Source organism: Rhamphochromis sp. 'chilingali' (assembly GCF_963969265.1).
Source record: "Rhamphochromis sp. 'chilingali' genome assembly, chromosome: 21".
NCBI classification, from domain to species: domain Eukaryota; kingdom Metazoa; phylum Chordata; class Actinopteri; order Cichliformes; family Cichlidae; genus Rhamphochromis; species Rhamphochromis sp. 'chilingali'.
The window spans coordinates 14,663,088-14,735,176 of record NC_137949.1 but is presented as its reverse complement, the minus strand read 5'-3'; the positions used below and the strand labels follow the sequence as shown (position 1 = coordinate 14,735,176).

Here is a 72,089-nt window from a genome sequence, read left to right as displayed (position 1 = left end):
AGGTGCATCCCTGCATAGCTCCAAGACATGTGCTTAGCTCTTCTCTTCTAGCAGCCATAGGCCATAACTCTGGTCTCGGCTGTACTCCTTACCCTTCAAACACCTCAGTGGTGAAATGACATTCCCACCTCACACAGATGCAACAACCTATGTGGAAAAACCCATTTCTTCTAGGATCACTTCATATCTTTTCTCTGAGCCACCCTGAAAGTCTCTTGACCCTGATCATTTCTCTGTCATAAGGGTGGGGAAAAATATCCCCTCCACCCGCCTGTCATTTTCAGACTAAAAATATTTTGTTCTGAAGGTGGTGCATTTTTTTAACTGCTGTCTCTTCAATCACAGACCTCCACTAGGGAACTGAGTAAAGGATATCCATTTAATAGAAATAGTATGAAAGCATTTTATTTAATATCAGTCCATTGGAAGCACTTAGTAACATGTTGCTAAGTGATGTGATTACTGTGTCATTAACAAGTCATGCAATGTATATAGTTTTATTGGTAGATGCTCAGTCTGGAGACTGAAGCTGTATAAAGAGAAACGGAACATCATGTTCAAAGAGGGTGTTAGATTTATGGATGTTAGTAAAAAGTCTTCTGCTTCACAAGCATACAGACTTTCTGTTTACCTCCAGCACACAGAGAGATCAACACTATATATTATGTAAATAAATTATTTTGAAAATAAGTCAGATAATTTTAGTGTGGTGATGCTCCCCATGTTTAGTGGCTCAGTTATTTGAAACTAAGCCACTGAATGTGGTGGTAATGACACAAAAACTGGATAACATTTATGATCACAAATATCAGTTGGTAAAGCTAAATGCTGAAAAGGTACAACAGTCTAGAGACTGTCCATGCTTTTGGACAGGTGGGACACTCATACTTTGGCGTTGACACAATGGGAAAAAGATTTTTAAAATTCCTGCACTGTATAGTATTACACACCATTCTGCATAACTGCTGGACATCAGGAAAAATTTACTGTGGTACTGTGATAGATGCACTTTTATTTTTATTGACTGTGGGTTGTGGGTTGACCAGACAGAGCTTCATATTACTACAAGAAATGGGAACAATTGGAAGGCTACCATGAAAGAAATGCATAAAATAATATAATAATATAGCTCCTGAAAAATATTAACAATTTTTTCAGCTCTTTGTTTCCCTGTTCCGACTGAAAAAAGTTGGGAAGAAATTGAAAAGAGGCAGCCAAATGTGAACATGATCGAGAAAGGCCAACATCTCCTTTGAGCCAAAGTTCATTTAAAAGGGACTAAGGCAAAGTGGAAAATTGTTCTGTGATCAGTTGAAATTTGAAATCGTTTTTGATCCACATCCTCTGGACCAAAGAGGAGAGGGATCATCTGTGTTGTTATCACTGCTTAGTTCAAAACCCCAAATCTCTGATGGTTTGGTGATGCTTTGGTGCAGCTTTAATTTTGACAGCAAATTTTTATTTATTATGGTTAGAGTTAATCAATGAAATATCATTAAATTATAGTAGACTGAATCTAAAGTTGATTTAGTTGACTAAAACATAAAGTGAACAAGTCTGTCACATTGTTACTGGTGAAAGTTGCTTCACACAGTTTAAAAAGCGTCAAATGTGAAATCTGTCCATAGTTGTACTCGACTCTTCCTCCCAATTTTCACGAGAAACAGGGAGAATTGGAGTTAGCTCTAAGCCCAGAGTGAGATCACTGATTGGATCACTTCCAAACTGTGCCGCCTTTCTCCACAACTTAGTTTTGATTGGATATCGTTTCTCCAGAATTTTTCATACGATTTGTATTTGTTAAAAGAAGTATCAATACATTTCATTAGACTTGTTGTCCTCATGCATTACTTTTAATTTAGATATTATGCCATTTCCATCAGAATAAAAGGGTTGTTGAATTATTGGTCAGTGAAATTTACACGTTATTAGTGCCTATGGATGTGCCAGCTTGAACATCTGGAAAGGCACCATTAGCATTGAAAGGTCACCATCAACATAGATGATGTGTGTTCAGCAAGACAATGCTAAACTGCACAATGCGGGTATCAGAGCAACATGCATTGTAGTAGAAGAGTCCAGATGCTAAACTAGTCTGCCTGCAGTCCAGAACATTCATCAACTGGAGCAATTGGGTTCATAATAATACTAAAAATATGACAAAGAAGATTCAGGACTGTTGAGCAGGTAGAATCAAAACTTGCCTTGGTAGACAAAAATGGGACAACATTCCTCTCCCAAAAGTCCAGCAACTGGTCTTTAGGTAGAGGAGTGTTGTTTTTTTGTTTTTTTTGGCTTTTTATGTTTGTTTTTTTTAATGTGTTGCTGTCATCAAATTCAAAATGAGCAAGTATTCATCTTAAAATGGTTTTCTTACTTTAAACCTTTTTCATTTTTCTATGTTCTTCATGGTTTTAACAGGAATTCATGGTTTTCTAAATTGAATGAGAGTGGAGAGTCCACTTGCATTTAATTACAAGAAGGAGTTCCTAAACAAGTGTCAGTATGGAATTAATTGAGATTAAAAATCTGTTTGGTTTTGTTTTTTTGTTTGTTTTTTTTGTAATAATTTAGCTTGTATCAGCCAAGAACTCCATAACAGCAAATGAACTGTACAACAGCAAATGCAAATGCTATTTATGGTCTCCTCACAACAATGATAAGAAAAATAAACTGGGCCAATATAGCATGTTTGTTAATACCGAGATACACATGTTAATTTGATCTCTGGTCTCCCACTCAGAGACACAGGTCTCTGAGTGTCCAGCATTCAGAAGGCTACCTGAGGACACTCATGTGACAGAAAATCTGCTCACACAGACATGTAGAGCCAAATGTAACTGTAAATAAGGCCTCTGCAATGTTCTGAAGACAGTTAACCTTGTCAGGTAGTGATGTCCAGCAGGTGAAAATGCAAGCTCCATGAAAACGCACAGCTGTGGATTCCAGCTGCGTTCGAAGTTCTGCAAACTTTGACCCCACAGAGTCGAGGTTTTTAGTTCAATCAGCTGCATTTCGATGTCGCATTAACTGGCATTAACTCAGCCAGTTAGTGTGAGTCAAATCCAGCTGCTCATTAAAGCTTTCTGGTTTGATCAGAAAAGAAAACATTGGTCCATACGCCTGAAAATCCCAAAAACGCATTGTGAATTCTGTCTCGAGTCTACGGATGTATCCGTGTATTTCCGTGGTGCTGATGCTGCGCTGAGCGGACAGCTCCTGAAGCATTTGAAGTGTCAGAATGTGGAAATTTCAACATTGCTTGAAAAAACTGCCAGCTAGCAACGTCCCTCTTACCGGTAGGCTAAGTGATTTTTAGCCAATTACAAGTTGAATCTGGTAGTTGGGGTTGTTAGCTAAGATACCTTCAGGTTTAGTAAACCTAGTGTTAAGAAGCGGCACCACTAATGTGTGTATGCGAGCTAATTTGCGATGTGCACCACTGGCCCGGCCATTTATTTTTAATGCACCTTCTCAGATTAACTCACTGCATGTCGTGCCCAGGGTTGGACTGGGACAAAAAATCGGCCACGGGAATTTTGACTAGAGACCGGCCCACCAGGTATTAAAGCCATAAAGCCTTTGAATGAAAACAAACGCTGTTGTGACAGTGCTGTACACTGTCTATGTATGATTTCTATACATTTTACGTCAGATAAAAACTGGTGTATTTTACATTTTATATTTTGGGGCAATCGTGGCTCAAGAGTTGGCAGTTCGTCTTGAAATCGGAAGGTTGCTGGTTCGAGCCCCGGCTTGGACAATCTCGGTCGTTGTGTCCTTGGGCAAGACACTTCACCCTTTGCCTACTGGTGGTGGTCAGAGGGCCCGGTGGCGCCAGTGTCCGGCAGCCTCACCTCGGTCAGTGTGCCCCAGGGCAGCTGTGGCTACAATGTAGCTTGCCATCACCAGTGTGTGAATGGGTAAATGATTGAATGTAGTGTAAAGCGCTTTGGGGTCCATAGGGACTAAGTAAAGTGCTATACAAATAAAGGCCATTTATACATTTGATTCTGAACACGGCTAAGCAAGAGAGTGTGTTATCAAATTCTTATTCTGAGCTGCTCAGGGTAAATGGATATTTGAGAAGCAACCAAATGTGAAGAAGAAAGAGCAATAATGTCGGTAGTGAATGAGCAGTAAGAGATGAAGGAATGACAAGTATGACAGAGTGAGAATGGAGAGATCAAAATGGGAGGAGAGAGAGATGAGACTGTGCTGGCTCATGAAGTAAAGCGATGATGAAAGAGAGTGAGACAAATTGGCAGACAGAGAAAAAAGAAGGAAAAATACCTTCCCTGACGAATAGGGGGCAGTATCACTCTGTAGACAGAGAGGGCGGCAGAGGGAGAAAGGGAAAGCTAAAGTGAGGTATTGAAGAGGCAAAGGCAAATAAGCAAAGGTGATGAAAGGGAGGGGTAAGTGATGGGAGGAAGCTAGCTAGAGGTGTGGATGGGGAGGATGGGAGACAGAAAGGAGAAGAAGGATAGTTGAGCACAAGATGGAAGAGACAGAAAAAGAAGGGAAGGGAGGGGGGAGAGACAGTGAAGTGGTACAGCAGGAGCAGAAGAGGAGTGCATTACAGGACCAGCATGGGAACAAAAAACACTGCTTATCTATAACTATTTTGATACAGGCTACTACTGTTTGGATGAGTGTTTGCATGTGTGTTATCATTGATTTTTGTGTGTGTGCGTGTGATGTCCTTGGTATGTATGACTTTTTTCTCAGTCTTTATCCTTGTATCTGTGCATATGCTTTTGTGAATCAGCGTGTGTCCCTGCCTTTGCATTTGTGTGTGCATGCACATATTGGCAGGGGTTTAAGGAAACGTTTTCACTGCATCTGTCCTTGATATGCCCAGCTGAATACAGAGAGCTTTTTACACTACAGAACCAAGGCTCTCTTGGAGGCTTTGCAGCATTAAAAGTCTCCCTGGGCAGCGGCCATACTTGTGTGCAAAAAAAAAATATTGGTTTACAAGGTGAAATTGGATTAGCACTTCATTCCAGTCAGTGCAGCATTTTTTATGTTTTATCTGGCTGCACATTTTAATGTCAGTAGGACTCATGCCATTTGATGAGGTCTTTTCTTGCCACTTTACTTTTTCTCTGAGACTCTGACTTTCAGTGGCAATCCTATGATTTTAGACATCAATATTCTTTAACATTCCCTGGACCTAGCAGGGCCTTTCTTGAGTAAACTGCACTCAAATAACACTGCTGCAACGAACAGGACAAAGGAAATTATATAATAGGCCACAACCAATTGTGTCCTTAGTGAATGCATCTGCCAGCAGTATCCCAAGAAAGAAGAGGAGCAAGAATCATCATGGAAGGCCCTTGCACGACATGTACCACCAGGAGAATCACTGCACAAAGCTAGACTGAAAGGCACTAATCATGGCATCACAGAAACAAGCTCTAACAACAAGATCGATAGGGGCTGGGGTCTACCACAACAGGCAAGACCCCAGGTGCAGGCTGTGCAAAGATGCCCCTGAGAGAATCCAGCACATAACAGCAGGGCACAAGATGCTAGCAGGCAGGATATACATGGAAAACCATAACCAAGTGGTTGCATAGTATATGTGAACACCCGTGCTGAGTATGGCCTGGAAATCCTACCATCAAAAAGCTAAGATCCTGTGGGATCAGAACTTTGTTTGGCAGCTTTCTTGTAATTTCTTTAGGCAGTCTTCAGGAATAGTTCTCTAGGCTTTTTGAACAACATTCAAAGCTCTTCTTTGGATGTTGTCGACCTTTTGTTTCAGTCTCAGTCAAATCATCCCACAATGTTTTAATAATGTTGAGGCTCAGGACATGACTAAACTGAGGCTGTTTTCTGTCCAGGTATTGTATGCTTTTACAATATTGGCATTCCTCCATTCCTGAAGTCTGCATCCCAAAGACTTTGTTTCCCTGGATTGCATACTTCACCCACCCTGTCCTGTGCAGGTCAGGACAGGCAGACCGTGTTGCTGCTTGTTTGTGGTCTAAGAATATCAGAATTATATTCACTCAGTTTTGCTCTTCAGTAGCTAGAAAGGATACTCGATTGGATTCACATCAGTGATAAAAAAGGATAAAAAAATTATCCCTTTTTGTTGCATTGAAAAACATGTATAATATATCTCTGCACACATCATTGTTCCAGTGCAATAGTGCCTTTTCTATTTCTCCTGAAACTGCACCACATTTGTGTGCTCTGAGAAGGAATTTACTGGACAGAACACACATATATACACACAAACACACATAAAAATATGAACCCCAGCGTACTAGCATGTAGAACACAAACATGAGACCGATGACATCCCTTTTCTTTGACCTGTCAAAGGAAAAAATATTAGGCCAAGCGTGTGTGTGTGCGTGTCCGTGTGCGTGCATATGCTTATACCTAATTTTGCTATGACCATCTGCAGAGACACCTGCTCTTGTGTTCTTATTGTCATTTTTCTCTTCACATCTTTTGTCATCAGATGCCATCCTTTATTTACTGCTTCTCCACTGTGTGTGTGTGTGTGTGTGTGTGTGTGTGTGTGTGTGTGTGTGTGTGTGTGTGTGTGTCAGATAGAGAGCAACAAGCCCCCAGAACATTGTTAGGCTGATCTAATACAGAGCAACACAGATGTCAGAACAGCTGATCCTTTTCCACAATACTGTTGGCAGTGTGTGTATGTTTGTGCATGTAAGAAATAATACAAGCCAGCTTTAGGCAAGTGTGGCTTTGTGCCACTTTGCATGTACTGTTTTGGCACTGCTGTTAATAAAGAAGCTGTCTTAAATTGCAATGCTGTAAAAAAAAACCAACAAAAAACTAACCAAAAAATTCAGAGAAAGACAATTTTATGTTTTTCTTTTTCACAATTTGTTTTAGGATTTCTTTCATACATGCTACAACAATAACAATATTAATTTTGTTTTCAAAATAATTTCTTAAGGAAATTCTCACCATGTGGTTTTGTGTGTTCTAACTTGTAAGCATTCACACCATTATTAATTCTGTTGCACTGGCTGCAAGGTCCATTTTAAGATTGTAGTTTTTACTTTTAGAGCTCTGTATGGACAAGCCCTGATGTTCATCAGTGAACTTTTTACATCTATATATTGCAAGCTGGTTCCTGAGGTCATGTGATTGGAGCCTGCAGGCTGTTCATCATGTAAGGCTGAGAACTAAAGGTTGCAGAGCTTTTTTTTTTTTTAACAGTGGCCCCCAGACTGTGGACGTCTGTCCAACTGAGCTTGAGAATTGTGTTTTTTTTTACCATTTTGCTTGTATGGGGAACTTTCATGTTTGCATGGCTAGTATGTAAAAATGTATGCTTTGGATTTATATGTTGGAGTTGCCCCTGCAAGAAAAGAGGGAAGTGCCATATGCAATTGGACCTGATCTGTATGTATAACTGCAACAATCTGGCAGTTTAAAACAGTGTGAAGTCTTGTTATGGTATGCCAACTGCTGTTTGTTTAAGTAACGTTAATATCATGTGGTCTGAACCCAGCATAAGGCTGAGCGTAAAGTTAGTATCACTGACAGCAATGTGCATATGGAGTTGTCAGAAAGAGGCCACTGGTCCTGTGTTTAATTCATCTGTGAGAATTTGACTAAACAATGTCATACCCAATATGTCTGCATTTGTATCTTGAGGAATAAGACACTACAGTTATGTATGGCTGTAAACATGATTATACGTATCTAGACGTGTGTGCGTGTGTGTGTGTGTGCCTCTCAGTGTCCTTGATAAAGTTGGACAGAGATTAGAGTGATCCGGCCACAGATGATAGCCTGTGATGACATTATATCTCGTGTGTGTGTGAGGTGTCCTGGAGGACAATTACACTGTAAAAAGATGGAGAGAAGAAAATAGGCTCCCTCCCTCTCTCTGCTCTAAGGAGCCATCTGTGTAGATGAGATGGAAATGCCTCTAGAGCAGTAAATTTAAGAATAGCCAGTGACTCCATATGCAAATGTATGGTAAATGACTCCACCATCCTTTCTACCTTTGCAAAATAGTACTCACGAAGTAGAATATCATAATTTCTATCATTTTGCATAGATGTTGCAGTTTGGATGTCTTGCAATAAATGATCTCATACAGATTTTGTTCAGTATCAAAAGTAACTCAGTTGGTTTTTCTCTGTTGAGCAGTAGTAGATCTGCTTAAAGAATGAAAATGCTAAACGCTGATCGGTCACTTGATGTCTGTCATCATCAATAACCATTCACTCTCACAGCCAATTTGGAATCTCCAGTTGACTGAACTCCATGCATGCTTTTGGTCTCTGGGAAGAACCCAGAGAACTGAGAGAACCCACACAGACACAACAAGAACATGCAAAGCCAATGAAGAAAGGCCCCAGACTGGAATGTCTGAAATTCAGCATAATGTTTAGATTTGCACTTTATGTTGTTAAGAGTAAATAGAAACTTGAGATCAGATTCCTTCCAGTTATATCTTATTATTTAATTGCTCTTTTTTAATCTTAATTAATTTTGCATTAATCCAACCTCATCCTATCATTTGGACTATTTGGGCCACTAACTGTGACATAGCTTTTATTTAGATTCAGTTGAGACTTCTTACATATTAGACAAGAGAAACCTATATTTGATGAGATCATAATCAGTAAATCAGATATAATCAAAAACAAAAAATCGATTTCATTCTAATGGCAGTCAGACAACTGAGACCACTGGTGATAAATTGAGAGATATAGCAAAAGAGAGAGGAAAGAAAAAGAGTGAGAGTGAAGCCAGGGCAGGGAAGATTGAATCAGGACAAGGTGAAAGGGTGTCGAATGGTAAAAGTGATGGCAGATGAGTACTATTAGATAAAGTGGTAGATGGAGAGATAACAGGCAAGTAAGGGAGAGCTCAACAGAGGGGGGGAGGGAGAGCAAACGAACGATTGAATTTAAAAAATTCAAATGGTTAAATGTCAAATGGTGGTACTGAAGGTAGATAAATGCCTATAGATGGATGAATAAATAAACAGACATAAGTAATGTGGCAGAAAATAAGAGACATATAAGGAGAAGGAAAAGATGAGGGTCATCAGATGGAGGAATAAAAGAAATGAGACTAAAGCAGTGGAGGGAGAGAGCAGATAGGGGTCAGTTCAGACAAATGGATAAGAAATGACCAAAAAGGGAGTGAAGGCAAGTAAAAATGAAGAGAAACCAGGGTTAGTAAGGTAAAATGGAAAGCAGAGAGAAGGACAATATAGAGAAGGTGAGATGGTGTGAAGGGGGGGAATGGGTGGAGATGACGAAGGACACCAGAAAAAAGAGGCTTAGCGCCAGGAAAGGGTGATGAGGTGAAGAAAAACTGGCTGTGATCGCAATCAAATGATGAAAAAATGAATATTTCATCTGCCATCTGCATAAAAGGCCGATGTCTATAAGTTACAGTGATAAGTTGAGGCACTGTAGTGTAGTGTCTTGCTCAGAAATCTGCTTGGTCGCAATAACAGGAATGCACGTGGATGTTCACACAGAGCACAACCAAACCTTTGGATACTAGTGGATGCAGAAACTGTATTATCCATGTAAAGAGGACTAGAAGCAGAGGAGCAAAGAGGGCATTCAACAGAGCTATCGTTTCTACCGATTAACGTCCAGCCTCAGCAGAACATGACCTAGGTTAAAGAACTTTGCTATGCTAACAAAACTTGAAAAAAGGGGGGATGTGGGGGAAAGAAAAACCACAGAAAAATAAATCGAGAAGGTCAGGAAGAAAAAGGGGATGTAAATAATGAAGAGAAACGGAAGACATAGCTAAGAACTCTTTTTCTTTTTTATCTCAGCTCTGCCAGGACTTTAAAATCCCTCTATCCCATTCTCCTTTTCACTCTCCCCTCGTCCTTCCATCTTAGTCTTCCTCCCTCCAGACCTCTTTTGTATTAGAGCTAAACCATCCATTGATCCCCCTCTAAACAAACACACATATGTATTCAGCAGAGCAATACACCACTGGGAGCAGAAGATACAGCTTAATGGTTCATGTGTGTGTGTTTGAGAGAGAATGTGGTGACAGAAAACAGAGAGCATAAAAACCACAGTTGTGTGTGTGTGTGTGTGTGTGTGTGTGTGTGTGTGTGTGTGTGTGTGTGTGTGTGTGTGTGTGTGTATGAATCACTCTTATTTAGTGGTAACCCCCCAGTAGTTGACAGTGTGTGCATCAGCCTCAATGTTACCAGCTACTCTCCAAACCTCTTAAGTCAGAGGGGACATCTTAGCATTTGGAGAAGTCCAGAATCAAAGTAAATGTACACACACACACACACACACACACACACACACACACACACACACACACACACACACACACACACACACACACACACAGGTCGGTAGGTGGTGCTGCTAAATAAGCCCTCTCCTCAGGATGCGCCAATCTTATTTTCTCTGGCTGCTGCACACACTTACACAAAATAAATGCAAGGAGAGCTTCTCTTCGCAGCCGCTGTCTTATTTTCATTTACACCATCTTCTTCACACAAACACACACAACTCAGTTCCTGTCTTTGTGAGGACATATAATGCATTGGCTAGCTGCTCACTGTAAACGAAATAAAATCTTAACGCTAACATTATGCTAAAGTTTGTTTATATATGATATTCCAAAATAAAGTTTCACTTTGCTTTGCATGGTTTAACCAGAAATTCAGGAACATTTCGGGTTTAAAAAAACCTCCATAATACAATAGTTAAGTGGTTAAGAAAGCAAAAACAAAAACATAGAAATACCACTAACAAGTTGGCAGTGACTATGTGTGCTAGAATTATCATTTAAATGAAGCCAATGGCAGCCCAGTATGTCTGTCTGTCTGCACGTCATCAAAGCAAACGGCAGTACAGTATGAATATTTAAAAAACAAAACTAGCTTTTCATTTTTCTTCTCGCCATCATAACAAACTGCAGACTACTAAGCTAACTTTAATAGTTGTTTTTTACTTATACAGAAGTCCACAGAGCTTAACTGCCACACTGCTGATACTGTAGTATATTTTGCATAAATTAAACAAGTACCTTAGTTTTAAATCCTGATGCCTACTTTAATGCTGTCTGAGCGAGGTGTTACATCATGCTATCATTCCGCTGCAGTCCATTTAGTGAAATGTCATTATACCTGGTGAATTATTCCGCTGTGAATTATTCATTCACTCCATTTCTCTGCTTACCTCTGTTTCCCACCAAATGTGCCAGTGTCCCTGTTTCTTGATATGGTGCATGTAAACAGATTGAAATGACAAATGTACTGTCACTTTCCTGATTAACATCTCACGTGGTGATAAATGTCTTCACATGCAACAAAAGTGTGTGCTACTGGCCAGAAATGCGTTTTACATTCAGTCACCAACTCCAAGGAAACTGCCGCTGGTGTGTTCCAGTTGAAATTGTGTTAGATGAAAATTGTCTAAGTTGTTTTCCATGAGAAGACGATTTTTAAACCAGACTAAATTTTATAATTTTTAAACTGGCATTTTATTAAATTCAGAGGTGTGCTTGACAACACTTTTCACTGCCCTAAAAGACTGACTGATTGACTGTTTTATTTTGATCATGTTAATATAAATAACATAAAAACAAAATACAGGGTGGGCCATTTATATGGATACACCGTAATAAAATGGGGATGGTTGGTGATATTAAAGTCCTGTTTGTGGCACATTAGTATATGTGAGTTGGCAAACTCCTCAAGATGGGTGGTGACCATGGTGGCCATTTAGAAGTCGGCCATCTTGGATACAACTTTTGTTTTTTCAATAGGAAGAGGGCCATGTGACACATCAAACTTATTGGTAATGTCACAAGAAAAACAATGGTGTGCTTGGTTTCAATGTAACTTTATTCTTTCGTGAGTTATTTACAAGTTTCTGACCACTTATAAAATGTGTTCAATGTGCTGCCTATTGTGTTTGATTGTCAATGCAACCCTCTTCTCCCACTCCTCACACACTGATAGCAACACCGCAGGAGAAATGCCAGCACAGGCATCCAGTATCCGTAGTTTCAGGTGCTGCACATCTCGTATCTTCTCACAATAGACAATTGCCTTCAGATGACCCCAAAGATAAAAGTCTAAGGGTGTTTGAGTGCTATGCTGTGGGCTCTTGCTGAATGAAGCTACAACAGCCAATGATGTTCCTTCATTAGTAACAGTTTTCTTGCGTCTAATTTTGGCAAATCCAACACTGAACCAGTTTCACGAAACTTAGCAAGCAGTTTGCTAACTGTAGCATGAGAGATGGGTGCTCGTAGGGTGTCTTGCATTGAAATCTGCTGCAATGACCCGGTTACTGCGTTCACCAGATATCAACACAATTTCGATCCGCTCCTCACGTGTTAACCTCTTCGACATGTCAATGGCTGTGAACAAGGAGAAACTTGTAAATAACTAATGAAAGAATAAAGTTACATTGAAACCAAGCACACCATTGGTTTTTCTTGTGACGTTACCAATAAGTTTGATGTGTCACATGGCCCTCTTCCTATTGAAAAAACAAAAGTTGTATCCAAGATGGCCGACTTCTAAATGGCCACCATGGTCACCACCCATCTTGAGGAGTTTGCCCCCTCACATATACTGATGTGCCACAAACAGGACTTTAATATCACCAACCATTCCCATTTTATTACGGTGTATCCATATAAATGGCCCACCCTGTACAATCATCCAGTTTCTTACTGCTTTTCAAATTCAGAGTGTATTCCAGGGGTACATCCTGGACAGGTTGACAGTCTGTTGCAGGGCTCAAATAGAGACAGCCATTCACGTCTACGGGCAATTTAGAATCACCGAATGACCCAACCCCACCCCTGAACCTTCTTGCTGTGAGTCAACAGCACTAGCAACTGCATTGCTGTGCTGCTCAAATCAAAATACAAAATACACTGTTAAAAGATAATAAGGTTAAAGAAAAAATAAATTTGCCAATATCTCTACATACTACATACTTTACATGCTCAAAAGTCAAAATACTGGTATTTCATATTGAAATTCTATCCTGCTAATTAAAAAATTACCTCAGATTTTAATTTTGTAACTAAGGCAAATTCCAACTGATTTAATTCAATTCAATTTTATTTATCTAGTGCCAAATGACAACAACAGTCTTCTCAAGGCATTTAGACTCTACAATAACACAGAAAAAGACTTAAAGAGTGGGAATTAGGAGCTGATTGGCTAAGAGAATGTGAATATTTCATTACTTAAGACAATGACACTAAAGTTGGAATGAAGGGATTTTTGACAGCGCTAGTGATAAGCGACAAAGAGCAGCAATAATGGTAGGTATCATTGAAGAATTGAGGCAGCGAGAGACGAGAAAACAGATTGTAATTAAATTTATACATGAGCCTTATTTTGTACGGCAAGGCATTTCTGTCAGCAAAATGAAAATGACAAAGAAAATCCGTCATTGTTGAACTAATTACTCATAGTAAGTCAATATTGGAAGAAAGGGTAAACATGTAGCTGATAATTTTAGTCGGAAAAGATTGCACAAAACAGTGTTTCATAATTTAAGACAGCATGGTGGGAAAACGGTGTAAAAGACTAAATCAGTCCTTAATGTGCTTATGACACAAGAAGTCAAATGAAATCACTGCCAACAAGATCATGGACTAAAGTTCTTAAATGTACTGGAAAATTATCATTAATTAAGAACAACGTATTATCACCTGTTATGAAATCAGAATGTGGTGTATTTTGGTTGAAATGTTTTAGTCAGACGGACACTCATACAGAGGTCAATGCCATAGTTATTTCTATGTAATAGAAACTGGAATGATACCCATAAAAGTCAAAAAGGTCAAAATGTTTGCAAAGTCTAATAGCCACAGGTCACACTTGTACATGAGATTTGAAATCTCGGTGGGTCTTTCCTGGTTAAATAACATCATGACAATAAACTGATTCCTCATGGGTCTTTCACTATTTAGTAAAAATCCTGAACACAAAAATGTAATGTAAGTGTTTACAATTCTCTACAGGTTTGGAACACAATGTGGCTGCATAAAGAATAATTAATAATAACTGCCAGAGTTTGGCAACTGTGGGAACAGTGTATTATAATCCTGTAATGTTTTGGGAAGATAATGGAAAAACTTTCTAATTAGACGGCTAATCTAATAGTTTTGATTATATTCAATAATTCCGCATGCAGTATTTTACAAACACAATAACCAGGAAAGGAGTAAAAACAAATGTATCAAGCTTCTTCCAACACTCAAAGTCACAATCTCAGTGAAATGCTGCACACTGTCAATGTTATAATACCGTATCATCGACTTATAAACACACTAAGGACAGCCATCACTCTACTTGACTTTGTCCCCATGTGAGGATTTATTGCTGTCTTTACCTAGGGACTGTCAGTGCCTTTATTTATGCACCTTCCCTCATTGCATACCTTATATAACCACATAGTGTGAAAGTCGAGTTTGTTTATCATCAAGAAAAGGTCAAGTTTAAAAGCCCCAGCCCTCCAATTCTTTCCTTTTTTCTGTGCCACCTTCCTTTCTTTTCTTTCTTTTCATCCCCTCTTCTATCAATCTTTGCTGTCAGCAGGAAAAGGGTGTGCCACCTACATCTGCCATAACAGCATTCATGCCTGCAGCAAGAAAAGCGGTAGGGCAGGAATGAGAGGGCAATGTAATGAGAGAGATGGAGGTGATCATGGGAGAAAGAAAGGTGGTTGAAGAGTGAAGCAAGACTTGCATCACACAGGCTCTTGGAAAGCATTGTTTTGGAGACCCTTTTGAAATTACAGTTAATAATCATCAGAACATACACAAAAAAACCATGAAGAGTTTAATGAAAAATGTGTTTATTTTGTTGTGTTGTGTTAAATCAGAACCTGAAAAGGAGATTAATCTGACTAATATAGCCAGATGTATGTGCACCTATCCAGGTGGCTATTCAGAACTTACAGATGGGTATTTAAGGTGGTCAGTATTTATAACAGTGTTTATTTTTTTCTTTCTAATTTTGCCTCTGTACACCACTACAGTAGTAGACAATTTCAAGGTGTGAAATTTGGCGATGTCCATGGCGTCTAGACTTCAGCCAGTCATTAGCTCCAAATTCTTTATACTAAGAATTAAAAATGTTCCTTACATTTAAAATTCTGGCAAAATAGCCCCACAAAAATGGGGACTATGCATAAAAATAGCTGCAATTTCTGAATAGTTAATGCAATGATTTTGTAAACCCTTTTATTAAAGATGAAAGTTAGCACAGTCAGATTGTCATCTGGTGGTGGTGGTGTACATAAACCTCTTTGGATTCTATAAGATTCAGGCATAAATATGCTTGTCTGAGTCTTCTTTCAATAGTTACAGCTATCTTTATGAAGCTTTCTTTACAAAAACTCGAAAGTGACTTTAAATGTTTTGATGTGTGGCCCTTTAATACACACTTTCTCAGGCCTTTAGTCTGGTTGGTATCATTAATATCTTGACACAGTATAATACCCATAAGTACAAAGGTGCCAGTTTGGCTTACGGGCTGAGCCCATGTGTCTTATGGCTGAAATGCACTGGCCCAGGTTCGATTCTAACTTCTCCAGGAAACAGCTAGTTGTACTTTTGAACAGTTCTTGCTATGCATGTAGTGTAATGCTTTATTTTATTAAAGTGTTTGTATATGACAACAAAATCAAGGATATACTGTTACAGACGTCCATTCCTATGAATAGACCTGCATGTTAAAACTAGTGTATGCACCAGTCAGAAGTAGATGTGAAACTGATTCATGGATGTGTCACCAACTTCCACTACCCTCGCCTCCTTTCCATCATTCCCAGCTGTCAACAATGCAATCCTATTGGCTGCAGCTATAATGGCTATAATAAACAATGTATTTTTTCTTAAACACGTACACACGATTAATGAGTTCAGTAATTAGGTGGCTGATAAATGGACACATCACTAGTCTGCTCTGTGTTTGTTTGTTCTTACTGTATGCATGCGTTAATATGGCACTTATAATAGGTAAAGTGATGTGTCCATTCATCATCGCTATCATTATGAAACACTCACTGAGTCCTGCGGGTGTATATGCATTATCTATCAAATACTTTTTTCTTTTTTTTTTTTTTTTGGGGGGGGGGGGGGGGGGGGGTGTTTATCAGGGTTTATGCACTTTGTGATTCTTTAGATTTTAGAGGACTACTTCCAAAAAATGATGACTCATCTACCCAAACTTATAAAAGTGACAGTCAAAATAAACCAGGTGTTTTGGTATTAAGCACAACATGACAGAGTTCTATTAAAGTACATTGTGGTTTGTAATGGCTGAATAGATATTTAATTTCCTTAATAACGAATACAAATGAAAATAATCTTTTAGAGTGCGGTTTTATCCCAGCTTGTTATACACAGAGATGCTTTTTGATGTTGCAGTACTAACCTACATGCTAGGGTAAGATGTCCTCATCAAGTTTGAAAGTTAATTGACAAATTGTATAGGTCTACCAAGAATATTTGTTCTCACCAATAAGACAGTTTTACACAAAATATAAGAAAACTGTTATTCTGCTAGAAATGTTTTTATTATTTCTGTTATTTAACAGAAATCATTTCGAATTTGGTGCTATTAAAATAATGTAATGTTACATTTTCCAGTTATGTTTCCCAAAGACAGACACAGGCTTTACTGGACACACAGTTGAAATAATAATCAGTGGTGCAATGTCATTTGTGGTTTCTGTGCACTAAACCTGACAACCACTACATGATGAATATGCAATATGCAGCAAGGAGGTACAGTCAGAATAGCTGCAATGTGTCCACCAACACACCAATCTGTGTTTATGAGTTTCCCTGCACACACCTCTTTCATGTCGTCCCTGCACTCTGTGTTAGTGCTCTTTTTCTCTCAACTGTATTATCTGTTAACCAGATAATTTAGTGTTTACAGATGGTCTGCACTGCTGTTGGTGTCTGTGTCATTGTCTGTGTGCATGAGAAGCTCAAAGTTATTACAGTTGCTTTAAAGTAAAATGCAAGTCATCCTATTTTCTTAAGCTGCTTTCCCCCAGCAGTTACTTCTAGCAGAGATAATAGATTTCTCACCTTTTTGTGTAAAATTGTCTTATTGCTGAGAAATTTTTTTTATAACTAGTCAAACTTAAACCTGTAATAGACTAGTTAAATTGTTCATCAAATGAACCTGCTAGCGGGGCAAAACACTTCCAGTAGGGTGAGGTCACTCATCCTCCTCCTCTGTATTCTGCTTCTTGCTGTTACAATCAAACTGACAGAAATGGCACGGTGAAAAAAAATGCAAAGGGTCAGAAAATCCCATGTGACAGGTAATCTGTGTGCATGCATGCATGCATGCATAGGAAACTCTGTAGAGAGTTAGACTGGAAAAAGGCAAAAATGTAGAGAATGACTGGATTAAAGACACAGATGAGCATAAATAATTATATACAGAGAGCACGAAGAGTCAAACAGGAAACTTCCTGTTTCTGTTCTCATCTCAAGCAGATATTCTATTTTTCCATATGGCAAAAGACTAAATGTAAAAGAATTATTATACCTAGCAAACAGCTTCCCTATGGATGGATTATGCTAGACCTGCAGTACTTTCTCAAATTCTTCATTCAGTATTTTGGAGGGAGTAAAACAAAATTACTATCAGGCTTACTAGCATTAATTTCTTTCCATTAATGTTCAAATATACAGTAACAATTATGCAACAGTGTAACAAAAGAATCGTTGCTATTCACTTCACCTGTCAGAGATTTTGTGGTTGTGGTTGATCAATGCTGCACTGTTTTCATAAGAAGACTAAATGATGTAAACACATCTTCTGTGATCCCTTCAAATTTTGCAGTTTGTACTGGGTCCAAAGCAGCAGGTGGGAGTTTTTTCTCCCATCCATGAGCTTGTAATGAATAGTATTTTGTTTTTCCCTTGCTTGTTACTACAGTGTTAAAAAATGAAAGTGAAATACATTTCATTTACTGGTTTTCCATTTCAGGCAGAGAGGGGGAAAAAAATTCAAAGGGAATGTAGACACATCATATTGCTTTACATACAATACTATACTTTACACAGATGTTTTTTTCCCCAAAATTAAAGAAGTCCAATTTAACCCACTGTGTTTGCTCCCCAAATAATTTTCAGTCTCACATCCTCTCGCATTTTCACATATAAAAACACTTGTAATCATTGTACACCTTCAGATAACAAATACTCAGATGTTGGCTGATGCAACCATCCATGGGCATTTACCTACAATTAAAAACAAAACAGCCAATTTAAAATTAAAGGACAGAACTTGTTCAACTTTGCTCACAAAGAGTAATAGGCAGCTGTGATAGGATTGGTATTGTCTGATCTCACCCACCATCTATAGGGTGGGCTTGACCTATAGACACAGACATGTTGCTTTAAAATATAAGGTATCCTTTTTGCTACACAGAGATCTGTCTTTCATCTTACAACACACTGTCCTTTTGAAATGTGTGGCATTTTATGGGAACAAAATCTCATTATGTAGCACAGCAGGGTACTATCATCACCTGCTTTCACTGTGGTAAAAAGAGGGTGATAATTTAAAGATTTTAAAGACCGTAATATATAAATACATTCTAATGATTTTGATTATAGTATTGTGTTATGCATCATTCATATTCTATTATGTATTAAGCATCCTCCGATTTTATAATATTTTTTCAGTATATTCAAGCACTATTTGAACTTTTAAAAATGTTTAGAGTAATGGATTATTGATTTTCAAGCTAAGTTAGCTGTAACCCATACATTGCATATGGGGAATCGTTAACTATTAGCATTTTCTAATTTATAGCCTGATTTTCCTAGTAAAATATTAGAAAAAATGTAAGAAATGGGAGGTGGCTCAACACTTTTTCACAACCCTCTAATTACTTGGAAATTGATGTCTTTCTGTCTCTCATACTTTATATTCAAGAGAACTCAAACTGAAAAAGGGTTTTTAACTTTAGAATTAAGCCTTGTTTGTTCTTTGAGGCAAGAAAGAGGCTTACTGCTTTTATTCTTTTTTTTCCCTTTCTTTATTCAAATCAGGCAACAAAGTATATATCTCATTTACATTGACATAGTTTTTTTTTTCTTCCCCTTTTCCCTTCCCCTCCCCTCTTTTTCCCCTTCCCTTCCTTCCTCTCCCCATCCTTTTTAGATAAAATATAATTACCATTATATAAACAATCATATCTATGTCTATACATACACATTTATTATCCTAAATAAGTATATTCAAAGGAGGGAGAGAGGGGAAAAAAACAAAAAACAAAAAACAAACGACCCCCCCCCCCCAAAAAAAAACAAAAAAACCCAAAAAAAACCAAAAAAAAAACCAACACCTGCGTAGACCCATATATATAATCTTGGGGCAGATATGGGAGGAGGCCATACCTCCCAGTTTTACTTATTAAAGTCATCTATAAAGGGTTGCCAAATTAGGTAAAACTGTTTAACATTATCTCTTAATGAAAATTAAATTTTCTCCAACTGTAAATGATACATTGTGTCTCTTAATAAAGCAGAATGAGTTGGGGGGGCTTTATTTTTCCAATTTAGAAGTATAAGGTGTCTTGCAAGCAATGTTATAAAACTCAGAGCACGAATTTGTTTATTATTTAAGTTTTTAACTGTAGCTACACCAAATAGTGCCATTACTGGGTCTGGGGGGAGCTGTTTTTTTTTTTAAAAATATCAGACAAAGTTTTAAATATTTTAGACCAGTAGGTAGCGATATTAGGACATGTCCAAAACATATGTGACAATGAGGCAGAATTCTGGCCACATCGATCACATCTTGAATCAGCCCCTGGAAACATCCTTGAAACCTTCAATTTAGACAGATGGAGCCTATGCAAGACCTTAAATTGTAGTAGTCTGTGCCTGCAGCAGACAGAAGTGGAGTGAACCAGTTCTTGTGCCTTAGACCATTGATCTTTAGTGATGTTAGTAGCCAGTTCTTCACTCCAAGCATTTCTCAAGTGGTCCAATGTACTGTCTATTTGCAAAAGTTGGTTGTAGATCCTAGAAATAGCTCCTTTCTTTAGTGGGTTCATTAAGAATAGATCATCTGAAACTAGCTTTTGTGGTTCATTGGGAAAGGATGGAAATGTTTCTTTAATAAAATGACGTATTTGTAAATACTTAAAAAAAATCTCTGTTTTCTATGGAAAATTTTTGCTGAAGTTGTTGAAACGGAGGAAAAAGATTATCAATAAACAGATCCTTGATTGTGTGTATCCCATTGGAAGTCCATAGCTGGAATGTTGATCCTGAGAGCAATGTGTATGCCTAATTATGAATTAATGGTGTAAAGATTGAACATTGACGCCAATGAAAATGCTTTCTAATTTGAGACCAAATTTTTAGTGACCGGATTTTTACATTTATGCTTACCCAGATCTGAGTTTGAATGAACCAACGATTTAAGAGTATTGGAGAAAAAAGTCATACTTTCCATCCGTTCCCAATCAGGTCTATGTTCCCCGCCCCAGAATGACATACAACGTATATTACAGGCCCAATAATAAAACTGAAAACAAGGCAACCCCATTCCTCCTGTAATCTTGGCTCTTTGGAGAAATATATTTTTTATTCTGGGTGTCTTCTTGTTCCAGATAAACTGAGAGATTAACTGGTCTATTTTCTTAAAAAAAGTTTTTGTGATCAATATTTGGATACATTGAAACAAAAATAAAAATTTGGGTAAAGTGCTCATCCTAATGATATTTACTCAGCCAGCAAGCGAGATGGGCAGTTTAGACAGTCTTTCCAAGTTCTGTTCAGTTTGATGGTATAAATTAATAAAATTATGTTTAAAAAGGCCAGAGAATTCACGGGTTACAGTTATTCCAAGATATTTGAAGGTATTTGAGATTGTAAAAGGAAACGAGATCAATGTAGCACCATCTAATTTTTCTAAAGAACTAATCGGAAACAATATGCTTTTTGTTAAGTTGATTTTGTATCCAGAAATTTTCCCAAATTCAGTTAAAACTGTCATAATTTTTGGCAATGATTTAGTAGGGTCAGTGATATATAGCAACAAATCATCTGCATAGAGAGACACCTTATGTTCTACACTAAATCTCCTTATTCCTTTATAATCTTTTGTAGAGCGTAATTGAATGGCAAGAGGTTCTATGACAAGTGCAAATAGCAATGGGGACAAAGGGCACCCTTGTCTTGTAGAGCGGTGGAGGAGGAAAGGACTAGAAGTTATATTATTTGTATTTCTGGGCGTGCAGATATCTGATGACCTCTCCTGGACTGCAAATACTACAGCGGTGGTTAAAAAGGCCCAGCAGCATCTCCACTTTCTGAGAGTGCTCAGGAGGAACAACCTGGAGGAGAGGCTGCTGGTGACATTTTACAGAGCCACCATAGAGAGCATCCTAACGTACGGCATAACAACATGGTATGCAGGGTGCTCAGCTGCAGACAGGAAAGTACTGCAGAGGGTCATCAACACAGCCCAGAAGATCACTGGCTGCTCTCTGCCCAGCCTGGAGGTCACTGCAAACTCTCGGTACCTCAGCAGAGCTGGCAATATCATCAAGGACCACTCTCACCCCAGCAACCAACTGTTCGAACTATTACCGTCAGGCCGACGGTACAGGTCACATAAAACCAGGACAAACAGATTCAGGGATAGCTTCTTTCCCAGAGCTATCACCGTAGTAAACAAGCACAAAAACAATTGAACCTATTCCATACCGTCACTGTCATTATATTATGCTGCTATTCATACTGTCATTATATTAATGCTGCTATCCTGTATATATTGTACATACTATTGTTTGAGTACTTACGATTGTTGTTTTTTTTTGTACTTTTTATATTTTACATTTATATTTATTATTGAAACTTGCACCAAGGGAGTGGCACTCCAATTTCGTTGTACTCTGTACAATGACAATAAAGGCTATTCTATTCTATTCTATTCTAACCGAGGCCTTAGTTTTTGTGTAAAGCAGCTTAACAAAGGAGATATAATTTGGGCCTATGCCATACTTTGTCAGGGTCAAGAAGAGGAAATCCCACTCAACCCTGTCAAAGGCCTTCTCTGCATCTAATGAGAGTAGTATTTCAGATTGATCAGAAGTATTATGCTTTTATTCTTTTATTCTTAGTATGCTAGATTATGGTGGTTTTATTCATATGGATACGTTTGCACAATGCTTACCTATGCTTAGTGCTGTTGATCATGGAGCTCTAAGATTTATTGCAAAAGTTCTTATGTGCCTTTGTACATTGTAAATGTTAGTTGGAGAATGCAAAATACAATAGTCTGGCATATCTGTGGGATTAAATACAGCTATTCATACCACTGAATTCTACCAAAACAAATGGATTTTTTGAGTCAGTGCTTGGTCTGCATTGTTAAGTATCTGTCATTGGTAATGTTACATTATGGTTCTTGTAACTGGGGATCTTGCCATTGTCTTTGTTATCAACTGCACATGGTGTACGTAGTAAATACTGATGAATATTTATATTAAAATAATGGAAAAATGTTCATAATTAGCAGCCTAAATAGCATTTGCAAGAGTTGTGTGGGATTTTAACAAAGTGATTATATGCATTGGGGCACCACAGCTATGACTGCACACTGAATTTACTTCACTGAATTGAAGAGGGTGCCAAGGTTTAATTGCAGCCTGTGGCAATACATTTGTGTCAGTGTGTGCAACCAGGTGATTTTCTCTCTTCTTTTCTTATCTGTCTCTCTTTCACGCACAAGCACACATAATTACTACAGAGGTCGCCTGTAGTACTGATAGTGTTGTCATAGCAACACAAAGGGAAAGAGTGACTGGACCGATGATGGTTAACTGTACTGGAGGGCACAGTCCATTGGGTACAGATTTTCAGGATGTGGTTTGCCTGAATGAATTTGCAAAAACGACATTTTCAAAATCACTAAATGTAGCAAATAACATTTGAAAACGAAAGTCACACTGTAACGGATTCATTAAAAGCACAAATCTTCAGTCTTTGGAAGTTACACGGCTACATGTAGAGACTTAATGCACTTGCTGAATATGTTTATGTTTAATTAAACTCACAGTCTACCTCTTGTTTCAGACCTGAGATGCTCTTCAGTAAAGACAAGATTCAAGTATTCTGAAAGGAAATAAAATTAAGAGATTACCCTTGGTGAGGAGTGAAGTCATCTTCAAGTGCTTGGTTACCAGCAGGATATGCATGTTCAAGATTATCAAGATATTAATCCTTAAAAAATCCTTTTTGCAAATCCTTTCAAGGAAAAAAAGCAGCACCCTGCTTTTGGGCCACAAGATCTAAATGACATCACAGACAATGTTCTCACTGGTCAAGCAGCAGGGGAAGTATTGCCTGGCAAGACAAATCCACCCCTGATATGCTTCAGTAGTTGTATCACCGCATGCTTCCTCTGTTGTCTATTGGAGGGGTATGTGGTCTTGGGGCTTTGTATATCCTCAAACAACAAGCTGGACAAAACAGCTCAGTAGGGTTGATAAATGGAGTATATGCTCGCAGACAAAGAAGCCTACGATGTGGTCGGTTGAGTTGGTAGACCCCCATATGGAAAAGATATATATAAATCTTATAAAGTTTGTATTTGTCTTGTGTGAAATTTGTATGAAAAGCATACGAGAGTGAAAACAGATATAAGATCCCTTGAAAAATTATATAATGAAACTTGTATGTTTTGGATACTTACTAAAACAATGTATGAAAGTAATGAGAAAGTGGCCACTTTCATGAGTAAATCATGTAAGCCTTATATGGTTTACTCATGAAAGTGGCCACTTTCATGAGTAATCACATATAAGTTTTTACGATTTCTTTTCCATATGGGCCAAGCCGATGAAAAGTTACATTGTCTCAAATGACGGCATACCTGGGCTGGTGGCCATCGATCTGCTCAGCTGGAATGAGGATACCAAGTAGAGTGGCCAGGAAAGTGTTGATATGGACAGCACTGAAGTGACTATGTAGTGATTTAGGATGTCTTGTTGATTTTATAGCTGTGCACATGATGTTCCCCACAGGCAGCTACAAACAATGGCATTGTAGCCAGTGATGTTGCTCCCCTTTGTTGTCTAATTGGAAGGTACAACTTGGAAAGAAGTTTTAAGGAAGATGTTTTAAGGTGTCATAAGGTTTCCTTGAACTTAAAGATTTCACATTGACAGTCTTTAAGTTCTGCTCCAGGTTAATTCATACATTAATCTGTTTTATGTATATTCTCATTGATAAAGCCTTTGGACAACTGGCTAAATTTTGATTAGGCTATTAGCTCCTCATTATCAAATCATGGTTAATCAATTGGGAAACCAAAGTCACAAAATCATCATCAGAGGCAACTGCAGTCACATTCAAAGTCTTGATACTTGCCTTTCTCGTCCTTTTCATTCTGATTCTCATTTGATTTCTATCTTGTGATGGAGGCTAGAAAACATCAGATTGGAATAGATTTGGGCTTTAAAACCAAAACAGGAAGCTAAAAGAATGTAAAAAGAAAAACCCCTGGAACTGCACACTAATGGTTCTACAAGGACTTTATCACTACAATCCTTCCATGACACTTATTGTAGTATGCAGAATATTTCTCTGTTCTGATGTTTGCTTGTATTGATCACTTTTTATTTATGCTGAAAGTAAAACATTTGTTTAATTTGAGATTTGATTGCTGGCCAGAAAAGTACCATATTAAAAAAATCAAACAGACAATAACAAGCACACACAAACTAGCTTTGGTGAATTGCCAAAAATATTAAGCTAGTCAGAACACCATTTAATTTTTGACATAAAGATCCACAGGAGCAAGTCAAGAGACACGAGTCAAGGACATTTATAGAATGCAGCAGCTGAAATGACTTAATGAATTAAAGAAACCCATTAGGTTTGGTTTGTGAGCAACAACAAATGTGGACACTGATGCCACACAAATTTCTCTTTGGGTTAAGCTGTTGTTAAAGCTTGAGAGGGTTTGTGAAATAAGTGAAGAAAAAGAAGACTTGCGGTGCATCACGATATACAATCCAAGAGATAAACAGTGTCTGGGACAGATAGCACTTCATTCATTATTTATGAAGTTCGATAAGTCATGGCTTCAGATCCCATTGACTTTCGACTGACTTTAATGTCTGAATGTTACAATAATCACAGCAGTTTTATTATATTTGAATATTAAGGATGTGAATTACACTTCTAATTTTACCAATGAAAATGTCACACACATGGAAACTATCACATTTTTACCATTTTCCCATAACCCATCAGTATCACCAGATACGTTCAAATTTTTTTTTAATCATTGCTGTCACAGAACTACATCTACAATACCCACTTACATATTTAATTCACTACTCAAACAATTTTTTTAGTGTTATTAATTCTATGACTTTTGGCTGAGTTTCGTTTTTTTTTGTTTGTTTGTTTGTTTTTTGTATGTGTTCTTGTCAATAATGTGCATTAGCTATATTACTACAGTATTGAGGAAAACAAGTATTGCTAATATAATCATATTATATTGCTGTTTCTGGACTAATTCTAGTCTTACTATTAAGCAAATAGTTGTTTTCCTGTGAATGTTTCTGTAATTTGGTATCTTGACTAAAATTCTGTGTATTTCTGTTTTGTTTTGTTTTTTTGTTGTTTGTTTGTTTTTTATTTCTTTTGCCACATGATAGTGCCAAGTAGTTTGCGCTATTCTGCTCCACTACACCAACAACTTGAGCTTAGAACAGAGCCGGCTGTGGCCACAAAGCTTGCTGTTTCTCTGTACCCTCTCTCAGTAAACGCATTATTATGCAGCACGTTACAAAATGCGTGGCATCATTATTTCACTGACATTACACCACTCACACACACTACAAGAGCACACATCTTTTTGTATGTGAGCCATAAAGACCCTTTCATCTGCAGCAGTTATAGCAGATGAGGAGTGTTACCATAGTAACTTCCTCCCCCTATATCTTCTCTTCAATGGCAGTGTCGGCTTGCCCGAAATGACACCATTAATTTTACGTTTGTTTTGTGTTTTTTTTTTTTTAAACTTGCAAGGCAAGTGTAACTGATGTCATTGCACTTTTAAATTCATATCAAAGTATCAATAAGAACAGAATAAAAACAGAGAGGATCATGATTCCTGACCTTATATTAGTTTGGGAGGCATATTCCTCAACTCAAGGCTATATATCAGATACAGTTCAGACACACCTGAGTTGGGATTTAGGTAACAGCATCTAATTTTTTTTTTTTTTTTAGCTAGTTTATGAGTGAGTGCTATATTAGAGAAGCTGTTGTTACAAGAAAAACTCTCAAAACAAAACAAGACGGGCACATTTCATATTTATTTTTTATGCATCATTCACCTTTTTTGAATAATTTTTTTTTTTTTACCTGGATAAATAAAGGATTAATAATAAAAAATATTATTTGCTTTTTGTTTTATTTCTGTTTAAGCGTACCAGTAAGATATCTGATTGAATGTGGGGATGCATCACTAATGGAGACATAAACAACATTGCTGCTGTTTTCTTTGTTTGGCTTTATTGGAATAAGTTGTTGATTGCAGATGAGCTTTATGCTTATTGATACAGATCAATAAACAATTACTGGCCTCTTTGCCTGGTGAAGTTTCATCAAGCTTCCCTCTGTGCCCACAGGGAGATAGAGCCATGAAAAGAGAGAGAGAGAGATGTCTTTATAGTTTGTTTGTTTGTTTTTTTCAAGCATGAAAGAATAATGGATGATCCTCTTGTCTAAAATCTCCTTCTATATAGTACATGGGTCGATTTGGTTATTTGAATAGTGCATGATAGTTAGTGAGAACACATGACTTGATAAAGCTTCTATGTTTACCATTGAAATCAAATTAGAGGACCAGGGCCTCTCTTTTGTTAAAATACTACCTTTTTAGACACATGTTTTACTTTCAAGTGTCACATTTTCAACAAATGCAGTTGAGAATGTTTAGAACCGGTTAAATGACATTAGTTAATAATAGAGTTATTGTTATAAGTCAGTTATTTGCTCTCCAGACAAAATTTTATGTACTTTCTACATTTCACAATTGAATGAAATTTATTCATAAACTGGCGTTCATTTGAAATCATTTTAGGTTAAAATTACCTAAAATGGTCTCATTCATTAACAGTGAAAGGGTGTTATTTGGTTGGATTTTTTAGATACATTCAAACTACCCTCAAAGACATTTTTCTTGCACTTGTTGTACACAATATGAAATATTTCCAGTGTCTCTTGCAATAGTCACTTTTTTCACTTCAGCAAAAATGTCTGACCTAATCTGTAGCAATTCACTACAGAGGCGTGTAGGGGGTCTTTGAGACATTCAGGCAAGCTAATAAGTACTGTTCTTTCTAGAGATGGACCGATCCGATATTACGTATCGGTATCGGTCCGATACTGACCTAAATTACTGGATCGGATATCGGAGAAAAATAAAAAATGTAATCCGATCCATTAAATATCACGAAAGCACCTCACAAAACTTGCAACACGCCGTAACTCACCTCAGAACGTTAGCACGTCGGAGCAGTATGCATCACGTGATAGAGCGGCTGTGGCATGCGGGACCTGTCGGTGGTCTGGATAGCATGTGGAGCTTCGCTAGCAACCCGGCATTTCATCTCCGACAAAGTTATCCCCGAGAGAAGTAAAAAAAGTGTGTAAGTCCATCTCTGAATGTTTGTAAAGCATTCCTGCGTTAAGCTTAACAAGCGACTGCCTCTTCTTGCTGCTACTTCAATCATGAAACTGGTTAATGATCAGCTGATCGGCTTTTCTGTAGCCAGTCCGTCTCTTTTGTTTGTTTTTGGCCCACTTTGCACCAGAAAGAGGAAACCAGCGGCTGAACAACAGCAGCACGTTTAAGCTTGATCAGCTGTTGTTAGAATTTATTTAATATTACTTTCTACTCGAGGATCTTTTTCTACGTAGCTGACGGCTGGTAACTGTGCAGGGGCGGATCTAGCAAAGTTTAGCCAGGGGGCCGATAGGGCATGAACAGGGAAAAGGGGGCACAAAGACATACTTTTCTTTCTTATTCTCATTTAAAATGTCTAGCTTTTAATAAATAATTATCTGACACCCAAAGTTTTAATTTGATGTAAAATGAATAGAAGTCAATTACTGTATATAGTAACTATTAAGTCTAATATATATACCCTAGTAAGCTATAGTACTTTTTCCTTTGGGAAGGTACCATCTGTGCAGTCTGCAATTTTGTTGAAGAAAGATGTTGAATCTATTTAATATTTCTTGAAAAAGAATTGATTTCTGTGCATTTTTATCACACTGCATCAAATTAAGGTTGATTACGTCGATTAAGCATCATGAGGTGGAGCGTGAGGGGTGGTTCCCTATTTTTTATTTATTTATTTTTGTTGCTGGGAGTTGGAACCCTATTAGTTAGGTTGCTTAATATTTATGCTAAGTACTCTTTAAAATACCAGAATAGGGAGGATGGTGTAGGTTTAAGTTTATTAGATTGATCAGTATTGCTGAACTATGAAATATTTTTTTTTGCATACAGGTATAACAGAATAGCTTTAGTGTAGTTGTTGTTTTAAACTTGAGTATGAACTTATACAAAATGCAGCAAGATATTTTAAAAAAACAGTTGTTGATTAAAAAACACTATATCGGATTCATATCGGTATCGGCAGATATCCAAATTTATGATATCGGTATCGGTATCGGACATAAAAAAGTGGTATCGTGCCATCTCTAGTTCTTTCTAAGAGAGTAATAATTTGAAATAACTGGAAACTGTTTGAGTGGATGTATCGCAGTGCTTCTGGGAGACTGAGGTAGTGCACAGGAGATGCACTAAAACATATCAAAAGCACAACAGCTACACAAAAAAACATGTGTGAAATTTTAGTGTAGTAATTACCCCTCCTCAACACTGCATCAAAAAAATCCAATGAAAAGTTTGAGTCTCAAAAGTGCAAGCAGATGAATCCATTGCAGGAAAATGAGTATCACATCTGATTTTACTCAGCGTTTGTCAAAGTACATACATTTTTAAAGTGCATAGCAGTGATTTACATTTGTGGATGACACCTAGGTCAAGATCAAGGTCCAGGAACAGCACATCCGCACAGAAAACATGAGTTGATTTGACAGCAGCATAACGTTTATATGAGAAAACTGACAAGGCTGTGCTGCATTCATCAAACAGAATAGGAACCTGTATATTGAAAATGACAGAAAAAGCATTTGCTTTTTCTTTTTTTTTTAACTCTCAAAACCCACAATAAACTATCATAATATGTTAAGAATAAGTAAAAATTGTGCTGATTTTTTTTTCCCCCCAGATTTTGCATATTGTGTCTGCTCGTTGGTAGGGTTACAATCAAGTATAAGAAGGTAGATTGATGTGAATATAGTCATGATTTTAAGCACTTGAAAATCTAATGTTATGTATAGGAGACACATGTAATTGTAGAATTGGGGGGGGAAAGAGAAAAGGAAAGAAATTCCCAAGGACAAATCAACAATAAACTGTAGTTTATATTAGATATATAAGATATAACCATTTTCTTTCTTGGCAACAATGCTAGTCTTTTACAAAAAAATACACATACAGGGAGTGCAGAATTATTAGGCAAATGAGTATTTTGTCCACATCATCCTCTTCATGCATGTTGTCTTACTCCAAGCTGTATAGGCTCGAAAGCCTACTACCAATTAAGCATATTAGGTGATGTGCATCTCTGTAATGAGAAGGGGTGTGGTCTAATGACATCAACACCCTATATCAGGTGTGCATAATTATTAGGCAACGTCCTTTCCTTTGGCAAAATGGGTCAAAAGAAGGACTTGACAGGCTCAGAAAAGTCAAAAATAGTGAGATATCTTGCAGAGGGATGCAGCAGTCTCAAAATTGCAAAGCTTCTGAAGCGTGATCATCGAACAATCAAAATAGTCAACAGGGTCGCAAGAAGCGTGTGGAAAAACCAAGGAGCAAAATAACTGCCCATGAACTGAGAAAAGTCAAGCGTGCAGCTGCCAAGATGCCACTTGCCACCAGTTTGGCCATATTTCAGAGCTGCAACATCACTGGAGTGCCCAAAAGCACAAGGTGTGCAATACTCAGAGACATGGCCAAGGTAAGAAAGGCTGAAAGACGACCACCACTGAACAAGACACACAAGCTGAAACATCAAGACTGGGCCAAGAAATATCTCAAGACTGATTTTTCTAAGGTTTTATGGACTGATGAAATGAGAGTGAGTCTTGATGGGCCAGATGGATGGGCCCATGGCTGGATTGGTAAAGGGCAGAGAGCTCCAGTCCGACTCAGACGCCAGCAAGGTGGCGGTGGAGTACTGGTTTGGGCTGGTATCATCAAAGATGAGCTTGTGGGGCCTTTTCGGGTTGAGGATGGAGTCAAGCTCAACTCCCAGTCCTACTGCCAGTTTCTGGAAGACACCTTCTTCAAGCAGTGGTACAGGAAGAAGTCTGCATCCTTCAAGAAAAACATGATTTCCATGCAGGACAATGCTCCATCACACGCGTCCAAGTACTCCACAGCGTGGCTGGCAAGAAAGGGTATAAAAGAAGAAAAACTAATGACATGGCCTCCTTGTTCACCTGATCTGAACCCCATTGAGAACCTGTGGTCCATCATCAAATGTGAGATTTACAAGGAGGGAAAACAGTACACCTCTCTGAACAGTGTCTGGGAGGCTGTGGTTGCTGCTGCACGCAATGTTGATGGTGAACAGATCAAAACACTGACAGAAACCATGGATGGCAGGCTTTTGAGTGTCCTTGCAAAGAAAGGTGGCTATATTGGTCGCTGATTTGTTTTTGTTTTGTTTTTGAATGTCAGAAATGTATATTTGTGAATGTGGAGATGTTATATTGGTTTCACTGGTAAAAATAAATGATTGAAATGGGTATATATTTGTTTTTTGTTAAGTTGCCTAATAATTATGCACAGTAATAGTCACCTGCACACACAGATATCCCCCTAAAATAGCTAAAACTAAAAACAAACTAAAAACTACTTCCAAAAACATTCAGCTTTGATATTAATGAGTTTTTTGGGTTCATTGAGAACATGGTTGTTGTTCAATAATAAAATTATTCCTCAAAAATACAACTTGCCTAATAATTCTGCACTCCCTGTATGATGTTAAACATACCCTTTTCTTATTAGTGTGCAACTGTTGTGCAGCTGGAAGACCTTTCAGAGAGAGACAGGACATTTAGCTGGGAAGACCCCTCAAAAAACATGTATATGACCTGCTCTGACACTATCAGCAGTATAACCTTACTTTAGTAGAAACACAGAGACAAAATGATGCTTGCAATAGGATCAAGCCTGTACTGTATGTAAAGGGGATTGTAGAAAGTTTCCAGCAACATCACAGATAAAGCATTATTTACTATGACATAGATCTGTAAGCAGAGCATAAAAAAACTGTAGTGTTGTTGCTGCGGATGCCAAATACTGTCCACAATTTACACTTTTAATAGCAGTCTGCCAGGCAAGTTAAACTACAAGCCTAAAGTGATACTGGTGAGTGACATACAACAGCAAGAGCAAAAGGTCCCATTTATATTGAAGGCAGTGCATTTTACAGCAGCAATGAGAAAGCGTAATAACATACACCTGCTGAGAGGGACCATGTGTAAGCTCTAAGGACAGCCAGCTGCTGTGTTAAGTGGGCCTGAGAGAATTAATGTAATAGTGATGTTAGATACCTGCAATTTTAGGCTGCATTAGTGACAGTACTATTAGCATCCTCTCGCTGCCATTGGTGCTACTTTTAGCTTGGACCTGATTCGGCAGAGTCCAAGTTTATGTCTGCACACAGACGTACTTGAAAAGTCAAAACAAGTCTCTAAATCCAATATCAGACTTTAGGAACATGAGTTGTTTGTCCCATCTTGGTAGATGAGCTGATATATTATGCATAAAAACTCCCTGTTAGAAGACATTTAGGTGACTGCTAGTCAATATATCATTTCATCTTTATTCTCCTTGGTAGTAAGAAGAATGTAGTTGTAAAAATGAAAATAAAAGTGATATATTCAAAATATACAGTTCTTAACATATGAACACTGAATGACTCATCTTGCTACTGAAATTAGATAGCATGTTAGCATTTATAACTTGAACATGAACTGTTAGGATGCCTGGGTCGTTGACCCAGGGTTGGTGAGTTTATTACATTATTTATAATTTCTAGTCTTTGGTTTCTTTGAGTTCTGTCTTATGGTTTATGTCTCTGTCTTCTCTAGTTGCTCTGCCTCCCCTGTCAGCTGTATCCCCTTGTCTAGTTCGCGTCTCTGTGTATCCTTAGTTGCTATATCCCCGTGTCCAGTCAATGTCTGTGTCTGCGCTGGTCCCACGTCTCTGTTCCCTCTGTTGCAGTGCGTGCGAGTCTGTGTCTTTAGTTCAGTCTGTGTCATGTTTCCTGTTTTATTTTGAAGGTCCTTGTCTGAGGTTAATGTATCTGGTTTCGCTTCCCCTTGTCTCGTTAGGCCTGATTTGCCCCAGCTGTGTTTCCCTCCTGTTACCCATTCCCTGATTGCTCCCTCTGTGTATTTAAGCCCTGTGTTTCTCTGTGTCTGTGTTGTAATCTACTGTTTAGTTTGCTGTGTGGTTTGGCTGCCTGTGTAAGTTATTTGGATTCTTACGTTTGTTCTGTTTGAGTTCACCATTAAAGCTGTTTCAGTTTACGTTTGTCTCTGGAGTCTGCACCTTGGGTCCTTTTCCTGCCTGCACACAGCCGTCCATAACATGAACAGGTCTTTAAAAATGACATTTGACATGTAGTAAAAACATTTATTTATTATTCAATATAACCTGTAACTCCCAGTCTTTAATAAGCTTCTTTTGCAATGACATATTATGCCATTAAAATTAATAGTGTGTCTAAAATTTGTTTTTAATGCAAGTGGGAATATCAGAATAGGAATCACAGTGGGACATGAGAGCCTTAAGTTAATCATGAAAGAGCTTATAAAGTATGAGTGGATGGGATGATTGAATTGGAAGCCTGGGGAGCTGAAGTCATAGAATTCACAGTGTGAAATAGACCGCAGAAATACGGCTCTCAGTCAGTCTTTTAATCTAAGAATCAGTCTCATGAAAAATTAACAAAAATATACATTTTTGTTTTCACTTCATGTTTACAGTAAACAATTAAGAGAGAATATAGTAAAACAGTGACCTTTATATGCTATGACATTTTGAGGTGTTGAAAGTTTCCATCTGATCTGTAGAAAACTGTGTGCTGTCTGAGGTCTGATTGTGTAGCTATCATCAAGAAAATCTGCCTATTTTGGAAAAGTCTATATACTATAAATAAACATTGCTTATATATGAATGTATGTTGCTTGCCTGCTTGGTAAAGTTTTCTTTAAACGGTGGCTTTTAATACACTCTATAATCTCCTGATAGAGCTGCTGACCTCATCGCACTGCACTTTCTAGTACAGCGTGTAGGTGAATCAGTCTTTCTACCAGTTTCTCTTCTTTTTTTAGATTTTCACTCAGTAAATTATAGTATTTGTTTAAGCCTGACAAACTGCAGCTTGCCAGAACATCCCTAACAGGAAACGGCTTGTTCACACATGACATTAATCAAGGGCAAGTGGATTTCATTTCTGGTGTGATTTATTCAAAAGATTTGTGGAATATATTTAGTAGATCAGATCAGGCTGCTAAAGTTTGCTGAAGAAATTAGATTAAAATGGTGTCACCCTGACTGTACCTTGATATCTCTTTTCAACGTACCCAGTTGAACAACAAGCAGAAATCCAATTATAAGGCTGTGATCCATCAAATGGTCTAAGTAAATTAATCAAAGGTTTGAGCCATCTTAACTATTCTTGCATTTGAGCATCATATATCTCAGATGTAATGTTATCTTTTTGAACTGTCTGAACTAGTCAGGATATTTGAATCCCAATCCCACTAGTGTAATTCCCACTGTAGACGATGCTATTCAATTATACCTGACAGCAAATGTCAACTCAGCAGAGTAATGATACACTATCACAGAGGATGGATTGTATTCAAACCGCAATCATAGCCACGTTTCCATTGCTGTACTAATATGTTAGCAAATTTAGAGTGAACCAGAAGAACCAGCCATCCAACAATTGCTTGACTGGAACCCACAAATGAAAGCAAGGAAGAGGATGCCCTGAGCAGACATGGAGCTGTAGTCTCATGGATAAACTGAAAGTGCCAAAATAACCACTAGACCACAGAAAGTGGACAAATTGTCGAAGGCCTATGATCCTCAAGGGGTAAACAGGCTTAAGCTAAGTAGTTGTGCTAGATTTTTCAAATAATACTACAGATTATTTTTAAAAAAAGAAACCAAAAGAAATGAAATGGAAATACACAAAGACAAATTCATATATAGATACCATTCAGGGATAGAGGGAAGTTGCTTTGAATAGTCTCATTAACAGAGTGGCATCTTAATCTACAAATACTATATAGAAGCACACGCACACATAAAAATATGTAAGCATGTCTACATATAGAATCCATTTACAGATTTTGTTTTTAAGAAGTGGAGATTTTCTGGAGCATTTAGGAGGATTTAAAAACCTTCACCATTACCTTCAGGAACTGAGGTGTATGCATGCGTGTGTATGTGTGGGTTTGTGCATGTGTGTGAATGAACCAGAAAGTTTAGGTGTGACAGTATTTTTAGAGGTCTCTGAAGATGCCTTGAGGATATTTCATGGCTTAACTGATGAATTATTTTCTTCAAGCTTATGTTTGCGTACAGTGCAGAGAAAGCAGAAATCTGCGCGAGAGGGAGTGTTCGCCCGGGGCGCCAAACAGTCTAAGACCGCCACTGCATGAACGGCTGCATTTCCAAAGTTGCAGGTGCATTCAATGCACTCCACACATGACAATCTTTAACTTACTTTAATTTACTTTAGTGCCTTTAATGTAAATATAATTCAAAAGCATTCGAATATTTTTTTTATAGTTTCTTATGAGTTACCTAATGCCTCTGAGTGCTCTACCCTGTTACGTCTTCTCTATTAGTGCCTTTGAACTTCATATCTAATCCACTTACATAATACTCCAAGTTCTCCATTTTTAGTTGGGTGTGGTAAGCTCATCTTATAAAAATGGTTTAGCCATTAGAGCCCCATCTGCCACCCTGTCTACATGCTACAGAGTCACATTTGAGGACATACTGCCTTACTGCATCATTGTCAGAAGTGCGACCTGCAGCACCTCGTGGGACAAAGGGAAAACAATTTAGAAAGCTCTGCTGGATCTGCAAATCTTTGTCAAAGAGTAATATCATCCCAAATCCATCTATGTTCACATATTTTCCACCAATCCACAATCCCCAAACCTGGCTGCTGGCTTGGAAAATAACAAATGGTCATCCCAAAAACACCACCATAAACCCCCTAGATGTTAAAGGAAATGTGTCTAGTTGTGTTACAGCACAGACAGAACGTTTGGAAAGGGAAAATGATTTGTGTATTTTTTTTTCCTAAAGAAAGTCACAATGAATATAATTTGAACATAAAAGCTGTGCTGCGATTTGCACAGTTATCACTTGAAGAGAAAGCTAAAAGCAGCAGAATGACTTTGTTAGTTTTTCTACTCTGCAGACTCTAACCCTATTCAACATAAAATAGTCCAAAATACGCTTCACCTCAAGTAACTATCACACTTTCACCCTATTGAATGACTAATAGCAAGTAATGATACAATATGTAATAGTTAACAGTCACAGAGGGTAATTTTTTTGTACCCAGTTCTTTTACTTGATACTTTGAGTACATTTCCTTGAGAATAAGAATACTGACATTCATTTACCCAGTATTTCAGAGCAGGGCTACAAATGAATACAAATTAAAAGTTTTAATTGGTAAGTATTTCAACCTAAAGAAACTCCATAAAGAAGTGGAGCTATAAACTACAGTAGGCTGTAGGCTTTACTTACCCTTGTATTGAAAATAAAAAACAGCATGAGCAATTTGAAACCTTTCTGCTGTTGTTGGTAGATGTAGTCACTGGGACATCATCGTGATCGTTTCTCATCTTTTATCTTGATGTGTGTGTCAGTTTTGTGAATCCATTCATCAAACGCAGCTTTCTTAACCCAGTGTAGATAAAGAAAGTTGAAATGAAGTGTAGAAATGATAGAAATTCAGTTTCTATCATTATTAAAACGTCTGCTTTTACCTGTAGTCTCCAATCAACCACCTCCTTGAGAAATGATCCCAGTAGAGGAGCTGCTTAATGCAAGTCACAATGCAGCAATTTTGGCTCGGACTGAAGAAGCTGGTCTGTGAATATGAATCAGCAGGAGACTTTAGCTCTTTAAAACCAAATTTACTGTTGATAGTACTCATTCATTTGTTATCCATCAATAGCCATATAACTCCATCATTAAACCCAAACAGATTTCCCATTAAAAGTTCATTATTAATCTTTGCAATTCTGTTTATATTTTTCGCCAGATCTGTTCTTTTGGTACAGAGAGGAATGATTACTGACTTGTTAAAGCTGCCCATTTTAAATTAAAAGCGCGGCAACTGCTACCAATAAAAATAATGTTCAGAAATATTTTAGCAACTTCTGTTGCTTTACTCTTTGGAATTGATATTAATTCTTTGGAGAAGGATAACAATAACATGAACAAATGTGATTCCAAAATATCAGCGAAACTGTATGCAGTCACATTCACCCTTGGCAAAAGGAACCACACTGTACGATAGTATGTAATTAACCGCTTTCATCTGACTATCCCTGCCTGGACCCCTGCTGAACTTTACTGGCAGAAAAAGGAAAGTCTTTGAGATTGTGTTTTGGCTGAACCCTGCCTACTCCTTTCTTGGCTTTGTCTGCTATTGATTTGCACTGCGGCGGCTTTTTATGAGCTCTGCCAACCTGACAAACCATTTCACATTTGGAATGCGGTAAATGATTGAAATGTTATACAGTCACTGAGAAAATGCTCTTTCCTATTGTTTCCTGTTGCAAACTAAGTTTTAGGAATCTGTGACTGCAGCTTTACAGAGAAAAAAATTCATCTGAGAATGACGTCTTGTCGTATTTGATCAGGAAATTTACGGCGTGCTGCATATCTGACACAACGTACACTGGCCCATGTTTTCTCTTTTTCACTGCCAAGGTATGTTTTGTTCAGTTAAACGTGGTATAGGTAATCCTTTCTGGGTTATCTTTCCAGGACAGACACTCCATAAATGTGTGTCTGTGTGCGTTTGCAATTACACGTTGGAGTTTGGACTGTTTTCTGCTCCCTTTTTTTTTTTTTTTTTTTTTTTTTTCTTTGTGTAATTTTTTTTCTGCACAGCCAACATGTTTATGTGTGGCCATATGGGCTCAGATGGTTTGGGTGTGTGTATTCATGTACTCAGGCGTGCCCTTGGAGGAATCCACCCAAGTGTAGGAAAAAAAGTACGTAGGCCAAAAAAAAATGACAGCAGCCAAAGAAAAGCAGAACTAAATAATTTTTAGCTTTCATCAAGCAGCCATTTGCACTCTGCAGCTTGCAAGAATTCTGGTTACACTTCAAGTGGGATGTCATGGATTTTTGTTTGCCATTGGAGCTCAGTATTTCTGAAAAACAGGGATTTTATATGAAGATTTCTTTCAATTTTAAAGCTACCCTTTGGAACATCTCAGTATTTCTCTCTCGCACTCTCACAGCCACAGTCAAATCTACACACACATGCTCACACAAACATTTACAGGCCCAGGATGGAGTATGAAGAACTGATGTGACAGTAGGATTTATTGCATGTTAATTATTTAAAAGTGTGAGCTCAACATAATGAGAAAAAGACAATGAGACTTAGTGTTACAGTAAAGAAGATGATAAAAATATACCATATAGGAAAAGGGCCTATGGCAGGCAAAAAAGGAGAGAAAAGAGACATATGAAATAAAGTTGAGAACTTTATTGGAATTTCTTCTTGTGACAGTTTAAAAAAAAGAAAATACGCCTGTTATTTCTCTAAAAAAAGAATACATCATAACTTGGATCTTGCATTTTTTTGGAAATGGTAAACAATAACACTGGGCTTAAATTTAAGGGGGATGCAAATGTGCTTTGTGTACAAAGTGCATTAGCATTTATTTAAATCCTGAAATGATTTAGAAAAAAAAAAACCTTAAGTTTCTAGATATTATATATTAACCCTATTTGATATGAAGGCATTCAACAATACCCTCAGTGACTTCACCTGTGAAGACTACAATACAATAATTCTACCATTCAATTATAGCCCTAATTTTTAACGTTGCTGTGAAAGTGGCAGTTGGTTACCATGTAGTTATTCATTCTCCGCTGAACATAAACAGAAGCCTGTTGACTGTTGGCAGCTCGATTGGCAGCACAGTCAAAGCTGAAACCAGAATAAAGAAGTCTGGATCAATCACGGTTGAGCACGTTTGGCCTGGACTACCACAGTGACTGATGTCGAGCGTGAAACTTGCATGATTCCCAGTCTGAACTAACTTGTCAGAAGAGAAAATGTTTCGTCTGATGTTTCCTTCCAAAGGTAATAATAGAACAAAGGCATTAAATTCCTCCACCTGGAATTGGCTCAATGTGATTGTCTGTGAAGAATAGATAGGCTTTCCACAGATCTGTGACAACCTGATATTCATGCCTATGGGGTTCTAGTATGTCATCAAAACTTACGTCGGATATAGTGTGTGTGTGTGTGTGTGTGTGTGTGTGTGTGTGTGTGTGTGTGTGTGTGTGTGTGTGTGTGTGTGTGTGTGTGTGTGTGTGTGTGTGTGTGTGTGTGTTTTGGCTGGTGGAAGTACGTTCCCTAATAACTCTATAAATCTATATTTGGCTAAAGTTTTCTGAATAAAACGTAAATCTTTTTTTCTCTGAAAAGAAGCAGTACATTATTAATATTGATTTCCAGCTCACAATATTCAATACAGCAGACTGCAGAATGAAGTGAGTTCATGAGAACGAGAATGGTTTGGGCACGCTATGGGTTCATGTGCTGACTGTGATGATAACAGAAAGTGATTTGGAGGTGTGGTGTTGTACTGCTGAGAAGGTTTGATAGAGAGAAGGCTAAAGAACGGGAAGCACGAAACCAACAACTCTGTAGGTCTCGTGGGTAATTCAAAATAGATTATAATTATGAGAAATGTCTTCAGACAAACACGCTCTCGTCTTCCTCGTAGATACACTTACCACAAATGCTTCCTTATAATGTGCTTCTGAAAGCTCAAGTGGTGTAACTGAACTACATGAGGAGAAGAAGCCTTACTTATTCATGGCAGCCAAATATAGAGTTATTGGGGAACATACTTCCACCAGCCAAAACATTGAAACCACATAGCTCCTCTACAAGCAACCAACACAGCTCTGAAGTGCACAGACACAGCTAATCTGTACAAAGCAGCTTCTTTGACATTTTAGGTTAATTGCTTATTCAAGATGGACCATAAGTACATCATACATATTAAGTTGAACCACGTGACATCTTTTAACCTTCTGGCATTTCTAAAGTTGTTATAAAGACAGCATTTCAGCAGTTATGCTGAGATGAGGGGAGTTCATCCTCCTTTTACTTCTCTTTGTTTCTTAGTCATGGTGCAATCAAAATTCAATTTCTTCTTGCTTGTGTCAAGTATGTATGCATGTTTTTTTGGATAATAGTTATTCCAGTGTATTTGCCCATCTGTGTGTGGTTGTGTCTGTGTGTTTACTACTGAACAAAATTCCCTTGCTTACATTGAGGCAACCTGATTAAACAGTGGTGTATGTGAATGCGTGCTCTTGTGTGTCGCTTCAGCAGTGGACTGCACTGGACATTCATCAACATGGGCTCTGAGCCAATAGGGAATAATTTACCATTACTTCTTCCTTGTGTATAAACAAAACAAAAATTAAAAACAAAAAAGCAAACAGTACTGATAATCACAAACAAACAATTATACAACAAAAAGGAAAATGAGGGAAAAACAACAAAAATAATATTTAAAATATATAAATAGTGTAAGATAAATGTGAAATAAACTAGAGGAAGTGGTATAGTGTCTTTTTACACTAAAAGAATTAGTGCTTGAACTCAAAGTAAAGTACTCATTTAATATAACGGGGTGCTGGCAGCGTTAGGGGTGATGCTTGCAATTAGGGACAGGAAGTAGGGGGAACTGGTGTCACCACTTAGGAAGGGTGCGATTGTCCACGGAGTAGATATTTTGCTTTGTTTGCACATTACACAGAATGGCAGGTGATATTAACAAGATACAGTACAAACACAAGATATAGTATTTAATAATATTATAATTATTAATATTTTTAATTGCGAAAACACAATTTCTGATATAGAAAAAATTATACTCAAAGTTAAACTTTTTTTCGTTTATCCTTTTTTTTATTTTTTTTATTTTATGGCTGTCCCTCCCTTTCCTGCTCAGAAAGGAACCAATGGTTGTTTGGTGTGTGCAATCAGATGTCACCACATGTCATGTAGTTGACCAATCATGCACAACAAAAGAGAGAGAGAGAGAGAGAGAGCGAGAGAGAGAGAGGAAAATAAAGAAAAGAAAGCATCTTTGGCTCCCAGGCAGGAACCGGATCCCATCGTTCACTTCAAAGAGCCGGTTCTAAGAGCCATTTTGTTCCAGACTGATACACCACTGTCACGTGGAGTGCAGCTCCCAACTGTGCCAGTGACACTCGACTGAGCCATTTGTCTACGTTTGGGTTGAACATCACAAGTATCTTCTTCTTCATAGCCCAGTTGTACACAATGGTGTCTTTTTGCCTCAAGTGTTGAGATTCATTTGTCGTTTCCACCTTTGCTAAACATATATGGAAATTCTTCCAGGTAAAGTACTGTGCTTTGTTGGAGGTTGTTGAGTAGCTCCATTTTTAGGTATGTAATTGCCACTGGAATCTCATGCCTATTGCTCTCAGAAATGCCTAGTTTTCTCATTGATGTGCACACTATGGAGCTTAAAGGCATTGCATTGCTATAGCAGCGATATTGCAATATGAATTTACATCACATAACATTTACACTGGTATTCTTGCATATATGATAGTAGTTCACACAGTTAATCTTTGCTTACTTCTCTTGGTCTTCAGTTTTCGGTGAAAACGTTCAAGTTGGGTAACGATAGTCGGGATTCATTGCACACTCAGAGTAGATGCACACAGTGGAAAGTCATGAAAAGTCTGACCTGTAGATTGGTGGTATATTGATGTACGTCAGTATGATGATTCCTTTTTTCTTGCTTTTGGCAGCATGAATTCTTCTAACGGACACAGGGTGCTTCTCTTTTTTTTTTCTTTAACTATACCGTTTGGTGTATAAAAATAGTTGTTACACCTAAATAGTTAATGTGATATTTATTATTTAACCCTTTCACCAAAGCTAAAATTCAGCATTACAGTCACTTGAATAAACATCCACTGTGGTGGCACACAGAGAGAAAATAATGAACAGAAATAAATAAGTAAATAAATAAATGAATAAATACATTTGCAAAAACAAACGTCATTATCCAAAAAACTGAACTGTATATCCGGGTGGAGGAACGATTAGCAGCAGCATCAAAATTAGAGTGCATTTTTGCTTTAAAGCCACATAATAATGTTTTAAAAAGCTGAAGTTTTTGTGAAGATTAATCTGTTCAGAGTGTGAATTTCAGTGTGGTATTTCAAGATTTTCTACTTTGTTCGATTTATTCCGCTGCAGTTTAGTTGTGTTTCTTTATATGACTTTCCTTCAAGTTTATTCATTTGCTTTTTACACAGACAATCCTTTATCAAACTGCTTGCAGTTAAAGGTATGGGCAAGTTTGTGCATGTGCAGTATAAATGCATACACTTAGCCTCATGAAACGATCGCCTTGGCAAACACACTACAGTTTAAGAGGTGTCTCTTTCACCTCATGACGCTACATATTCATAACATGTAGGGCTCAGAAATGTAGCCCTCTTTAAAGTCTGTTTCATTTTTTTTTCCAAGTGCTTGAGTCAGTGAACTAAATCCTATGGCTCAAATAAAGTGTTGGTTTTTAAAAGGAAAAAATCACAGACAAACGACTCTTACTCTAAGTATACCATGCAGTTTCAACAGCCTGTCTGACAATTACAGGGCACCAAAATACAAATTATCTTCCACTAATATCTGTTATTAACCTCTGTCTCTCTTCCACAGCAGGTCTTTTATCCTGTCTTCCTTCTCTCACCCCAACCGGTCGCAGCAGATGGCCCCGCCCCTCCCTGAGCCTGGTTGTGCCGGAGGTTTCTTCCTGTTAAAAGGGAGTTTTTCCTTCCCACTGTCGCCAAAGTGCTTGCTCATAGGGGGTCATATGATTGTTGGGTTTTTGTCTGTATCTATGAAGCGCCTTGAGGCGACTATTGTTGTGATTTGGCGCTATATAAAAAAAATTGAATTGAATTAAGTTGAAAATTGCTTAAATGTCTGTCTTTCTGGAAACACACTTCTGTCAGCCTCATAACTGAGTGTTAAGTGTGGAGATGGAGCATGTAGGAAATTACCTCAGCTTATCATAAAAAGTTAGTAAAAGAAAACCAGCAGCATTCAATTGCCATGACAGTTTTTTAAAAATTGTATTTAAAGGACCTTGAACCAACAGAAAATACACACAAGGATTTTAGTACCAAACGTCCAGGAAGCCTGATGGCCATCCTGTGCTTTAAATCATAGATTGTAGTGAAACGCTCCCCAGTTCTCTGTCCAGTTATTTCCTCAAGGATGGATTTCTTTAAAAATGTATTAAATCACTTTGAGCTTCATATGCAAATATCTGGCTTTCCAGTTAAATGCAGGCTACAGTAAAGTGCGAGGCATATGGGAGAGAAATTAAGTAGACCAGATGGGAAATGTCTAAGGGCACACATTCCCCTATTCTGCTTTTATAGTAGTAAAAGTGCTGTTTCAACCTCATTTTGTGCTGATAATGAAAAGCTGCTGTGTTTCAGTTTATCTTAGTCAGTAAACAGTAGGCTACTTATGGACTATTCTCAAACCACCAAAACATCACTTTTGCACTACTTCTTTCTCTATTTTCTTTTTGTGGCCTGAACATGATATATCTTTAAAGTTGGTGAATGCCCACCTTCAAGCTGCCCCCTTTTGATTTTAATGCACAAAACGTGGCGCTGGCAATTTCAACCAAATGAAATGGTATTTATTTAGCTATGAGCACACCCCTAAAGCTTGAGTCTGGCAGCATTCGTGGTGAGAAAGCGTTTGATTTGACAGCTTTTGTGGAGTGCAGATCTGCAGGACCAGCATTTAGCTACAGCATGAGCGTCACAACAACAGCTGGTTGTCTAGAAATATTCCACATTTCTTGGAAGCCTGGCTGGGACAGGAATCCCTGTTGTTTAGTCAGTGGTGCTAGAGAAATCATGCAGAAAGAGATTCCCGTCATCTAAGAGAACCTGCTCAGAGTAATCACTGCTGACCCGACTGGGAGTGGGTCAGTGAACAAATAACTGGAGATTTTAGGTATGGAAGTGCCACACACAGCTCTGAAAGTGCAGTCTGATACCAAGAATGGCCAGGCAGAGCATTAACCATAAAATCAGCTGAAGAGAAAGTCACGAGTAGGTTAGTGATAAATTAAAAATGCTTGTTGTGTTCTGTAAGAGACAAAGGAAATCCCTTCTCCCCTCGCTACCAGTGGAATCATCACACAGCCACTCTAAATGTGAAACAGCGCTCTGACACAGCTCCAGTGTTCAATCTCCATCACATGTATCATATTAGGGCCAACATAGTGTTGCAGTTGGTGGATAGTGCAACATAGTAAATTGCCCTCTCCTGCTTCTCCTGCTGATTGAAGCTGCCAGACAGGCCGCCTTTTTCGGGTGATACCCTGCCTTTTTAACGCCACTGTCATCATGAAATCCACGACACAAACAAACTCCCAGTTCTGATTATGACATCCTCCATCTTGTCACAGTGAGTGTGGCTGTCGCTATAGAAACCCCTAACTGGCTATTACATGATGTTATTGTTTCTGTTCTGTGAATGAAAAATGAGAAACGCATTAATGGCGTGCAGTTCTTACAAGATCGCCTCACTGAGCAATTACCTTCACAAAGTCCCTAAAAGTCTTCTTGTCTCAGAGCTGCTCATACTGTGGAAATGTAGCCTAATGGCATTGTATGAGAGTTATTTAATTATGTTGGAAAATATTTAATACATTTTGAGACCGTTCAGATGATCAAATTCAATATTCACAAAGCTGTAATTTACTCTTTCATCTACAGTTTATATTAGATAAAGTGAAAATGTGACATCTTGCACTTTGAAATTTAAGGCAAATTTTTCATTTAAGTACAGTGCAATGGTTCACTAAAGTCAGAGAAACAACTTCTGTGAAAACTCTGTCACTGTCACAAATCACTGTCAAATTTTTTAAAAGTGTGACATAGACAGATAAGACCACCTATATAAGCCTGTCTGCCTCTCTTTCTGTCTGTCTGTCTAGTCATGAAAGCAAGAATAAGAGTTTGTCAAAAGGCTTAATCGCACAAATAAGACTTTGGAATATAATTTATTGGATGGAAACTTTGATCTTGCAGCTGAAATGAACTCATTTGAGTTTTGCTTTTGTACATCTACTGTCTGTTGTCTGGTGAGCCTCCCTCTGTTGAAATCCTCAGAACTATTTTTTCTTCCATGTACCTTCACCCTTAAAAACTTTATTTTAAAAAGGTTATGCCAGGCTGCATTACAATAACTGAGACAGCACGGCATGGAGACCTCAAGGTTGGATGAGGTTAAAATACAAAACTGAAATCAGGAAAAAAAAGAATGATTCGCTGGGACATGGAGGGTAAAATTTTACTCAACGTGTGTGTGTGTCTGTGTGTGTTTGCACAACTAGTCAAATCAGTAATAATTTTAGCATTGTGGTACTTATTGCACAAAAAGTAAAAATATATGCAGTTCCTGGCTCACAGGATCATAAGTGACAGCTGCATATCACGTATACTGTATTTCTCTTTAAAGTCTCTTAATTTGTGTGTATTTGTGTAATAAATGTTAATTACCATTCTTATGCTATGCCCATATGACAACTGTGCTAAAAATACATGAGAATACCTTGGTCTCCTGAGAACAAAACACAGATCTGATCACATCTGAATAATTACAGCAATGCTTCGGGTGTATTACCACCAAAGAAGTATACACAAACCTACAATAACACCACTAACAGCTATTTGCTTATTCTTAACAAATCACATTGTTAAGCAGTATTTTTGGCTGAAAGTGCAAAATAGTTCAAAAAACTTTAAGTAAAGTAAACTTGGCGGGTGTGAACAAAACAAAAAGAACAGAATTTGCCGCTTGAAGGTGATTTTCTCTTCATGCTGTTTAGTCACTGTCTGACACAACAGCTCTGGGTGGCAGTGCTGGAGAAGAGTTGTGTCAAAATAGCTTCCAGTTAGATAGACTGGGGACTGTTTTGCAATAACACTGGTCTGATATTTGAACATGAGTTTAGGGTTAAGAGGTTTTGTTGCACTGACTGAAAACACATCGGAGAGGCAAAGAATTTCCTCACATCTTAGTCATTGAATTGAGACTGCATTTGAGGTTTGCTGGAGGTTCACTGTAAATTTAACAAAAACATAAATCTCACATTGGTTTCAAATGTGTAAAATACCCGCTGATTTTTTTTATATCTTAGACTTCAGTTTAGACTTACAGTGTTGGATATGCCTAAGGAGAATATTATACATAATGTGCTGAAAAACAGAAACTAAAGAAAATAGCAGAAAAATCCATTAATATCAGCCAGTTTTGGAAAGCAGAGTTGACAGATAATTTATAATCATGTCTAGTAAGTTATACTCAAAGTTTTGTTGTGTTTTCTTTGTGGGAAATTACTTCTTCTAGTTTGTTTTGCCTACCCTGGAGTTCCCTGCAATGGGACTAGCTTACCATGAATTGCACATCTATGGAAGAGGATACCTCGCACTCACAATGACCTAGAACTAAAGCATAACAGCATTTTAATGCAGTACATTTACATTCACATGAGGTTCAGTGAGACTAATTGTTACCAAGATATGTACTCTATATTTACTGAAAGTGATCAAAATGATGTAAATAGGGTGTTATTTGTACAAAAACCTAGCAAGACTATCTAACAGCAGTCCCAGTGCATAGCTGAAAGTTAAAACGGTGAAAGGAGAAGCTGCAATGTTAACGTCTGTAGGGAATTGTAATGTCAATGATCGGGCATGTGGCTGACATATAGTGGGTAATTTTCCAGGATTTCTTTTTTTTTTTTTTTTTTTTTAAGTTTCTTGACTCTGAATCCAGTTCATTTCTCTTTTTATTTAGGTTATTAATGGTAGATTTCTCAATCAAATAGCAGTTTTTGTTTGTTTGAATGGATGATTTTTATTGTGCTATTTTCTAAATCAGCCATCTGGAGATGATTCCTTTTCTGGTCCTTACAATTACACTGTAATCTCAAACATTAATTGAACAGATTTATCTTAACGAGAGTGGGGGAAAAACAAAGACAAGCCAAAAGAAGCAAACAAAAATATATGGGGATGGTTTTAGAGGTATATTGCTATTTAAGAGCAAAGATTAGATGATTCTTTGCATTTATTATGCTTATTGTGCCTGAGTCAGACAAGTCTTTTGAATTTTGGGCATTTCCTGCGTTTTGGTTGCATTATGGATTTAAAAGTTGAAAAAAAAAACATTTATTTATATATGTAGGTATTAACCTTTAAAAAATCTCGTCTCATGAACTGCAATTATAACAGTACTCAATAATTTACATGGTAATCATTTCTAGGATGTTATATAGGACAAGATGACAAAAAAGTCAATAAAACATGGTCTGATTTTGTGTTTTGCAGAGTTGCATGGTGTTGCAATTTCAAAAGGTCATACAAATACACAAAGTGATTTTAATTGAAGCTGAAATAGGTCAACTCAGGTCTCCACGTTGGCACTTTTAATCTGTGTTTTCACGGGACGTTGGAGTGTGCCTCTGCGTGTGTGTGTGTGTTTCTGTGTCCCAGTGTGGCATCTGTTCCTGCTCCGTCTCCAAAGTAACGACAATGAAAAATGGAGGTTGTCATTCTCTGGCCTACTTTTCACGCAGACACACAAAGCCTTGTCAGCAAGAAAGGTAGATTTCGAGTGATCCCTCGATGGCCACACACACACACAAAAACACACATGCGCCTCCAGAGTGTGTTGATTGCATTAATTGTTGCCATATGATAATTTGTCTGAGTGCATTTCAGAAATCTTACCTGTTAGTCTGCTGTGTTGGTGACTGTTTCTTAAAATGATACATGCACTCATATGCACATGTCTTACGGGTCATGTGTATATGTGAACATCGAATGCCATATAAACACATACCGGGTGGCCTGTCAGTTCACATAATTCAGAAGCAAATCTGCATTTTTTTCATATCTCAGTGAATCTGTGTTTCTGTATGTCAAGACTGTACATTTAATCCGCAGAATAGCCGCGGTGACCGTGAGATGGCGTGTCTGTGTGTATGTGCCTACTGTTAACATGTCAAGCTGTATCTAGTTCACTGAAAAGCCATTAAACCTGTGTTGGGGCATGGTGACTGTGTGAATGCATGCTGATGTGCAGGTAGGTAGGGGTGTGTGTGCGTGCGCCTCATGGTTTTTTAAAGTGAGTCTTTTTGTACTAGGGTATAGTGAAGTGCATGAATGTACAGTGCAGCAGAGATGTCAGCTAGGCCCTGTGCTTTGTGCAGATGAATGTTGTGGATGATCGGCACTTAAGAGGAAAGTTTTTGTCCCTCTCCTGTGGTTCACAGCTGTCTCATGCTAGTGCTTGGGTAGTTATCTTTATCAAACAGCAGAGGCTGCATACACAGGTGGCAGGAGAGGAGCACAGGAGCAGAGGGTGTCCTTAATAATGACAATCAGTGCCTAACAATTTACTCCTCCTCTTCAAAAGCAATCAACTATGTGAAAAGAAAGTTTACATTTCACCACAACATGCAGTCAAATTTCTAAAAGCGGTCAGATGGTGCATAAAACTTCATAAAGAGGAATACACCAATCAGCCAAATGTTTAAACCTTTGACAGGTTCATTGAATAACATTGCTGATCCTCTTTCAGTTGTTTGTCTATTTTCTGCCTGTTCTTGGCATCTGTTCCATGTGCTTCAAAAACACATTACTTCCCCTGAGGCTTAACCTTGCAACTTTCCAGACTTCAAGGCTGTGCTACTCTTTGTACCTGATACAATGAGACACCTTTAGTGTTCCTATTGATTGATCCTATTGATACTCCAAATAGGGCCACAACTGATCAGTATCAGCTGTGAGTTTCTTCCTTTTCACCCATGGGTGGCAAAGATGATGCACTATAGCATATACCAAACAAGACCCCCAATTTTCACATCACAAACAATTGGTTATTGTTGAGCTGTATTGGCAGCTGGCACTTTAGATGCTCACCTTAGAATAAATGTACAGAAAATAACTCACTGAGTTAACACATATTCATTAGTTTAGAACCTGTGATTATTTTTACAGCGCTAATGAAACTTGCAAAATCATAAAACAAAGGCTCATCTACTCCTTTCTGCTTTGCAGACTCTTGCCTGACTGACACTGAGTGAGTGGCCATCCTCCTCTGGTCCATAATGGTGGGTCACGTCGGAGTGAGAGGTGAGTGATGACTGTCATGTCATGTCAAGCTCATCCTAAGGCATCCATGGGTTGTATCAGATAGTGGTCTTTCCTTCGTTCTTTCTTTGCTCTGTTACACAAGCTATTCCCTATTCAACCGAGCTCCTGTTTAGCTTAAGTGAAACTGATCAGGCAGATACAGATAGCACTTTCATTCCCCTTTTCTCCCCATCTGTCTCACCTCTCTTCTCTTGTATTTTTCTTTTAACCACCCACTCTCCATCACTCTAGAGTTCGCTCCCTGTCTCCCGCTCTGTTTTCCATCTCATGCATTGTATTTAAATTCTCCACCAGTCCTGCTGTAACCCCATGTTCATCTAACTGAAAGTGATAAGGCGGAGCCGCATAGCGTGTGGGAACTGAAATGTTATTCGCCACAAAATGGACCGATGATATATTCATCAGGGCACGCAAAAAAAAAAGGAACCCTGGGCTGAACTAAGAGAGAGTCTAACTCTGCTAAGCTGGTTGGGCGTGATGGTTTGTGTAGGTGGACATATGTGTGAGCTGAATGAGTGTGTGTGCGTGTATGCATCTGTCTGCATGTGTCACGTCATTCAACTGTCCGCTTCAAGTGTGACACCTTCCATAAAAGCCCCACTGCATGCCGCAGGGTAGCAATAAAACACACTGCCACTAATGCCTAACCCTATGTCTTTGAGAATAAAGAGAAAAAGACAGTGTCCTTCATTAAACACACTTTGTCTCATTAGATGTTCTGAGACTCATTATGTATCATTATAATCACCATCATTGTGATTTTTAAAAAAATTGATATAATGGTAGGTCATTAAAATGTACTATGTATAATAATAATAAGTGACTTGTCAGCCGTGTGCTTCTGTTTTGTTCCGTTTGGCATATTTAAAGTTACATTGAATAAGACTGTGTTCTTGCTACAGGCTATATTTATGTTAGTTATTTATGCTATATTTATGACTGAGCTTCTAACAGCCTTGGCTGGGGGTATACCTGTTGACTTGCATCCACTTTCACAAACGGAGTTGCTCCTAACAACCGCTCTTACCCCTTAACAGCAGTTTGTGACGAGTAGTTGCAGCAGAAGAGCAGCTTGGGGTTCTGTTTTTTGCAAGGCCTATTAATGTGTCATGTGGATCAGTGGGTAACACTGACAAACATAAACTGAATATTGTTCCTGTCATTTTGCCCTTAATGAAGGCAATGTCATGGCTACCCACTGCTCCTCCTCCTCCTTGCAGTTGATCTGTAATTCTTGTTACAGATCACATCAGGTTCAGTGAGACTGTTGGCCTGTTTCAGCAACAGGTCTTTGTAAAGCAAAGTTGCAAACATTTCAAATGAGTATTTTGCAATGTTCAATGTTATTCCACTGAAGTATAATTCAAATGTAGTGTTCAATTTTCCCCAGTTTTCTCATGTTTCACAAATGTGTCTACCTGAACACATCTGCATTCATATGGCAAAGTTTTAATAGGACTCTATGCAGTGAAATTATAAAAAGTAAGAAAATCTGCCTGTAGCAAGAATGACTTAAAATAATTTTTTTCTGTATGACTTTATCAGCTTTACATCATAGTGAAGAAATTTTGCCCCACTTTTCTTTACAGTGTTGCACAAGTTCATTAGGATGTGTGGGCATTCATTTATAGGCAGCTCTCTTTAGGCCTGCCATAAGATTTCAATCACATTGAGGTCTAGAGTGCACAGGGTAGCTCCTAATCAAAGCAATAACCGCAAGTTGCCCAGGTGATGTGGCTACAAATTAACACCCCCGCACCACTGCGGCTGATGGTCTCATCAGCCCAAAGGACATTGTTCTAGAAGTTTTGTGGTTTGTTCATATGCAACTTTGCAAATGTAAGCTCTGCGGGCTTTTTTTTTTTTTTTTTTTACAAAGAATAGGCGTTCTCTTCACAATCTTTCCAAACCACAATTGTTCAGTCTGTGACAGTCAACATGCTTAGGTCTATAAATTTTTAGGACCATATCCATGGGATTTATTTGCTGGGTCCAGCAAAGATTGCACCATTGTGCTATTGTACACATTTTACTATTTTCATGTCATTGTATATTTACCTTCAATGTGCATTTTAACCTAAAGTGCACTTGTTTCTAAATGCAGTGGTGTGATTGGTCAGATCTGGTTAAAACTCGAGCTTGGTCTAAAAAACTAAATGCCACAAATTTGTTCAGTGAAATTACACAGTTCTGTATTAAGAATTCCAGTAAATATTTTCATTAGATAGGAAATATTAAGACTGCAAGTTTTGCCTTTTATCGTGAATTTTAGAAATTAAGTGTTGTGATATTTTGATACCATGGTAGCATTTACAGGATATTGTTTTATTGTGATATTATACAGAAAAGAGTTACTCAATAAGGCCCATTTACTAGTTGTTTTTCTCTTTCTCTCTGACCCAAGAATTGATGTGTAAGACTCACAAGCTGGTACCCCAAGGTCGAAAACACCACAGAGACGAGACCACTTCCTTACTCCCATCCTCCCTTTTTCTTTATCTCCTGAAAAAGGCTCGTTAAAGGCCAGGTGGTTTGTTTCAGAATTCACTAATGAAAGAACTCTGTATTCTATGTCTAGGAGTGTATTTTGCTGGGATGATCATAAATTGTAGCTGAACTGATAAACTACACACAGGATACTTCTTTGCTCACAAGGCAGGAAGACGTTTCCTTATTTGGTCTGTACCGGTTTGAACTGGGAAAGCTGACACACGAACCTTTTTTTTCCTCTATATAAGCTGTTATGTACTAAATAAACCTTTGAGTCGATTGGGAAGGCAACCTAAAGCAGTCTCTGTTTTCTTGTTCTCCCAAGCTGCTCCCGAGCTCGTACTAACACGCTGAATGGCATATCTGAGTGTTACTTTGAATAATTAGGAATCTTATAAGGAAAGGACAGAACTCTGCTTATCGCTCGTGCCTTGGAGGGAAAACCGGGATGGACATTTTTTCCTTCATTAAGTGATGCCATTAAGTCAGTTCCAGTAGTCAGTGTTTTAGAAGTAGGTAAAATAGTGCTGACCGTTCCTGTGGGGCTCCAAATTGTCATGGCCAACTGGGTTGAAGTATCTCTGAAAATGCGGGTCCTGTGGGGAGCTCTGCTGAGAAGATGAAGGTTGTAGACATTACCTGACTTGACCATGTGCTACACTGATTGTAGGCACCACAGTAATAATCTATGAATGTGTGTGTGTCACACTGCTAGAGAGACATCTTGTTCCCATAGTACAGTGGCAGGTCATAATGATGTTTCCAGGCTCTCTCTATCTCCTCCTCCTCTCCTTCCATGTAACTCCTGTGTGTGTCTGTTTAACTAGGACAAGGACATCCAGAGACAAAGTAGTGCTTATTAGTGTCCTGTCCTGAACACACACATGCGCACACATGCAGTGCCACTGTCTCCTGCCTGAAGGTGACTGTGGGAGATGAGAGGAACCACTCATTTTGTTAGAGTTACCTCCTGTTTTATCAGATAAGTACAGGCCATCCTGATGTCACAGTGGGGAAGGACACTGGCATGGTTACAGTCACATTTTAAAGTAGTGCTAGGGCTTCTGGACAGTTTCCATTTTTTTTTCTTGCAACGTAATTGTTAAAATCAAACATTAATCTTTTTTTTTTAAAAAGCACGAGGCATATAAGTTTTAAAATAAATATATATAAAAAAATAAAATTATGACCACTGGACAGACTGAATTTTTCTATTTTTATTGTCTATATGAGGGACTAAATATGATTGATCTCCAATGTGGTGGTGACAACTTTGACTGCAGTCTGGGTTGTCGATGTGTTGCAGCTGTGCTGCAGTGATTTTCTCAGTGGTTTTTAGTACGCCCATACAGAGTTTGTTATATGCCCATGTGAATGTCGCTGACATGTACTGTCAACACACCATTGAGAGCACAGAAGAAGAAATTCACAAGAAATTTCTGAGGCAGATACACTTTTCTCTTTTAAAAAAAAATGTTTTTCAAGTAGAAGAGGTCCTGTTGAGCTTCCCTAATCACTAAGACAGTATTGGTGCTTGAGGACATTTCTTTAGTTAGAGTCAGTGCAGGAACTTGATGAAGGTGATCTTCTCTCTCTGTTCAGTTTGATTATGTTCCAATTTAATCCACTGTTAATATCAAATGTAATTCTCTAGCCTGCCTTTCTTACAACTACCTCAATACGCCATGCCACCACACTGGCCTCCCATCTGCCATCAGCTCACTTTGACACACTCAGATGCAGCCAATCTGGTGCCAGTCCTCAGCTTAATTCCTTAACCATCTATTCATTCTAATTATTGCAAACTGAGTATTTGCGATAACAAACTACAACATTGCCCACCTGTGTTGTTTATCTGCTGCTTTTGGTCAAAAAGAAGAAAATGGATAAGAAAAAAAGATTTTAATCAGCAATCCAGCAACTTTTTTTAAGCTCCATGGGTCAGTCCCATAAATCCTAGAAAAAATGCTTCCCATAATATAACCATAACAGCTTCTATTATTCTATTATCTTTGACTCATACCCAAAGGTTAGGTCAGACTTGGTGAGAAATCACTCAAGAATGGACCACAACAAGCCCTTACTACACTCAAAAAAATGAATGAGGTGGATTGTTCAGTGTATATTAAATATTTATTTTCATTTTACTTAAAATATATGTTTTTGTTAAGTTAACATATGTTTTTCTAATCAAGTCTATGTAATTGTGTCTATTATTCAACGTACATAATACTAATGTGTTACTTGATGGCATAACATTTAAGTCAAGTCAATTAGGATCGATATACCTTGTATATCCACAAGGTGGCAGTAATGCAAAAACAGTTGTAATGAACCGCGAAGAACAAGAAGGTTTCACGGCTTGGGCCTGCTCATGCGCAAGACTTCAAATTTAACTTAAAAACGTTGTTTTGGCGCCAAGCTGCTGTTTCTTTGAGAGGTAAGACCATTTTTTTCTTTGACTATGTTGTGTAGTATCTATATGTCCAGCATGGTTATATTTTGCGTTTGTCTTACAAGACATGTTATGTCGTTTGCGTGCGCTTGTTCTACATTAGTTTTACTGGGTCCTGGACATGTTTTTTTGTTTTATTAAGGGATTAGCTACAGGGGTTCATGGGGTTATTTTTTCAAGGGGTTATTTTTTCATTTGCTTTCTTGGGATTCCTTTATTGTAATCCAAGAGTCGTAAATATCGAATAGGATAGCAAGGATAGCATAAAGTGACATTTAAAATCCAAAAAGTCAAGGGCGAAAGCCACTGTGACACCATTGTTCTGCTCTATCAGTAATCTGTATTATGTAAAAATGGTCTGTAAATACAGCATGTTTCCTAGCGGAGTTATACATATCAATGTAGTTATAAATTACAGTTTGTTAAATCACACACTTAAGTTTTTAAATAAAATTATTCATGACATATGAGTGGACAGACCTGGTGATAATTGCTTCTATAGAAAGTTAGCACATGGCAGTGTCAATCTCTTGCTTTTCTTCTGAGTAGTATTTTATTTAGTTGTAATTCAAACAATAATTTGCTTCTTGAAATTAAGTAATGAATTTCTTGTTTTACTTTATAAATCTCAGATCCTGCCTTTACCTGCTCCCTCCTATACTGATGTGGTGTATGTGGTACTGCTGAGCTTGTATGTGGTATGTAAACTTTTAAAAACAACACTGTTTTATAAGTTAAGTTTTCTTTAGTGACCCATCCCATGCCCCTGTTATTTCATCTCCAGATCTGAACCACTGTAAAGGTTGCAGTTCAAGGGCCTGAGGTATGAAATTCTTTTCAGATCAGCTGTGATCAATATTTTTTGGAACTTGATAAATAACAATAAAAGCTGTAATGGCTCCATTAGCATTTTGTGTAAATGTTTGTGTTAAAATTATAGCTTTAATGAGGTCTTTCTACATTAGTTTTAGTTATAAACTATGTATATGTGTACATATAGTATGTATATTTACAGTACAGTATGTTGTGTTTGTTGATATGTTTTCAGGTGGAAGCAGAATATGTGAGGGTTACTACTGCTCCACTTGTTCCAAGGCTTTTTACACAACTTGACCAATACACCAGTGACCAGCTCATAAAAGTCTTCAAGAAAAAAGGAGGTGTTGAAGGGAAGAAAATTAGACAAACTTTGGCCCCTGCCACACAGGTGTGTTATTCTGTTGGTAGCAAAATATTATGGCTAATAAGATCATTTTCAAATTTAAACAGCTAGTGTATGGTAGCTGCACAGTGCACTTACATTTATATTAAGCAAGACAAAATTTGGTACTCAAAACGTTGGAAAACTTAAATTACCTAAACATATGTAAAATTTGATCCCTCAATTTAGGTTAAACCAGAAGTGAATGTTTTTATGTTATGTTTTGAATGCAAAAAAGATGATGTATTAGTTTGTCTTTACCTCCATTATGGACATATATAATGTGGTGGAAACCCTGCCCAACAGGTTAACTATTCATGTCCATGTGATGATTAGTTGGTCTTGTGTACATGTCTATCTGTGCAGTGGATATGTCATTCATTTTGCGTATAATGTGAGTTTGTGTCATCCTAAAGTATTTCTGTTCTCTCTTCCTGTATCTCTGCCACTCTCTACAGAAGGAAACTATTGAAAAGGGGAGGGAGTGTGTCCTCAGGGCACTACCTTTTTACCTGAATGAAGACCCAAGCATCCTCTTCAAAGAATAATTGGTTGGTAATTTTAGTTTAGTTTTTTATCTGTATTAAACCAAATTTTGAATAACTTATGTTGTTGCATGTTGTAATGTTGTTGTTGTAATTTGCATGGAATCTGTTTAAATGTTTTGGGAAATCTTCTTGTATACCCAAACTATTTATATTTATTGTTGAATCTGTAGTCTGAAATAGTGGCACACTGGGGTGCATGTTCCTAATATTGTGTTTACTTCATTAAACTGGACGCCATTTTTCTATGTTTTTGTGTCTAAGCTACAGCTGTTCAGAGGGAGCTGGAACAAATTACCCTTGCTATCTTTACCATCGAAAAAGCTGATGCCAGCACTCCTCCAGCCGATGTGGGTATAACCATCTCGGGTGTCCTGCATGACCTGGAAGACCTGGCCTCTGCATGTGCACTCTTAATGGGTGGGACATACGCACTGAATCTCAGTTAACCTCGAGACTGAAAGCTTTCTTTGAAGTACTTCAGAAGCTCTTCCTTTATCTGTATGCCAGCATACTCTTGACCAAGGTACAGATGCTCAAGAATAAACTGAATGAATAAGCCAACCCTTAATTTGGTTGATGAATGTTCTGTCAGATGGACAGAAGTTTTTCGGAGGCTGAATGGGAATAAAATGGTAATTTGTAAATGACAGATAAAGGGAAAATTACATTTAAGAGAAATTTAGAACATTTTGAAAAGTTTGTAAACTACTACAATTTGAGAGATTTTACTCTTGTGGGGGGGCTAGTAAGACACAAACAAAAGTATTGTGATTTAAAGGATTTAATTGAGAGATGATACTGCACCATTGTGCTACATTGTGTGCATTGTAAAGGTAATTGCAATACATATTAAGAATAAGGGTAAGTTAGGAATACAGGATGAATGTATATTTTGCAGACTTTTAAAGACGAACAATTGTTTCCATGTTAAAATGTTTACAACTCAAGCTTTTTGCCCAAGCACTGATAAAATAAACGTTGACAGTGGCAAGTGTTAAATGGTTACTGCTGTGCTGTTGCAAAAAAACTGAACGCTGACAAGCTGTTTTATTGTTAGACCATAATGTTGGCATGTTTTATTAAAGTTTTATTTGGGATGGTGATATAATTTTCTTTGGTTGCTAATATCAGTGGACTATTTATTATTATTATTGTTATTATTATTACATTAATTTTTTTAATTGTGGCTGTTGAGGTGGACACTTCACTTTGCGTGGTTAAAGGAAAGCACTTCATTGGCGTTGTGTTACTGGACTGACCCTAAGCAATCATTGCAAATAGCTACTTTGCTATTCATTTTAGACACTAAAAGAAAAAACACTCCAGACCTTACTAGCATCACATGTGCATAACTCAAGTGTCATCTTATCTTTTTTTTTTTTTTTTTTTGCCTGTCCCGTTTGGCTCTTTTGTCATCAGAATTATTGTCTAAAGGCAAAGAAAGATGCCCAACGGATTTACTTTACCAAATTGAGTGTCATCTTATCAATGTGTTATGTGGTCTTCAATGTTTTTTTTTCTTCTATTTCTGGCAGATACAGACATTTAATTTAAAATCTTGATGTTGCATCTGTCTACATACTGTTAATTACTAACCCTAATGAGCTGTTGTGTTTTATTTTGGACTGGGTTTACACAAATGCTCACTGAATGTGTTGGCAATAAAAGAAATTTTAAAAAATAAGTTGGATGTACTTAATTCATTTGTGTGGAACCTGTTGACAAAATAGATTTATGTAAAACTAATTAGTAAAGCACAAGGTGGCTGAAAATATAATATTTGAATTAATATAACTTAAATTTAACATTTTACTGCCACAAATAAGAAATGTGTTGAAGTAACTAATCTAAACTATCTAACCTGTAAATATATCATCTATGTTCATACAACATAACTTGATTTAGTTAGTCTTAAATATGTCTTGTTAATCTTAAGTAGTTTTTTTAAATTAGATGAACTAAAGATTTTTGCTTTAAACTAACATAATGCAATTTCGTGGAACCTGTTGACAAAATAATTTTAATTAAAGTCAACGTTTCATTTTTTTGAGTGTATGTGAATAAAGCTATACTGACTGTCTGACTGATGGCTCACCTCTGAAGCTTAACCAGTCATGAAGTAGTTTTCCATTGCTCCCCTTGGGTACCTCAGTTACCAGCTCTGTCATTAGCAAAGATCACCTGTCACTCACAGCAGGCATTTGTTACCAATTAAACATCACAGTTTTGTTTAATAAAACTGTGTGTGTGTGTGTGTGTGTGTGTGTGTGACAAAGAGAGACTATCACTGTCATATCAATTAGTGTACCTGTGCAGCTACCAATAATTCTGTGTGTGTAACCAAGCTGAGTCTGATACCTGACTGTGCATATGTGAGTGGATATCTGTGTTTCTGTCGGCTTTCTTCTCCCTCATTATCTTTACCTGCACACATCATTGCTGTCTTCATTCATCTTCCTATCCTGTCTTTCCATCCGTCAACAAAACTTTTCTTTGTCACACTCTAGACATTTCTCTTTCTTCTTCTTCTCTCCCTTCATTCTGCTTCCCAATCTGTTAAATCTGCATTTATATTTCACTTCATACCTTGCACTCTCTCCCACTCAGTCAAAGTCACACACAATTAACACCTAAAGCTTTAGCTTGGATACGTGGCCATCAACATGTTATTGTCACAAGGCATCCCCATTGTGCTCTCCATTGAGCTCTCTCCCCATTGTGACTTCCTCAAATACTCAAATCAAATCACAACTTGCTCTTATTTTGAACCACAAGTTGTCACATTAAATACAATTTAAAAGTACTAACTACTAAACTTGACAAGTGACTATTAACCTCACTTTAAGTACAAAAAGGAACACTGGCCTGAACCAAAAGCACAAGTGTATTTGCTAGAGGTATAGTTTGGTTAACTTTTCCAAACACGTTCACTGTATCAAGGTAAAAGATAATATATGTTGGTATCTTTTGTCTAAAGAACTTGGGGGAAAAAAACAACTAGACTTCTTTAAGTTGTAACTGTTCTTTAACTTGAACAAAGACACAAAATATTATTGTCTTAGACAGATGTAAACAGTTATATATCTACACCACTACCAAAAAATGCACATTAACATAAGTGACGGCCAACGTTCCTAAATTTTATGCACCATATGGACAGCTCGTGACCATTTGGTACCTGCTTACTAGCGTATATACATAGCACATTGTTACACATTTTGTACATAGCCTCCAGACTTTGCCCGTGTGTAGAATCTTGAGTTACACATCATTCAAGATACTTGAGTAATGTGCATCGTGTGTAAATAGACATTAGGGCAACACTGCTGCTTTAGAATTGCAAGACATCTGTAAAATAATCAACACTAATTTAGGAAAAATAAACACACAAACAATAAATATTGTTAATTCTTCTGAAAACGAATCACACACAGCTGAAAACATGTGGCAACTATGTCAAGTAAATCATCAACTTTAACTGCTGACTAATGACGGCGTTGAGCTGCTTACTGTCCTACCAAAATATCATATCACCACGATATATTTAACATAATTACTTATGCTAATAGGGTCATTAGCCAAAGCAGTAGTTGCTTTGATTAGCAAATCTTTTCTGTGTCACTGTACATGTTGTTAGACTGGCGTTATTAAGCTAGCTGTAGTGGTGGGATTCAAAAGAGTATGTTTTGATAGGAGAAGGATTTTGTACATCTGTTCAGGATTTTTTTTTAAAAAGTAGAATGATGACAGAGAAAAATTATGCTTTTTCAAATAATCACATTTCCATAAAACAACTGTTAGGGTCCAGAAAACACTGTTTAAAATTCTTAAAGTTTGGGCTCCCAAGGAGATAAACAAAGAAAATTCACCTTTGTGTTTCATCACAAATATTTTCCTGTCTTTTGTAGCAAAATCAACAAATGTCTTTAAAGCTACAAATGCTGTAAAGTGCAACTCATGTTGTTCAAAGGGGTGAGACGTTTAAGCTTTTCTTCTTGACAAAACTAAAGCTTCATTCTTGTGCAATGGGAATATCAGCCACAACAGCTTGACAGCTCAAAGCAGAAAGTTGGTGTTAATGTATTTTTAACCCGCATGAGGCAATCAGAACCCTGAATTGTGTTCCATGAATTTGTTCACTGAATAAATTGCATTAACGTGGTAAACCGACAAGTGGGAAGCAAACAGGTCATCTTTACTATCTTCTAACTGCTAAGTATCCTCATTTTTTAATTCATTTCCCTCAGGCCTGATTTGCCCTTTCAAAATATAACTTAGAAGCTACTCAAACCTTTATGTCTCCAAATTAAAATACTGAGACATGCTGAAAATTAACCTGCCACGATAACAGTATACTATACTATACAGTAATTTACTGCAATCACTCTTTTAACTTTTTTTTTTTTTTTTTTAAATGGAGGCATAAATAATGTCATCATCATGACGTTACCGTTTATAACCCAAAACATTCACAGCATTGCACAACAGAGTATGTTTTGTGATTTCTTATGCAGGTTTGTTTACACCTAAAATTAAAGAATATGAAAAGCAAGCTCAGAACGATCGTGCGGTTTAATTACACAGCCTCCTAATATGAAAACATGTCTTATTTGATACGTAAAAAAAAAAAAATCCTCTCTGTCCCAACAGTTAAGACATAGACACTTGCATATGTGTGTGTTTGTGTGTATCTGTTTTTGTTTTCCTCCTCTAGAGCACATTACTTGCCGGAGGCTTCTTTATAAACAGGTTTTAGATTAGAATTACTGACACACACATCCATCCAGAAACTTACGCACATGAACACGCATGCCCAAATAACAGCAAAAAGTTATAGAGGTTCTATCCTTTGGTAAATACATAATTCATTTTACTTTGTACTTTGAAAGAATAGTTGTACACGTGCACTGTTGGTCTAATAAGAAACTAAATGTAATGTGGAAATTGGGAATGGACACATCTTAGGCTAATAAAATAAACCTTTGAAATGAAAAATTAAAAAAAGAAAGAAGAAGAATTCTAGTGGTGATGTCATTTTAACCACGTAGAGAAACTTTATATAACATAAGCATAAATTAGTATCAATCAATCTTGATTTAGTAATGGAGATGTTTTAATACATTACAACAGAATCATTGTGATTTTAATTTATTTTTAACAGAGTAATGCATCATTATATCTTTGTGTATTGAACAGTAGTTTGAGGTGGTGAGGCAGACAGGGAACAAGTCTTATGTTTTATTAGAGTAAACAAAATCCAATACACACTGCTAGTTTCGCTGGCCTCTAATGAGCATACCCATGTTTGGGTGTTAGTCCTTTATGTGTAGGTGTGTTTGAGATTTGCAAACATTGTTAACATGTGATGTAAATGAAGCTGCAATTAAGACCATTGCTAAAACAGTAATGGTGTACATGTTGCAGACACTACTCAGGGAAAATAGGAGGCTTACAGAGCCAAACTTTTAACACTGTGCTGTGTGACCAGAGAGAGCTGCTTTGCACTGAAGCGTATGAGTAAAAGTCTGTGCACGCTTCATTGTGATAGATAATTCCTATTAAGAGATCAAGGGACGGATCAAGCAACAAAGAGAACGGTGAAAGGAGGAATGAAATTAAAGCACAAGATATTTCCTTTGATGTTGAGGAAAAGCATACAAATTCTCTATTTATTAGGTGAGTGTTACATCACAATCAGAACAATCTCAATGAAGCCACACTCAGAAAAGTAGCTACAAAACTAACGGGCCGTGTTTGTCTGTTATATGAACTCTGTTTAGCATGCTCGTTTACCTTTCCCTTATTGTGCTTCATTAAGCAACAGCATGAACAGGCTACAGTGGAACGATGAATTGCATTTACCAAATTAACTCAGGTCAATCATTTACTTTACTTTTGACTTAAAGTAAAGTACTTTCATCACTATACTGTGTACTGCCTGTTTCATTGTTTGCTTAATTACAATAACCAATCGTAGTATATCTACTGTGCATCAAATTTTAAAAGTAACTTTAAAAATTATTTTACTGTCATGTCCTTTTAACATCTTAGATATAAATGTTTAAGGGGTGCAGTCCGGGTCAAAAAATGAATTTATGTTAGCATTGCTTTTAAAAAAGTTATTCAGAACTGATAATTGGTACTTGGATATTGATCAACAGACTGATACCCATTTAAAATATATAAAAAAGAAAAATCTAAAGAATAAATCAGTAAAGTGTGCAGGAATTTCTTAAACTGTATAGGCTGAGCCATCTCAACAAACTTTCTACTAAAGCGGAGATATTGATTTCTTTTTGTTAGTCATTTATGGTTGAGATCTTTTAAATATTTATAAGATGTTGATTGAGTCAATGCACAAAATCTGTCATTGAGCAAGATCTTCAAAAGCAACTGAGGTAGGACGAAAAAGTTTGACCTAGAAATCTAAATTACTGAGAACAAAAGTTGTCCTACACTGAGGGTTAAAAACAACCCTCAGAGTGGATCTGTTTGGGACCTCGTGAGGACCGACATCTGATATACGTCACGGATCTTCTTAGAATACAAACCAAGACTGACTAAACCATTGAAAGTTATCTTTTTTTAGATATAAAGAGTAACTCACAGTTCAGGCTGGAAAAGGGAAATAAAGTTTTAATTAATTAATTAGCTACATATTCTATAGCTACTGATAAAACTAGCACAGCAATAAGGAGGAAGTCTGGACGGTCCCATCTACATCTACTGAACAGCTCTCTTCAGAATACGACTCTTGAAGAGAGATGGCCTTTATACTTTTCAACCATTCTGCTAATGACTTACTTCTGTGCTTTGAGTCATTGTCTGGTTCAATCATCCAGCCTTTCCTGAATCGTCATACCTACAGGCTCTGAGGTGTAAAAGTGCCCCCACAATACACAGCTGCTCTATGCTTCTCCGTTGGGATTTGTGTGTGTGTGTGTGTGTGTGTGTGTGTGTGTCTATTATTCATTTCTAGCTGACACGTGAATAAAGATTTTATGTGGTTTCATATTTGCACAGTATTTGCTCTCAGTGTGATCCTTGATGCCCCCTTGCAGCAAGAGCAGCAGTTCGGAATTTCTGAGTAGTACACCGAATTTAAAGACAGTTTGTCTTATGCTGGATAAACGGTTTAGAAATGTACTGTAGCTGTAACCTTTTCCAACATCTCTACGTTGCTTCTTATTAGTCTAACTTGTTATGATTTAGTCATGACTTGGATTGGACTAGTATTGCTATGTTTTTTTATAGGGAGGATTTACATGTGACTTACATGAAATCACATCGCTTTTTATGAATAAAAAAAGCGCTTCTACACCTGTATTTCTGTATTTGCTCATATTATTTGAACACTCTGTTACCTCACAATATTGCTATCTGCTTTTACTCAGTATGACAGGGCTGTAGTTGAATGCAAAGACTACAACGCAAGCTACCAAAATGTCCGGGAAATGTCAAGAAGAGTGAGGGCTACAGAGGCAGATGTTCCCAACTCACCTTTCCTGTTGACTGCTCTCCTGTTATCTTCCTCTCCTATTCCCCTTACACTATTACTCAGTGAGTGTCAATTCAATTCAGTTCAAGATGTTAGTCATCTGTTTTTCCTGTCTACCCCTCTCCATTATCACTTGCTGTCTAAGATTACCTTAGATCCCTTACCAAGTGGTTCACTTCATTCCCATTTCCTGTCAGACGGCCAGGCTGTGTTGTGTGTGTTTAAATGTGACATAAAAGCTGAAAAACACCATGTACTCGTTTTTCACCTAACAATTGTGACTGTTGCCAGAGGCAGACCTGATAATGCAGTATCTGTGTGACCACTGACCATTATATTGAGGATAGTTTTCTATTATAAGAAAATTGTTTTCTGCAGAATTATCACGGCTCACTGTCAAAACCCGCTTACGTGGCCGCTTTCTCGACAAACAAGCAACTATTGTTGTACAGTCGAGCTTTCTCTAACTGAAGAGCATCTCAAAGATAAGTGCTACCTGGTCTGCATGCAAGGTATTTCTTGACTATTGTGATTCATTGTATTGAGAGTTGGGGCAAAAATAACAGCTAATTTTTTTTGTTTTTTAATATGAACTTTATTTAGAACAATAACAATGACAATCTCAAAGAGACAAGCGACATATTAAATCAATCAGAACAGAACCACATCTCCTATACACCACAATGAAATCGACAGTAACTGAAAGTAAACATGCATATATATACATATATATGCATATACATATGCATACATACACATCCATATTCACACATCTACATAATAATAATATAAAAAGATGAATAACCAATACAAACATAAATAAGAATAAAAAAAAAGAATGAAAAACAAGGAACAGAAATAAAGAAGACAAGGGGGATCATAAAATCTCTAAAAGTGAGGTTCCATAAACAAGACTCATAACTTAAATAAGGGGCTAAGAAAAATCTAACTCTTCTAAAAATCTATACAATTTGATTGCTTGGGGCTTATTTATTAGCTTAAGAGATTTACGGAACAGGGAGAGGTCGTTTTTAAGAGCAGGCCATGAAGGGGGGGATTTAGCATATCGGCATTTATGTATGTAATACTTTGTTATAATAATGAGATTGTTAATTAAAAACTCACTATTTTTGTCCTTAAGGATTACTCCAATTTGAATATTTTGAAAAGACCAAAAATCAATATATCCATACTGGGACAATATTAGGACATGGAGAGATTTCCATAAATTCTGGATTGTCACACATCCATAGAACATGTGCTCTGTTGTTTCCGAAGTTATTTTACAAATATAACAGTTGTCTAACACAAATTTAAATCTTTCTCTCATAAATTCATTGGAGGGGTAAATATTTTTTGTAGTTCTAAAATGGACTTCTTTAAATTTGGGGGGAATTGGAAATGTTAAATATTTGGTTCTGATCAACGAGATCTCAGATTTGTTATAATCTTTAAAGACGAGTGAAAAAATAACAGCTAATTAATACCTTGAATGTTAGATTCTCACCAAATAAAAAACGCCTGAAATATTTTTCCTAGAGTTGATTTTAAGATTTTACTTGCTTCTCATATAGACTGACTGAGCTGTATCCATTGATACCTTGCCCCATTTAGATTCTGGTGGAATCTGACTTAAGAGTTGAGTCTGCTTCCAGAGAAAATAGTCAACTGTGACCACAAGATGGCAGTATTTTTAAGGCTGGATATCAACCCGTAAGAAGCTTTCTGACAGGGCACTGTTTTAGACCTCCTTCCAATTTGATTTTAATTAATGTCCCTTTTGATTTTATGGGTCAAACAACACTTGTTTTGCTTGCTGTGATGGATTGGCACACATGCTCCTGTATAAACAAAAGCGTGTGTGTTGGTGACAGAAAGCGAGGGACATGTTATGTGTACAAAAAATACTCTGCATTTATGTGATCAAGAATACTTCTTCTCCCTGAAAATTCAACACTCCCTCCAAATCTTCGCACCTTGCATCACAACTTCTTTTGTTCTTCTAACCTTCCATATTTAGATTGACCCTTCCTTACCTTTCTTCAGCCTTGTTAGCAGAGTGTGATTACATATTTTTATGTGTTTTTATGTTCAGCCCTTTTGTATCTATCGATCTGCCAGTAACACTGACGTTACTGCTATTAATTACTGCTTTTGACAATTTGTAGGTATAAGACCAAAGGACATTAAATCTTGTAATACACTAGAATGCAAAAAGTAACACACCACAAGCTGGAGTAGGGCAATATGCTGAATGTTGTTCACAGCTGTTTAAATACAGAAAATTTCAATAAGCCTTCTTATAGATCTCATAAAGCTGTGGTCAGGCAAGACAATTAAGCCAGAGTTTGACTAAGGGAGGCGATAAAGAGGATTCATTCTGAGGAAGAATAATGTAAACCTAAAATGCAATGTGTAGCTGTTTTGGAGCTTAGCTTGCAGAAGGTACATTAATAGCATTTACAGTTAAAGAGGTGTGATATATTTTAATCCTAGTTTGTGGGTAAGAAGTTATGGATGACTTTCTCAGCTTCAAGCAGTGACTGGAAATGGGGGGTAGGGCTTGCCTGCACTGTGGCAATTCAGTGACTAACATCCTATCATTTGGCTAAAATGCAAAAAATATATTTATGTGGCATATTAATGATATGCTGAGCACAGAAACTCCTCAGGTGGCTGCTATGTGATGCCATCAAGAGAAAACAAAATTGTATTTTTAATCAGTGTAGCAAAGTTGAGAGTTTTGGGGACAATATTCATTCACGGTTGCTACCTTCATCCATATGTTAGTAACAAATGCTAAAACTCTAAATGTTAAACTGTAGCTATTCTAGCGTCTTAGCTGCTTTCTTATTCCAGGGAATTGTTTACACTACAAATGTACCAACCAACGAGGACTTGGGCACTTGGTGGCTCCAGAGTGAGTTGCAAGGTGCTTTGGTGTGGTGGCTGGCCTCTCGTTCTCTGGGGCTCTTTCCCTATGGCTGTGGGGACTTGGGCTCCTCTTCCCTCTCCTATGTTGGGCACAATCTAATCAAGATGTGTGACCTCAGGTCTTCAGTACTGTTGAGGGTCTCTGGACAGACCTGTCTCTGACTTCTGGAGGGTGTTGCTTTTTTGCTTTTCTCTTTTTATTTATGTATTTTTTGGTGATATTTGCTTTTTGAGTGTGTTTTATTACAGACACAGCAGTTGGAAAACAAGTCATTTTCACATGTGGTCTGTTCTACAAAAGGTTTGAAGGTTAGTCCAGTCCACTCACGGTTGCTACCTTTAGTTGTGAGAACCCTATATAGACTGAAATTCAAACACTAAGTTGTGTTTTATCAAAATTTGCAGAAGAAGAATGAGCTCCCTGTCATCATTACAGAGCGGAATACCTTTCAGATGCAGAGTGGAAGCTTTTATTGTTGGATGTGACAGTTCAGGCACAGTAGGAGGAAATGAACCCAGAAATCGAGTCTGATGGTCCTGTTGGTGAAGTTGGCAAGGTGCCTCCTGTAATCCATACAGCTCTGACATGCTGCTCCCTTTCAAGCAGCTCGGCCTGTGCAAGCATTCCAGACAGTCCAATCAGGCCAAATGACCCAAACACAAAAAGACAAATCCAGGCTAATGAGACGATGCCTTTGGACAACAGATGTTTGGGGAATTTTAACACATTCAAAGCATAGAGTATGACGAAATATGTCTGAAACAGCAATACACAGTTTATCCAGAATAGTATAAGTGGCTAAATTCAACAGCGGCCTCATCACATCATTTGTCCTTCACACCTTCAGATGGAGTCGACTCATTTCTATCTTCTCTTGTTGTCATGTGAAGTAGTTGGGCTCTTCTGTTATGTCTCGTAGGTCTGGTCAAAACTATTACTAATAACGTCAATTATTTCCATCACATAAATTAATGAAAAATGTAAAAATGACATACAGCAGTCAAGTGATATTTTTACCTGCATAAATGACAGTTTGCTATGAGTTACAGAAAGAACAGCAGGCCATGAAGCTGCTAGTCAGTCCATTGTCCAATTACTTTTGAGCCTCTGAAGATGGCTGTAATTCCCACACATGAAGCAGCAATATATTTGAAAAATCCCTTAAATTAAAGCTGAAAGTCTGCACTTCAATCACATCTGATTGTGTAATTTAAAATCCACTTTGGTGGTGCATGCCACAAAAAAAAAAATTCAGTGGACCTAACTGTATGCTTACATCACCCTTCAAATGGTACTTGGCAGTGACTTGAGATGATGAAATTTAGAAATGAGGAAATGTCAAGCAAAAGTCAATCCAGTTTAAAAAATGAGAGTTAAATAGAATTAACCTGAGACATGCACATAGGGTCCTGTGTACTCATTATTAAATAATTAGATGCATTGCAGTACTCTGCAAAGGTTGTAGGCAATACAAATAAAGCTAAAAACTGATGCCATTGCTAGTATAAAGATTTGAATCTTTATTGATCAGACCTGTTAATTTCTAGGCTAGTCCTAAAAAATCCATTTTCCGCTTCATGATATGAACACAGGGTTACACGAGTGCTGCAAATTAAGCTCTTTCAGCACACATATATACATACAAATATTCACATTTAAAAAAATGTATATAATTTGCCTGATTATCTATTATTCATTTAATTTGCTATGTATTCAGTGTTGCACCAAAGAAGATTCATAGATACGTAAGCTGACTTATTCTTAAATGCTTCTGTAATTGAATATTAGATTGTGAGTGTGAAACTGAAAATTATATGTATTTAAGTATGTTTAACATCATTTGTACTCCAAAGTTATCAATATCAGAAATGCAAAATACCGTCTCAGAAACACTAGATACTAAGCCAAAGCACTTGGCTGTTTAAGTATCTTCTGTCTCTTTGTGTGATGATGTTGGATCGAGGCTCTGTGAGGTCTGGTCCATCTGTCCTCATTCTTCTGGTGGGTTAAGATAGTCCCGTATGAATTAATTTAGGAATGATCAGACATAAATATGGTTTTGCTTAATAGGTAAAAAGTTTAAAGAGTAAAAATAACAACTTCAACAACCAGGGCTATTCACTTCCAGGCAAGGATTACAACATCATAGACAAATACAGCCCTTGCCCTCTGTCAGGCTCAATAAATACTATATCTTTGACGATGGGCATGCATTTGTATGCGATTAGTTATCCTGACAAATCATAGGTACATCATCTTGATGACTGAATAGCAGATGGCTACAGTTCACAACCTTCTTTTACCTCCCACTTGGTTCTAAAATAAGAACAAACCAGAAAGGAAAGAACAAGTTGTCCTACTTTATACTCAACAACACTTTGTGCAGTCTGTAAATTAACAGAAAAATGCCATATAGGATGAATTCTTGAAAGCTTAACTGTGTTTGGCAGTTGTCAAATGGTGGTGGCAAAGAATGCAGAGAATTTTCCGTAGGAGGAAGCAGAAGAATTAAAACAGGGATACACTTAACATAGCCATTATTCATCATCGGTGAACTGTAATGCAATAGCTGGATTGTTTCCGAATGCTATGTTGGGCCAAGAGATTCTCAACATATTTTTTAAGCACTTATGTGAAATCTTTCACAAGGTATTAAACAATGTGTTCTGCACTTCTGTGTGGTGAGGTCAGATCAGGATCCATCCATTTTCTTCCACTTATCCTTATCAGGGTCCCAGTGGAGCTGGAGCCTATCCCAGCTACGATAGGGCTAGAGGCGAGGTACACCCTGGATAGGTCTAGAGTCTGTCACAGGGTTCAGATCTGTGTAAGCAGTCCTAGTTGTCAACCAAATCTATTCATGACAAAAGGAACAGTCCTAAGAGAATAAATCCAAAACCTGTTGTATTTACTGCACTTCTCACACCATCCATCCACGTGTATTTTTCTTTTGTATTTTTTTGAGGAGTTTGCCTTCTCACATATACTAATGTACCACAAACAGGACTTTAATATCACCAACCATTCCCATTTTATTACGGAGTATCCATATAAATGGCCCACCCTGTAGATTGAAGCAACAGTTGATTTGGAATAAATTGATGTCCTTGAAAATTCCACTGCTGGTGACTGACAGATCAAATTAAATATTAATTGCAGTGAAAAGGGAACATTTTCCAGAGACATTGAATACAAGGTACTGGGCCTCCAGCTCCTGTGAATCAAGAAAATAATCAAATGATTTGAAGTTACAGTAAAGAGAGCACTGTATATGCAAAATATTGGAAAGTAATTTTTGCTTCAGTTTAATTTGCTGTCAACTAAAATGGGACACATTTCCCGCTTTTCCCCAACAGTTCAAATTTTTGCTTAAGAAATGTTAGCAAATTCACTCATAATCAAAAGTTAGGAAACCCTAAAACTTCAAAAGTCCTCTGTAGAGATGAGAAAAACATCTCAGCAAACCTAATGTAGAAAAAGGCTTGAAGGAAAAAGGCCATTCCAAATAAAAGGCTTTCTCATATGAGGAGAATGAGGGCATAAAAGAAAAAAAAACTTTTAATTACATTTTTAGTTCATGAGACAAAAATTGAACACCAAGGACAAAACTCCAAGCAGTATTTGAGCCCACACAAATAACTGCTCATCACCTAGAAAATACGATCCGTAGAGTGAACCACGTTGGTAGCAATCAATGTGCTATGGAGCACTTCAAAGAGAGATCAGGTTCAACAATTTGATATTGGTGCTTGCTTAATGATATCTTCAATCAGAAGATCACATTAGCAATGTTGCTTACTTTCTCCCACGAGATGGGTGAAGCTATGCTTAGAATTCAAAGAGAAAATGTGCAGTGATATGGTGCGTGTTCAAATAAAGGGTTACATGTACTCTTGGTAGGTAACTGGATGCATGCACTGGAGTAAAGTAGGCAAAGGAAAACAGAGCAGGTGAAAACTTTTATTTAGAAGCTGAGGAAAAAAACAAAATTAACCCTGATTTTATTTAGCTATCTCTCAGCTAAGTGCACTTGGTGTTATCTATAATAAAACTGCAAAATAGGCCCAACTGCAAAGAGCCACTGTAGGATGGCTGTGGAAAACCACAGGAAAACTATGCAGTCACCCCGAGATGAAGTGCTGTTGAGATGAAGTCCTGGCCTTTCTAAAAAAAAAAATAGTTCTCCTACCAAGGCAGACACCAAGGCAGACACTCAGTCAGTCTCAAGAATGTTAAATGTGTTACAAAAAGGGGACAGCCAATAACCCATACAAACAGAAATATAATTTTAAACTAAAAATATACAATGTTCTCACTCGGCACTATTGTAAACACAAACTCAGTGTGATAGAAATTAGATGTAATTTGTGGAGCTGAGAATCTGCAGGTCTCTTTCTCTCAAACGTACATACTGCAGTAGAAAATTTTAAGACTTTGCTACCTGTCTGTATTGAGTGACCTCAGTGGAATGAAACAAGATATATACTACCGACCAATAACCTGCCTCAGTACTACATGGAAGCTCCTGTCAGGCATCATATCGGCTAAGATGAACAGGCACATGGGTCAATACATGAGCGGGACACAGAAAGGAATTGGCAAGAATACCAGAGGCGCAAAACACCAGCTACTGGTAGACAGAACAATCAGCCGAGACTGCAAGACCAGACTGACCAACCTGTGCACTGCCTGGATTGATTACAAGAAGGCCTATGACTCAATGCCCCACAGCTGGATACTGGAATGCCTAGAATTGTACAAGATCAATGGGACCCTAAGAGCCTTCATCAGGAACTCAATGGGGATGTGGCGTACAACACTAGAGGCCAACTCCAAGCCCATAGCACAAGTCACCATCAAGTGCGGGATCTACCAAGGAGATGCTCTGTCCCCACTGCTGTTCTGCATAGGCCTGAACCCCCTCAGTGAGATCATTAACAAGACTGGCTACGGATACCGACTACGGAACGGAGCAGTTGTCAGCCACCTCCTGTACATGGATGACATCAAGCTGTATGCCAAGAGTGAACGAGACATCGATTCACTGATCCACACTACCAGGCTATACAGCAATGACATTGGAATGTCGTTCGGACTGGAGAAGTGTAGTCGGATGGTAACAAAGAGAGGGAAGATAGTCAGAACTGAGGGGATTGAACTACCAGAAGGCAACATTGCGGACATAGAGGACAGTTACAAGTACTTGGGGATCCCGCAGGCGAATGGGAACCATGAAGAGGCCGCTAGAAAAGCTGCAACCACCAAGTACCTGCAGAGGGTCAGGCAAGTCCTGAGGAGTCAGATGAATGGTAAGAACAAGATCCGGGCCATCAACACGTACGCCCTGCCCGTGATCAGGTACCCTGCTGGGGTAATAGGCTGGCCAAAGGAGGAGATAGAAGCCACTGACATAAAGACAAGAAAGCTCCTTACCATGCATGGAGGGTTTCACCCCAAGTCCAGCACCCTGAGGCTGTACGCTAAGCGGAAGGAAGGGGGCCGGGGACTGGTGAGTGTCAGCACCACAGTCCAGGATGAGACAACGAACATCCAAGAATACATTGGGAAGATGGCCCCAACTGACCGAGTGCTCAGTGAATACCTCAGGCAGCAGAAACCCAAGAAAGAGGAGGGAGACGAGGAACCATCATGGAAGGACAGGCCCCTGCACGGTATGTACCACCGGCAGATAGAGGAGGTGGCTGATATCCAGAAATCCTACCAGTGGCTGGACAAAGCTGGACTGAAAGACAGCACAGAGGCACTAATCATGGCAGCACAAGAACAAGCTCTGAGCACAAGATCCATAGAGGCTGGGGTCTATCACACCAGGCAAGACCCCAGGTGCAGGCTGTGTAAAGATGCCCCAGAGACAATCCAGCACATAACAGCAGGGTGCAAGATGCTAGCAGGCAAGGCATACATGGAACGCCATAACCAAGTGGCCGGCATAGTGTACAGGAACATCTGTGCCGAGTATAACCTGGAAGTCCCGAGGTCAAAATGGGAGATGCACCCAAGGGTGGTGGAGAATGACCGAGCTAAGATCCTGTGGGACGGACGGACAAAATGGTGGTGGCTAACCAACCGGACATAGTGGTGGTAGACAAACAGAAGAAGACGGCCGTAGTGATCGATGTAGCGGTTCCGAATGACAGCAATATCAGGAAGAAGGAGCACGAGAAGCTGGAGAAATACCAAGGGC

The 72,089-nt window shown here is 37.9% G+C and overlaps 1 long non-coding RNA gene across 2 annotated transcripts; it reads left to right on the top strand.

Moving 5' to 3' along the window:
* The first annotated feature begins 53,625 nt into the window (after window positions 1–53,625).
* LOC308389759 lies at window positions 53,626–55,873 on the top strand. Of its 2 annotated transcripts, XR_013970324.1 has the most exons (5): window positions 53,626–53,687; window positions 54,335–54,400; window positions 54,751–54,909; window positions 55,362–55,454; window positions 55,713–55,873. It is a non-coding gene; the product is annotated as an uncharacterized lncRNA (long non-coding RNA). The 2 variants fall into 2 exon arrangements; XR_013970325.1 differs by lacking the exon at window positions 53,626–53,687 and having other exon boundaries at window positions 54,189–54,400.
* Window positions 55,874–72,089: the final 16,216 nt, after the last annotated feature.